Source organism: Leuciscus leuciscus (assembly GCF_965113295.1).
Source record: "Leuciscus leuciscus genome assembly, chromosome: 20".
Classification (NCBI taxonomy): domain Eukaryota; kingdom Metazoa; phylum Chordata; class Actinopteri; order Cypriniformes; family Leuciscidae; genus Leuciscus; species Leuciscus leuciscus.
In genome coordinates this window covers 2,235,248-2,306,895 of record NC_138744.1, presented here as the reverse complement: position 1 = coordinate 2,306,895, position 71,648 = coordinate 2,235,248, and the positions used below count along the sequence as shown (strand labels likewise).

The 71,648-nt window shown below is 44.7% G+C and overlaps 9 protein-coding genes across 9 annotated transcripts; all 9 read right to left on the bottom strand.

Annotated features, from left to right (window-relative positions):
- Window positions 1-2,104: 2,104 nt before the first annotated feature.
- On the bottom strand, window positions 2,105-3,235 carry LOC309484583 (extracellular superoxide dismutase [Cu-Zn]-like; the record flags this gene model as incomplete). The annotated part of the gene is made up of 2 exons (XM_082150906.1): window positions 3,143-3,235; window positions 2,105-2,773 (listed from the first exon to the last, which is right to left on the bottom strand). The coding sequence occupies exon 2, from the start codon at window positions 2,756-2,758 to the stop codon at window positions 2,105-2,107; it is 654 nt and encodes a 217-aa protein (XP_082007032.1). The 5' UTR covers window positions 2,759-2,773; window positions 3,143-3,235.
- Window positions 3,236-7,723: 4,488 nt separating this feature from the next.
- On the bottom strand, window positions 7,724-8,387 carry LOC309484582 (extracellular superoxide dismutase [Cu-Zn]-like; the record flags this gene model as incomplete). The annotated part of the gene is made up of 1 exon (XM_082150905.1): window positions 7,724-8,387. The coding sequence occupies exon 1, from the start codon at window positions 8,375-8,377 to the stop codon at window positions 7,724-7,726; it is 654 nt and encodes a 217-aa protein (XP_082007031.1). The 5' UTR covers window positions 8,378-8,387.
- Window positions 8,388-13,351: 4,964 nt separating this feature from the next.
- LOC309484581 (extracellular superoxide dismutase [Cu-Zn]-like) lies at window positions 13,352-14,015 on the bottom strand (the record flags this gene model as incomplete). Its single annotated transcript, XM_082150904.1, has 1 exon — window positions 13,352-14,015. Exon 1 carries the CDS (start codon window positions 14,003-14,005, stop codon window positions 13,352-13,354), a length of 654 nt encoding a protein of 217 aa, XP_082007030.1. The 5' UTR covers window positions 14,006-14,015.
- Window positions 14,016-18,973: 4,958 nt separating this feature from the next.
- Window positions 18,974-19,637, bottom strand: LOC309484579 (extracellular superoxide dismutase [Cu-Zn]-like; the record flags this gene model as incomplete). The annotated part of the gene is made up of 1 exon (XM_082150902.1): window positions 18,974-19,637. Exon 1 carries the CDS (start codon window positions 19,625-19,627, stop codon window positions 18,974-18,976), a length of 654 nt encoding a protein of 217 aa, XP_082007028.1. The 5' UTR covers window positions 19,628-19,637.
- A 4,933-nt stretch (window positions 19,638-24,570) lies between these two features.
- LOC309484578 (extracellular superoxide dismutase [Cu-Zn]-like) lies at window positions 24,571-25,234 on the bottom strand (the record flags this gene model as incomplete). The annotated part of the gene is made up of 1 exon (XM_082150901.1): window positions 24,571-25,234. Exon 1 carries the CDS (start codon window positions 25,222-25,224, stop codon window positions 24,571-24,573), a length of 654 nt encoding a protein of 217 aa, XP_082007027.1. The 5' UTR covers window positions 25,225-25,234.
- A 4,960-nt stretch (window positions 25,235-30,194) lies between these two features.
- LOC309484577 (extracellular superoxide dismutase [Cu-Zn]-like) lies at window positions 30,195-30,858 on the bottom strand (the record flags this gene model as incomplete). The annotated part of the gene is made up of 1 exon (XM_082150900.1): window positions 30,195-30,858. Exon 1 carries the CDS (start codon window positions 30,846-30,848, stop codon window positions 30,195-30,197), a length of 654 nt encoding a protein of 217 aa, XP_082007026.1. The 5' UTR covers window positions 30,849-30,858.
- A 17,274-nt stretch (window positions 30,859-48,132) lies between these two features.
- On the bottom strand, window positions 48,133-48,796 carry LOC309484569 (extracellular superoxide dismutase [Cu-Zn]-like; the record flags this gene model as incomplete). Its single annotated transcript, XM_082150895.1, has 1 exon — window positions 48,133-48,796. Exon 1 carries the CDS (start codon window positions 48,784-48,786, stop codon window positions 48,133-48,135), a length of 654 nt encoding a protein of 217 aa, XP_082007021.1. The 5' UTR covers window positions 48,787-48,796.
- Window positions 48,797-53,939: 5,143 nt separating this feature from the next.
- Window positions 53,940-54,603, bottom strand: LOC309484568 (extracellular superoxide dismutase [Cu-Zn]-like; the record flags this gene model as incomplete). The annotated part of the gene is made up of 1 exon (XM_082150894.1): window positions 53,940-54,603. Exon 1 carries the CDS (start codon window positions 54,591-54,593, stop codon window positions 53,940-53,942), a length of 654 nt encoding a protein of 217 aa, XP_082007020.1. The 5' UTR covers window positions 54,594-54,603.
- Window positions 54,604-59,761: 5,158 nt separating this feature from the next.
- Window positions 59,762-60,425, bottom strand: LOC309484567 (extracellular superoxide dismutase [Cu-Zn]-like; the record flags this gene model as incomplete). Its single annotated transcript, XM_082150893.1, has 1 exon — window positions 59,762-60,425. The coding sequence occupies exon 1, from the start codon at window positions 60,413-60,415 to the stop codon at window positions 59,762-59,764; it is 654 nt and encodes a 217-aa protein (XP_082007019.1). The 5' UTR covers window positions 60,416-60,425.
- Between the last annotated feature and the right edge of the window lie 11,223 nt (window positions 60,426-71,648).

Below are 71,648 nucleotides of genomic sequence, written 5' to 3'. Positions count from 1 at the left end.
TTCATTGTAGCGGCCAAAGCCGTTTCAAACAACTGGTGTTCATCCATAGCCATCTTGCAATGTTTACTAATGACTTCGACGTCACAGTGCTGTCGTCTTCTGTTTAGCTCGCCTCTGGCCCGCCTATATCAGATAACCCCATGTGACTGGTGCAGCTCAGATCGAGGGGCATATTTAATGAGCATCATTACTCAACACCAGAGTAACTCGCTGAGCAAATTCAACTTGTGCTCTCGCGAGAATTCTGGATTACCAAGGTACCAGAGAGCCACCACAGAGCCAGATCTTACGTCACTGGATACATCTCATGTTGCCCAGCAACGCTAGCGTGGCAGCGCCAAACACAAACACGCCAGGCTTGTTCGAGATGGTTCGGCTTCTCGCAGACCGATCGGCTCATGACATCAAAGCACTGCGAAAGCGATCCAAAAGCACAAGGAGTCGTATGCTCTCCAAACACTCCCGCAGCTCCGGTCGGTCCGTGCCGCTCCGATGCATCTCGAACGAGCCTTCCATCAACAATGGAGGTCGTTGCGTTACTATTGATGCTCATGGCTTTGCGAACCTACATCGGCATCCAAACACGGCGAATCCAACGTGTTCGTGCAGCTCGCCGTAACTTGCATAGACGGAGATTACAATCAAGCTGCTATTAGCTCGATTAGCTGCTATTTGAAAAATGGCGGTCACAAGTTTCTGTTCGTCTTGTTGGTCACGGTAACCCCGCCCCCAGCCCCTGACGCAAGCGGTTCTTACTTCTAGACCAGCAATGTTTTTTGGTGCTACTTAAGAACCACTTTTCCTGGTTCAGAGCTGGTGCTTTGGGTGTCGAAAAACAAAGAACCGATTTGAAACTAGGCTCTAGCTCCGAACCAGCACCAGCACTGCCTTGGTGGGAAAGGGTTAACAAGTCAGTTTATTTGGCGAATTAAACTTGTGAGGTAACGCAGCACTGTTTCACTTGGTCTATCACACTAAACTGCATTTGAGTGTGTTGAAAGTTATAATGTTATTCTATGTGTTTGTTTGTCTGTATGAGACTAGCAGTAAGCTAGATGAACATTAGAATAACATACCGATCATATTCTAACATTTCATCATGTTGAGCTATATAACATTGATTAGTTTTATTTACATTTGCTCACCTGTCTAATAAAGTACATGCAAGACGTCTCGGTCGAGTCGAAGTTTGTCACGGACGTGGAGCTCTCGGCATCTCCAAAACACCACGCCGATATTGATCCTCGTTTTAGTTCTCCTTTTGTCCCAAAGTCTGCTTGCCATGGTCCATAATGTTTGAACGAAACAACTCCATGAGCGTGCTGCTAGACGTAACGCAGTTGTCGCCATGGTTACTATGGCAGTACGAGCGGAAACCAGTGATAACGCGGATATTACGTCATTATTTAAAATTGGAATTTCTCTGAAATTAAAAATCTTTGGGAACTTTTGGGATACTGAAAGTACACAACTGCAGGAAATATATATATATATATCACACTTTGCAAGTGATTTTTGGTTATTTTATTACAAAAATCGTACATATTGTAGCTTTAAACACCTTACAAGAAAACCAACACGTTTTTAAATCTTTTTTTTTTGCATTTTGATTCCGTGTTAACTGTAGCAACAAACTGTCAGAATAATATACCCATTTGTTGACATTTAGCGGGAAACCTTATAATTTAGAAAATAAAATCTTATGTCTACCTTCAACAATAAGGGTGTCCTCCCTTGAGATGTAGCCACACCCTCCAGTGTCATATTGCATCAACCAAAACCATTTTATCATTTAAAGAAATAGTGTATCTTTAATTAAAGGCCATTGTCATGCTCTTAAAGGGTTAACCCATTGAGCACAGTAAATCAAACTAAACGGCCCACTTCGCCTGCATTCACCCTACATTTATTTTTAAGAGTGCATTTACTATTGGAAGCTATGGCCAAAAAGCCTCTGAAAAGAGCAAGAAAAAAAAACATGGGAATGTTCAGGTTATGAAATATACTTTAATGTAGGACACATACAAAGAATACACAAGGAAAATCATGATTATCCTATTTGAGTCTGCCCTCCCACCATATCCGACTCCCTCATCTTTGACTCTCAGTGCCTTCCTCCACATGGTTTCTTGGGGAACGGTCCGGTCTTCTCCCACAGACTTGGAGTAGTAATACCAATCACACCGAGAGCAATTATCTCTCCAGCATTCCCACTGAGTTTACTCTCCTCATCTGAACCCATTCCCAGATCATCCTCCTTCTCATGAACCACCACCGCACGTCCCAGAATGGAATAAGGCCCAAAGAGCTTGGCGTCTGGAAGCGTCAGGAACTGCCTTATAACTCCTCGCTCGGAAGCAAAGTTGCCCAGGTCTCCAGGATGATGAGGGTGGTCAACGCCGTTTGGATTATAATGAGGACCAACAGTGATGCAGCCTTGACTGAGGTCTCCATACTGATGGATGTGCATGGCACGCTCTTGACGATCGGTGGCAGGCAAACCACGGAGGTTGATTTTCACTTCTAAATCTCCATTGGGGAAGAGCTGCTTGAAGAGGATTTGCCCAAAGATCTTTGGCTGGTTACGTGGCAAATTGGGGCTGGGAGTTACTTCACAAGTGGCATAGATTGTGTTGTCGAACTCCACGACTTCCGGCTGTGGAGCTTCAGGCAAACAAGCTGGATATTTGGAGAACTCTCCTCCTTGTATATGCAGTGCCAGCAATATCAGAGGGAATATTAGGATGATTTTCTCCATGTTGATCTTTAAAGCCTACAATGAAGAGTGGATTCAGTCAAATCATGCCGTTTGGTTTAAGGATGTAATATTTTTGATAAAAGGTCAAAGCTTTGAGAATGGAAGTTGCATTAGGTAAAATAGCACAACCAGATTAGTTTGAAAACATTACATTCTTGCACTTAAGTATATTTTTTATAGCTTTATTTTCAATAATATGTACTTCTTTTTAAAGCATGCTAAAGTGTACTTTTTTCACAAGGACAGGTCAAATAAAAGACAAGATCTATACTTTTGCTTAAACTAACTTTTTTTTAGTTGTACTAAATCAAGTCAGTTGATGGAGAAAATGGAATGGAGAGAAAAAAAACAAAACACAAGCCTAAAACAGCAAAGGTGCATTACCGTATAGCTGAAAAGTTGTCCTCAATCCGTGTGGAGCCTGAATAGTGCAGTCACAAAAACACTACAAAGCTTAATCCGTGTGCAGTCCTGACCTGGGGTTGAGAGAATCACACTTTTGGCTGCTCTTTTAGGAACTCATGTTGAGCTACAAGTTAACCATGATAGTCTGTTAGTCACTAATTAAGTTCACCTGTGTTTCATTTAGCTCCCTTTGTTTGCCTGTTTATATATAGCACTCAGTTTGTTCAGTTCTTTGTCTTGCATTGCACAATGTGTTCTCCATTGTAGATTATCTCCATTGTTTTGTGTTTATTAAAAGAAGTACTGCTATGGATTCATCTTCACTTCATTTGGTGGCTCATTTGTGACTCATTAATTCTTAGTGTACAATTCCACTTGACGTTCATGCTTGACACCACTTCTCATAGCAGATATTCATCTCACATAAGTGAATAGCTGACAGTTCTTCTTTTTCATGAAGCCATTTCTACAGACTCTGATGTACCAAGCCTGACAAGCCTATATTACACATGCAATTGGACTGCTATTTAATTGTCTTTGAAGGCAGAAGTAAACATTTCTGAGGGAATGATTCTTCTATGGCATCGATGTTAAAATCCCCTTTTAGTAGATTGAATGCATGCAGGTAAGGTGGGACGCTTTTTGTTAGACGTGTCATTTAGATATACAGTACCTAGATGTTTTTTTCTTTTTATTACTTTTGTTAACTTTAAGGTCCGACTTTAATATTTCATTTTGAATACAGTTGATATGTGTTATTTGCAAGGTATATACCAATAAACATTTTGAGACCATGCACTCCAGACAAATTTCTTTTCAGGTAATGTGACCCATCCCTAATTTATCAAAAAATGATCCTGGATCTTAAAAACACATGATTTATTAACTCATCACACAAACATATTCCACAGCATATTTAACAGACCCAAAAGCACATAGATAGGCTATGATGAGTAATACTCATCAGTTCACTCAATGCATGTGTAAAGTTCAAAACAACTACAACATATCTCATGTTGACATGAAATTGGATGAAATTTGAATATCAGATATCTTAATGAACTCTACAACATATTACAAATGGAACTACAACACATGCAACAACAAATAGGCTAACACAAATTCAATAAGAGGAACATTTAAAATGGTAACCATATTGTAAATCTTTTTTTCTGTCTGTTTTCTCTAAACACTGTAAATCAACTTAAATTGTGTCCATATTTTAAAGCGTTATATAGCGGCATCTACATTTTAATAATAATAATAATAATAATTTGTTACATTTATATAGTGCTTTTCTGGGTCCTCAAAGCGCTTTACAAGGAAGGGGGAATATCCTCAACCACCACCAATGTGCAGCATCCACCTGGATGATGCGACGGCAGCCATATTGGGCCAGAACGCCCACCACACACACCAGCTTAATGGTGGACAGAAGACAGTGATGAAGCCAATCAGTACATGGGGATGATTAGGAGGCCATGATGGACAGAGGCCAAGGGGCAAATTTGTCCAGGATGCCGGGGTTACACCCCTACTCTTTTTCAAAGGACATCCTGGGATTTTTAATGACCACAGAGAGTCAGGACCTCGGTTTAACGTCTCATTGGAAGGATGGTGCTCTTTGACAGTATAGTGTCCCGATCACTACACTGGGGCGTTAGGTCCCACATAGACCAAGGGTGAGCACCCCCTGCTGGCCTCACTAACACCTCTTCCAGCAGCAACGTGGTTTTCTCAGGTCGTCTCCCATCCAGGTGCTGACCAGGCTTGCTAACCTCTTACAATGACAAAGGTGTAGGTTGATGACACATAAGCGGAATTATGGAACTTGTCGTCATGCCGAAGGATCTAATAATGTTTATGGATGAGTGAATACATTGATGTTTTTAACATGACTGTGGTATGAAGCAGGTCGCGATTGCTAATGAGAGACAGATATCAGCGCCACATGCGAGTCCCGCGGACATGAAGGATTAAGGACATTTCAATCTACCGATCTACCCGCAAGTGCTGAATTAATACTCACACATACCCCTTTTCCACCAGCATGAACCGGGTGCCAGTTCAGAGCCAGAGCTATTGCCAGTCCGGAGTTGGTTCGACTGACGAGCTCTCTAAGATCCGGTTTGCCTTTCCACAAGGCCAGAGAGGTAGCCTGGAAATCCAGACCTAAATATAAAAGATTAATGGTCTGGCGTCGACTAATGAAACTCGGCCAGCTCGAGGGGTGGCACCAAGCATGCATTTGAAGATCTCACTGCACGCAATTGGATAACACTACGACCAATCACAACAATAAACCCCATACGCTTAGCTACCAGCGGAGCTAACTGGTAGATTAGACTCTTACCGTATCCGGTCGGCAAAACAGCAAAAACGTCCTTCTTGCAAAGGAACGACTCGAGCGGCGTCTTCTGTTCCTGTTTTAGATAAAAAGCCAAGTCTAACTCGTTCATTGTAGCGGCCAAAGCCGTTTCAAACAACTGGTGTTCATCCATAGCCATCTTGCAATGTTTACTAATGACTTCAACGTCACAGTGCTGTCGTCTTCTGTTTAGCTCGCCTCTGGCCCGCCTATATCAGATAACCCCATGTGACTGGTGCAGCTCAGATCGAGGGGCATATTTAATGAGCATCATTACTCAACACCAGAGTAACTCGCTGAGCAAATTCAACTTGTGCTCTCGCGAGAATTCTGGATTACCAAGGTACCAGAGAGCCACCACAGAGCCAGATCTTACGTCACTGGATACATCTCATGTTGCCCAGCAACGCTAGCGTGGCAGCGCCAAACACAAACACGCCAGGCTTGTTCGAGATGGTTCGGCTTCTCGCAGACCGATCGGCTCATGACATCAAAGCACTGCGAAAGCGATCCAAAAGCACAAGGAGTCGTATGCTCTCCAAACACTCCCGCAGCTCCGGTCGGTCCGTGCCGCTCCGATGCATCTCGAACGAGCCTTCCATCAACAATGGAGGTCGTTGCGTTACTATTGATGCTCATGGCTTTGCGAACCTACATCGGCATCCAAACACGGCGAATCCAACGTGTTCGTGCAGCTCGCCGTAACTTGCATAGACGGAGATTACAATCAAGCTGCTATTAGCTCGATTAGCTGCTATTTGAAAAATGGCGGTCACAAGTTTCTGTTCGTCTTGTTGGTCACGGTAACCCCGCCCCCAGCCCCTGACGCAAGCGGTTCTTACTTCTAGACCAGCAATGTTTTTTGGTGCTACTTAAGAACCACTTTTCCTGGTTCAGAGCTGGTGCTTTGGGTGTCGAAAAACAAAGAACCGATTTGAAACTAGGCTCTAGCTCCGAACCAGCACCAGCACTGCCTTGGTGGGAAAGGGTTAACAAGTCAGTTTATTTGGCGAATTAAACTTGTGAGGTAACGCAGCACTGTTTCACTTGGTCTATCACACTAAACTGCATTTGAGTGTGTTGAAAGTTATAATGTTATTCTATGTGTTTGTTTGTCTGTATGAGACTAGCAGTAAGCTAGATGAACATTAGAATAACATACCGATCATATTCTAACATTTCATCATGTTGAGCTATATAACATTGATTAGTTTTATTTACATTTGCTCACCTGTCTAATAAAGTACATGCAAGACGTCTCGGTCGAGTCGAAGTTTGTCACGGACGTGGAGCTCTCGGCATCTCCAAAACACCACGCCGATATTGATCCTCGTTTTAGTTCTCCTTTTGTCCCAAAGTCTGCTTGCCATGGTCCATAATGTTTGAACGAAACAACTCCATGAGCGTGCTGCTAGACGTAACGCAGTTGTCGCCATGGTTACTATGGCAGTACGAGCGGAAACCAGTGATAACGCGGCTATTACGTCATTATTTAAAATTGGAATTTCTCTGAAATTAAAAATCTTTGGGAACTTTTGGGATACTGAAAGTACACAACTGCAGGAAATATATATATATATACATCACACTTTGCAAGTGATTTTTGGTTATTTTATTACAAAAATCGTACATATTGTAGCTTTAAACACCTTACAAGAAAACCAACACGTTTTTAAATCTTTTTTTTTTGCATTTTGATTCCGTGTTAACTGTAGCAACAAACTGTCAGAATAATATACCCATTTGTTGACATTTAGCGAGAAACCTTATAATTTAGAAAATAAAATCTTATGTCTACCTTCAACAATAAGGGTGTCCTCCCTTGAGATGTAGCCACACCCTCCAGTGTCATATTGCATCAACCAAAACCATTTTATCATTTAAAGAAATAGTGTATCTTTAATTAAAGGCCATTGTCATGCTCTTAAAGGGTTAACCCATTGAGCACAGTAAATCAAACTAAACGGCCCACTTCGCCTGCATTCACCCTACATTTATTTTTAAGAGTGCATTTACTATTGGAAGCTATGGCCAAAAAGCCTCTGAAAAGAGCAAGAAAAAAAAACATGGGAATGTTCAGGTTATGAAATATACTTTAATGTAGGACACATACAAAGAATACACAAGGAAAATCATGATTATCCTATTTGAGTCTGCCCTCCCACCATATCCGACTCCCTCATCTTTGACTCTCAGTGCCTTCCTCCACATGGTTTCTTGGGGAACGGTCCGGTCTTCTCCCACAGACTTGGAGTAGTAATACCAATCACACCGAGAGCAATTATCTCTCCAGCATTCCCACTGAGTTTACTCTCCTCATCTGAACCCATTCCCAGATCATCCTCCTTCTCATGAACCACCACCGCACGTCCCAGAATGGAATAAGGCCCAAAGAGCTTGGCGTCTGGAAGCGTCAGGAACTGCCTTATAACTCCTCGCTCGGAAGCAAAGTTGCCCAGGTCTCCAGGATGATGAGGGTGGTCAACGCCGTTTGGATTATAATGAGGACCAACAGTGATGCAGCCTTGACTGAGGTCTCCATACTGATGGATGTGCATGGCACGCTCTTGACGATCGGTGGCAGGCAAACCACGGAGGTTGATTTTCACTTCTAAATCTCCATTGGGGAAGAGCTGCTTGAAGAGGATTTGCCCAAAGATCTTTGGCTGGTTACGTGGCAAATTGGGGCTGGGAGTTACTTCACAAGTGGCATAGATTGTGTTGTCGAACTCCACGACTTCCGGCTGTGGAGCTTCAGGCAAACAAGCTGGATATTTGGAGAACTCTCCTCCTTGTATATGCAGCGCCAGCAATATCAGAGGGAATATTAGGATGATTTTCTCCATGTTGATCTTTAAAGCCTACAATGAAGAGTGGATTCAGTCAAATCATGCCGTTTGGTTTAAGGATGTAATATTTTTGATAAAAGGTCAAAGCTTTGTTGCAGGGAGCTTTGAGAATGGAAGTTGCATTAGGTAAAATAGCACAACCAGATTAGTTTGAAAACATTACATTCTTGCACTTAAGTATATTTTTTATAGCTTTATTTTCAATAATATGTACTTCTTTTTAAAGCATGCTAAAGTGTACTTTTTTCACAAGGACAGGTCAAATAAAAGACAAGATCTATACTTTTGCTTACACTAACTTTTTTTTAGTTGTACTAAATCAAGTCAGTTGATGGAGAAAATGGAATGGAGAAAAAAACAAAACACAAGCCTAAAACAGCAAAGGTGCATTACTGTATAGCTGAAAAGTTGTCCTCAATCCGTGTGGAGCCTGAATAGTGCAGTCACAAAAACACTACAAAGCTTAATCCGTGTGCAGTCCTGACCTGGGGTTGAGAGAATCACACTTTTGGCTGCTCTTTTAGGAACTCATGTTGAGCTACAAGTTAACCATGATAGTCTGTTAGTCACTAATTAAGTTCACCTGTGTTTCATTTAGCTCCCTTTGTTTGCCTGTTTATATATAGCACTCAGTTTGTTCAGTTCTTTGTCTTGCATTGCACAATGTGTTCTCCATTGTAGATTATCTCCATTGTTTTGTGTTTATTAAAAGAAGTACTGCTATGGATTCATCTTCACTTCATTTGGTGGCTCATTTGTGACTCATTAATTCTTAGTGTACAATTCCACTTGACGCTCATGCTTGACACCACTTCTCATAGCAGATATTCATCTCACATAAGTGAATAGCTGACAGTTCTTCTTTTTCATGAAGCCATTTCTACAGACTCTGATGTACCAAGCCTGACAAGCCTATATTACACATGCAATTGGACTGCTATTTAATTGTCTTTGAAGGCAGAAGTAAACATTTCTGAGGGAATGATTCTTCTATGGCATCGATGTTAAAATCCCCTTTTAGTAGATTGAATGCATGCAGGTAAGGTGGGACGCTTTTTGTTAAACGTGTCATTTAGATATACAGTACCTAGATGTTTTTTTCTTTTTATTACTTTTGTTAACTTTAAGGTCCGACTTTAATATTTCATTTTGAATACAGTTGATATGTGTTATTTGCAAGGTATATACCAATAAACATTTTGAGACCATGCACTCCAGACAAATTTCTTTTCAGGTAATGTGACCCATCCCTAATTTATCAAAAAATTATCCTGGATCTTAAAAACACATGATTTATTAACTCATCACACAAACATATTCCACAGCATATTTAACAGACCCAAAAGCACATAGATAGGCTATGATGAGTAATACTCATCAGTTCACTCAATGCATGTGTAAAGTTCAAAACAACTAGAACATATCTCATGTTGACATGAAATTGGATGAAATTTGAATATCAGATATCTTAATGAACTCTACAACATATTACAAATGGAACTACAACACATGCAACAACAAATAGGCTAACACAAATTCAATAAGAGGAACATTTAAAATGGTAACCATATTGTAAATCTTTTTTTCTGTCTGTTTTCTCTAAACACTGTAAATCAACTTAAATTGTGTCCATATTTTAAAGCGTTATATAGCGGCATCTACATTTTAATAATAATAATAATAATTTGTTACATTTATATAGTGCTTTTCTGGGTCCTCAAAGCGCTTTACAAGGAAGGGGGAATATCCTCAACCACCACCAATGTGCAGCATCCACCTGGATGATGCGACGGCAGCCATATTGGGCCAGAACGCCCACCACACACACCAGCTTAATGGTGGACAGAAGACAGTGATGAAGCCAATCAGTACATGGGGATGATTAGGAGGCCATGATGGACAGAGGCCAAGGGGCAAATTTGTCCAGGATGCCGGGGTTACACCCCTACTCTTTTTCAAAGGACATCCTGGGATTTTTAATGACCACAGAGAGTCAGGACCTCGGTTTAACGTCTCATTGGAAGGATGGTGCTCTTTGACAGTATAGTGTCCCGATCACTACACTGGGGCGTTAGGTCCCACATAGACCAAGGGTGAGCACCCCCTGCTGGCCTCACTAACACCTCTTCCAGCAGCAACGTGGTTTTCTCAGGTCGTCTCCCATCCAGGTGCTGACCAGGCTTGCTAACCTCTTACAATGACAAAGGTGTAGGTTGATGACACATAAGCGGAATTATGGAACTTGTCGTCATGCCGAAGGATCTAATAATGTTTATGGATGAGTGAATACATTGATGTTTTTAACATGACTGTGGTATGAAGCAGGTCGCGATTGCTAATGAGAGACAGATATCAGCGCCACATGCGAGTCCCGCGGACATGAAGGATTAAGGACATTTCAATCTACCGATCTACCCGCAAGTGCTGAATTAATACTCACACATACCCCTTTTCCACCAGCATGAACCGGGTGCCAGTTCAGAGCCAGAGCTATTGCCAGTCCGGAGTTGGTTCGACTGACGAGCTCTCTAAGATCCGGTTTGCCTTTCCACAAGGCCAGAGAGGTAGCCTGGAAATCCAGACCTAAATATAAAAGATTAATGGTCTGGCGTCGACTAATGAAACTCGGCCAGCTCGAGGGGTGGCACCAAGCATGCATTTGAAGATCTCACTGCACGCAATTGGATAACACTACGACCAATCACAACAATAAACCCCATACGCTTAGCTACCAGCGGAGCTAACTGGTAGATTAGACTCTTACCGTATCCGGTCGGCAAAACAGCAAAAACGTCCTTCTTGCAAAGGAACGACTCGAGCGGCGTCTTCTGTTCCTGTTTTAGATAAAAAGCCAAGTCTAACTCGTTCATTGTAGCGGCCAAAGCCGTTTCAAACAACTGGTGTTCATCCATAGCCATCTTGCAATGTTTACTAATGACTTCGACGTCACAGTGCTGTCGTCTTCTGTTTAGCTCGCCTCTGGCCCGCCTATATCAGATAACCCCATGTGACTGGTGCAGCTCAGATCGAGGGGCATATTTAATGAGCATCATTACTCAACACCAGAGTAACTCGCTGAGCAAATTCAACTTGTGCTCTCGCGAGAATTCTGGATTACCAAGGTACCAGAGAGCCACCACAGAGCCAGATCTTACGTCACTGGATACATCTCATGTTGCCCAGCAACGCTAGCGTGGCAGCGCCAAACACAAACACGCCAGGCTTGTTCGAGATGGTTCGGCTTCTCGCAGACCGATCGGCTCATGACATCAAAGCACTGCGAAAGCGATCCAAAAGCACAAGGAGTCGTATGCTCTCCAAACACTCCCGCAGCTCCGGTCGGTCCGTGCCGCTCCGATGCATCTCGAACGAGCCTTCCATCAACAATGGAGGTCGTTGCGTTACTATTGATGCTCATGGCTTTGCGAACCTACATCGGCATCCAAACACGGCGAATCCAACGTGTTCGTGCAGCTCGCCGTAACTTGCATAGACGGAGATTACAATCAAGCTGCTATTAGCTCGATTAGCTGCTATTTGAAAAATGGCGGTCACAAGTTTCTGTTCGTCTTGTTGGTCACGGTAACCCCGCCCCCAGCCCCTGACGCAAGCGGTTCTTACTTCTAGACCAGCAATGTTTTTTGGTGCTACTTAAGAACCACTTTTCCTGGTTCAGAGCTGGTGCTTTGGGTGTCGAAAAACAAAGAACCGATTTGAAACTAGGCTCTAGCTCCGAACCAGCACCAGCACTGCCTTGGTGGGAAAGGGTTAACAAGTCAGTTTATTTGGCGAATTAAACTTGTGAGGTAACGCAGCACTGTTTCACTTGGTCTATCACACTAAACTGCATTTGAGTGTGTTGAAAGTTATAATGTTATTCTATGTGTTTGTTTGTCTGTATGAGACTAGCAGTAAGCTAGATGAACATTAGAATAACATACCGATCATATTCTAACATTTCATCATGTTGAGCTATATAACATTGATTAGTTTTATTTACATTTGCTCACCTGTCTAATAAAGTACATGCAAGACGTCTCGGTCGAGTCGAAGTTTGTCACGGACGTGGAGCTCTCGGCATCTCCAAAACACCACGCCGATATTGATCCTCGTTTTAGTTCTCCTTTTGTCCCAAAGTCTGCTTGCCATGGTCCATAATGTTTGAACGAAACAACTCCATGAGCGTGCTGCTAGACGTAACGCAGTTGTCGCCATGGTTACTATGGCAGTACGAGCGGAAACCAGTGATAACGCGGCTATTACGTCATTATTTAAAATTGGAATTTCTCTGAAATTAAAAATCTTTGGGAACTTTTGGGATACTGAAAGTACACAACTGCAGGAAATATATATATATATACATCACACTTTGCAAGTGATTTTTGGTTATTTTATTACAAAAATCGTACATATTGTAGCTTTAAACACCTTACAAGAAAACCAACACGTTTTTAAATCTTTTTTTTTTGCATTTTGATTCCGTGTTAACTGTAGCAACAAACTGTCAGAATAATATACCCATTTGTTGACATTTAGCGAGAAACCTTATAATTTAGAAAATAAAATCTTATGTCTACCTTCAACAATAAGGGTGTCCTCCCTTGAGATGTAGCCACACCCTCCAGTGTCATATTGCATCAACCAAAACCATTTTATCATTTAAAGAAATAGTGTATCTTTAATTAAAGGCCATTGTCATGCTCTTAAAGGGTTAACCCATTGAGCACAGTAAATCAAACTAAACGGCCCACTTCGCCTGCATTCACCCTACATTTATTTTTAAGAGTGCATTTACTATTGGAAGCTATGGCCAAAAAGCCTCTGAAAAGAGCAAGAAAAAAAAACATGGGAATGTTCAGGTTATGAAATATACTTTAATGTAGGACACATACAAAGAATACACAAGGAAAATCATGATTATCCTATTTGAGTCTGCCCTCCCACCATATCCGACTCCCTCATCTTTGACTCTCAGTGCCTTCCTCCACATGGTTTCTTGGGGAACGGTCCGGTCTTCTCCCACAGACTTGGAGTAGTAATACCAATCACACCGAGAGCAATTATCTCTCCAGCATTCCCACTGAGTTTACTCTCCTCATCTGAACCCATTCCCAGATCATCCTCCTTCTCATGAACCACCACCGCACGTCCCAGAATGGAATAAGGCCCAAAGAGCTTGGCGTCTGGAAGCGTCAGGAACTGCCTTATAACTCCTCGCTCGGAAGCAAAGTTGCCCAGGTCTCCAGGATGATGAGGGTGGTCAACGCCGTTTGGATTATAATGAGGACCAACAGTGATGCAGCCTTGACTGAGGTCTCCATACTGATGGATGTGCATGGCACGCTCTTGACGATCGGTGGCAGGCAAACCACGGAGGTTGATTTTCACTTCTAAATCTCCATTGGGGAAGAGCTGCTTGAAGAGGATTTGCCCAAAGATCTTTGGCTGGTTACGTGGCAAATTGGGGCTGGGAGTTACTTCACAAGTGGCATAGATTGTGTTGTCGAACTCCACGACTTCCGGCTGTGGAGCTTCAGGCAAACAAGCTGGATATTTGGAGAACTCTCCTCCTTGTATATGCAGCGCCAGCAATATCAGAGGGAATATTAGGATGATTTTCTCCATGTTGATCTTTAAAGCCTACAATGAAGAGTGGATTCAGTCAAATCATGCCGTTTGGTTTAAGGATGTAATATTTTTGATAAAAGGTCAAAGCTTTGTTGCAGGGAGCTTTGAGAATGGAAGTTGCATTAGGTAAAATAGCACAACCAGATTAGTTTGAAAACATTACATTCTTGCACTTAAGTATATTTTTTATAGCTTTATTTTCAATAATATGTACTTCTTTTTAAAGCATGCTAAAGTGTACTTTTTTCACAAGGACAGGTCAAATAAAAGACAAGATCTATACTTTTGCTTACACTAACTTTTTTTTAGTTGTACTAAAGTCAGTTGATGGAGAAAATGGAATGGAGAAAAAAACTAAACACAAGCCTAAAACAGCAAAGGTGCATTACCGTATAGCTGAAAAGTTGTCCTCAATCCGTGTGGAGCCTGAATAGTGCAGTCACAAAAACACTACAAAGCTTAATCCGTGTGCAGTCCTGACCTGGGGTTGAGAGAATCACACTTTTGGCTGCTCTTTTAGGAACTCATGTTGAGCTACAAGTTAACCATGATAGTCTGTTAGTCACTAATTAAGTTCACCTGTGTTTCATTTAGCTCCCTTTGTTTGCCTGTTTATATATAGCACTCAGTTTGTTCAGTTCTTTGTCTTGCATTGCACAATGTGTTCTCCATTGTAGATTATCTCCATTGTTTTGTGTTTATTAAAAGAAGTACTGCTATGGATTCATCTTCACTTCATTTGGTGGCTCATTTGTGACTCATTAATTCTTAGTGTACAATTCCACTTGACGCTCATGCTTGACACCACTTCTCATAGCAGATATTCATCTCACATAAGTGAATAGCTGACAGTTCTTCTTTTTCATGAAGCCATTTCTACAGACTCTGATGTACCAAGCCTGACAAGCCTATATTACACATGCAATTGGACTGCTATTTAATTGTCTTTGAAGGCAGAAGTAAACATTTCTGAGGGAATGATTCTTCTATGGCATCGATGTTAAAATCCCCTTTTAGTAGATTGAATGCATGCAGGTAAGGTGGGACGCTTTTTGTTAAACGTGTCATTTAGATATACAGTACCTAGATGTTTTTTTCTTTTTATTACTTTTGTTAACTTTAAGGTCCGACTTTAATATTTCATTTTGAATACAGTTGATATGTGTTATTTGCAAGGTATATACCAATAAACATTTTGAGACCATGCACTCCAGACAAATTTCTTTTCAGGTAATGTGACCCATCCCTAATTTATCAAAAAATTATCCTGGATCTTAAAAACACATGATTTATTAACTCATCACACAAACATATTCCACAGCATATTTAACAGACCCAAAAGCACATAGATAGGCTATGATGAGTAATACTCATCAGTTCACTCAATGCATGTGTAAAGTTCAAAACAACTAGAACATATCTCATGTTGACATGAAATTGGATGAAATTTGAATATCAGATATCTTAATGAACTCTACAACATATTACAAATGGAACTACAACACATGCAACAACAAATAGGCTAACACAAATTCAATAAGAGGAACATTTAAAATGGTAACCATATTGTAAATCTTTTTTTCTGTCTGTTTTCTCTAAACACTGTAAATCAACTTAAATTGTGTCCATATTTTAAAGCGTTATATAGCGGCATCTACATTTTAATAATAATAATAATAATTTGTTACATTTATATAGTGCTTTTCTGGGTCCTCAAAGCGCTTTACAAGGAAGGGGGAATATCCTCAACCACCACCAATGTGCAGCATCCACCTGGATGATGCGACGGCAGCCATATTGGGCCAGAACGCCCACCACACACACCAGCTTAATGGTGGACAGAAGACAGTGATGAAGCCAATCAGTACATGGGGATGATTAGGAGGCCATGATGGACAGAGGCCAAGGGGCAAATTTGTCCAGGATGCCGGGGTTACACCCCTACTCTTTTTCAAAGGACATCCTGGGATTTTTAATGACCACAGAGAGTCAGGACCTCGGTTTAACGTCTCATTGGAAGGATGGTGCTCTTTGACAGTATAGTGTCCCGATCACTACACTGGGGCGTTAGGTCCCACATAGACCAAGGGTGAGCACCCCCTGCTGGCCTCACTAACACCTCTTCCAGCAGCAACGTGGTTTTCTCAGGTCGTCTCCCATCCAGGTGCTGACCAGGCTTGCTAACCTCTTACAATGACAAAGGTGTAGGTTGATGACACATAAGCGGAATTATGGAACTTGTCGTCATGCCGAAGGATCTAATAATGTTTATGGATGAGTGAATACATTGATGTTTTTAACATGACTGTGGTATGAAGCAGGTCGCGATTGCTAATGAGAGACAGATATCAGCGCCACATGCGAGTCCCGCGGACATGAAGGATTAAGGACATTTCAATCTACCGATCTACCCGCAAGTGCTGAATTAATACTCACACATACCCCTTTTCCACCAGCATGAACCGGGTGCCAGTTCAGAGCCAGAGCTATTGCCAGTCCGGAGTTGGTTCGACTGACGAGCTCTCTAAGATCCGGTTTGCCTTTCCACAAGGCCAGAGAGGTAGCCTGGAAATCCAGACCTAAATATAAAAGATTAATGGTCTGGCGTCGACTAATGAAACTCGGCCAGCTCGAGGGGTGGCACCAAGCATGCATTTGAAGATCTCACTGCACGCAATTGGATAACACTACGACCAATCACAACAATAAACCCCATACGCTTAGCTACCAGCGGAGCTAACTGGTAGATTAGACTCTTACCGTATCCGGTCGGCAAAACAGCAAAAACGTCCTTCTTGCAAAGGAACGACTCGAGCGGCGTCTTCTGTTCCTGTTTTAGATAAAAAGCCAAGTCTAACTCGTTCATTGTAGCGGCCAAAGCCGTTTCAAACAACTGGTGTTCATCCATAGCCATCTTGCAATGTTTACTAATGACTTCGACGTCACAGTGCTGTCGTCTTCTGTTTAGCTCGCCTCTGGCCCGCCTATATCAGATAACCCCATGTGACTGGTGCAGCTCAGATCGAGGGGCATATTTAATGAGCATCATTACTCAACACCAGAGTAACTCGCTGAGCAAATTCAACTTGTGCTCTCGCGAGAATTCTGGATTACCAAGGTACCAGAGAGCCACCACAGAGCCAGATCTTACGTCACTGGATACATCTCATGTTGCCCAGCAACGCTAGCGTGGCAGCGCCAAACACAAACACGCCAGGCTTGTTCGAGATGGTTCGGCTTCTCGCAGACCGATCGGCTCATGACATCAAAGCACTGCGAAAGCGATCCAAAAGCACAAGGAGTCGTATGCTCTCCAAACACTCCCGCAGCTCCGGTCGGTCCGTGCCGCTCCGATGCATCTCGAACGAGCCTTCCATCAACAATGGAGGTCGTTGCGTTACTATTGATGCTCATGGCTTTGCGAACCTACATCGGCATCCAAACACGGCGAATCCAACGTGTTCGTGCAGCTCGCCGTAACTTGCATAGACGGAGATTACAATCAAGCTGCTATTAGCTCGATTAGCTGCTATTTGAAAAATGGCGGTCACAAGTTTCTGTTCGTCTTGTTGGTCACGGTAACCCCGCCCCCAGCCCCTGACGCAAGCGGTTCTTACTTCTAGACCAGCAATGTTTTTTGGTGCTACTTAAGAACCACTTTTCCTGGTTCAGAGCTGGTGCTTTGGGTGTCGAAAAACAAAGAACCGATTTGAAACTAGGCTCTAGCTCCGAACCAGCACCAGCACTGCCTTGGTGGGAAAGGGTTAACAAGTCAGTTTATTTGGCGAATTAAACTTGTGAGGTAACGCAGCACTGTTTCACTTGGTCTATCACACTAAACTGCATTTGAGTGTGTTGAAAGTTATAATGTTATTCTATGTGTTTGTTTGTCTGTATGAGACTAGCAGTAAGCTAGATGAACATTAGAATAACATACCGATCATATTCTAACATTTCATCATGTTGAGCTATATAACATTGATTAGTTTTATTTACATTTGCTCACCTGTCTAATAAAGTACATGCAAGACGTCTCGGTCGAGTCGAAGTTTGTCACGGACGTGGAGCTCTCGGCATCTCCAAAACACCACGCCGATATTGATCCTCGTTTTAGTTCTCCTTTTGTCCCAAAGTCTGCTTGCCATGGTCCATAATGTTTGAACGAAACAACTCCATGAGCGTGCTGCTAGACGTAACGCAGTTGTCGCCATGGTTACTATGGCAGTACGAGCGGAAACCAGTGATAACGCGGCTATTACGTCATTATTTAAAATTGGAATTTCTCTGAAATTAAAAATCTTTGGGAACTTTTGGGATACTGAAAGTACACAACTGCAGGAAATATATATATATACATCACACTTTGCAAGTGATTTTTGGTTATTTTATTACAAAAATCGTACATATTGTAGCTTTAAACACCTTACAAGAAAACCAACACGTTTTTAAATCTTTTTTTTTTGCATTTTGATTCCGTGTTAACTGTAGCAACAAACTGTCAGAATAATATACCCATTTGTTGACATTTAGCGAGAAACCTTATAATTTAGAAAATAAAATCTTATGTCTACCTTCAACAATAAGGGTGTCCTCCCTTGAGATGTAGCCACACCCTCCAGTGTCATATTGCATCAACCAAAACCATTTTATCATTTAAAGAAATAGTGTATCTTTAATTAAAGGCCATTGTCATGCTCTTAAAGGGTTAACCCATTGAGCACAGTAAATCAAACTAAACGGCCCACTTCGCCTGCATTCACCCTACATTTATTTTTAAGAGTGCATTTACTATTGGAAGCTATGGCCAAAAAGCCTCTGAAAAGAGCAAGAAAAAAAAACATGGGAATGTTCAGGTTATGAAATATACTTTAATGTAGGACACATACAAAGAATACACAAGGAAAATCATGATTATCCTATTTGAGTCTGCCCTCCCACCATATCCGACTCCCTCATCTTTGACTCTCAGTGCCTTCCTCCACATGGTTTCTTGGGGAACGGTCCGGTCTTCTCCCACAGACTTGGAGTAGTAATACCAATCACACCGAGAGCAATTATCTCTCCAGCATTCCCACTGAGTTTACTCTCCTCATCTGAACCCATTCCCAGATCATCCTCCTTCTCATGAACCACCACCGCACGTCCCAGAATGGAATAAGGCCCAAAGAGCTTGGCGTCTGGAAGCGTCAGGAACTGCCTTATAACTCCTCGCTCGGAAGCAAAGTTGCCCAGGTCTCCAGGATGATGAGGGTGGTCAACGCCGTTTGGATTATAATGAGGACCAACAGTGATGCAGCCTTGACTGAGGTCTCCATACTGATGGATGTGCATGGCACGCTCTTGACGATCGGTGGCAGGCAAACCACGGAGGTTGATTTTCACTTCTAAATCTCCATTGGGGAAGAGCTGCTTGAAGAGGATTTGCCCAAAGATCTTTGGCTGGTTACGTGGCAAATTGGGGCTGGGAGTTACTTCACAAGTGGCATAGATTGTGTTGTCGAACTCCACGACTTCCGGCTGTGGAGCTTCAGGCAAACAAGCTGGATATTTGGAGAACTCTCCTCCTTGTATATGCAGCGCCAGCAATATCAGAGGGAATATTAGGATGATTTTCTCCATGTTGATCTTTAAAGCCTACAATGAAGAGTGGATTCAGTCAAATCATGCCGTTTGGTTTAAGGATGTAATATTTTTGATAAAAGGTCAAAGCTTTGTTGCAGGGAGCTTTGAGAATGGAAGTTGCATTAGGTAAAATAGCACAACCAGATTAGTTTGAAAACATTACATTCTTGCACTTAAGTATATTTTTTATAGCTTTATTTTCAATAATATGTACTTCTTTTTAAAGCATGCTAAAGTGTACTTTTTTCACAAGGACAGGTCAAATAAAAGACAAGATCTATACTTTTGCTTACACTAACTTTTTTTTAGTTGTACTAAAGTCAGTTGATGGAGAAAATGGAATGGAGAAAAAAACTAAACACAAGCCTAAAACAGCAAAGGTGCATTACCGTATAGCTGAAAAGTTGTCCTCAATCCGTGTGGAGCCTGAATAGTGCAGTCACAAAAACACTACAAAGCTTAATCCGTGTGCAGTCCTGACCTGGGGTTGAGAGAATCACACTTTTGGCTGCTCTTTTAGGAACTCATGTTGAGCTACAAGTTAACCATGATAGTCTGTTAGTCACTAATTAAGTTCACCTGTGTTTCATTTAGCTCCCTTTGTTTGCCTGTTTATATATAGCACTCAGTTTGTTCAGTTCTTTGTCTTGCATTGCACAATGTGTTCTCCATTGTAGATTATCTCCATTGTTTTGTGTTTATTAAAAGAAGTACTGCTATGGATTCATCTTCACTTCATTTGGTGGCTCATTTGTGACTCATTAATTCTTAGTGTACAATTCCACTTGACGCTCATGCTTGACACCACTTCTCATAGCAGATATTCATCTCACATAAGTGAATAGCTGACAGTTCTTCTTTTTCATGAAGCCATTTCTACAGACTCTGATGTACCAAGCCTGACAAGCCTATATTACACATGCAATTGGACTGCTATTTAATTGTCTTTGAAGGCAGAAGTAAACATTTCTGAGGGAATGATTCTTCTATGGCATCGATGTTAAAATCCCCTTTTAGTAGATTGAATGCATGCAGGTAAGGTGGGACGCTTTTTGTTAAACGTGTCATTTAGATATACAGTACCTAGATGTTTTTTTCTTTTTATTACTTTTGTTAACTTTAAGGTCCGACTTTAATATTTCATTTTGAATACAGTTGATATGTGTTATTTGCAAGGTATATACCAATAAACATTTTGAGACCATGCACTCCAGACAAATTTCTTTTCAGGTAATGTGACCCATCCCTAATTTATCAAAAAATTATCCTGGATCTTAAAAACACATGATTTATTAACTCATCACACAAACATATTCCACAGCATATTTAACAGACCCAAAAGCACATAGATAGGCTATGATGAGTAATACTCATCAGTTCACTCAATGCATGTGTAAAGTTCAAAACAACTAGAACATATCTCATGTTGACATGAAATTGGATGAAATTTGAATATCAGATATCTTAATGAACTCTACAACATATTACAAATGGAACTACAACACATGCAACAACAAATAGGCTAACACAAATTCAATAAGAGGAACATTTAAAATGGTAACCATATTGTAAATCTTTTTTTCTGTCTGTTTTCTCTAAACACTGTAAATCAACTTAAATTGTGTCCATATTTTAAAGCGTTATATAGCGGCATCTACATTTTAATAATAATAATAATAATTTGTTACATTTATATAGTGCTTTTCTGGGTCCTCAAAGCGCTTTACAAGGAAGGGGGAATATCCTCAACCACCACCAATGTGCAGCATCCACCTGGATGATGCGACGGCAGCCATATTGGGCCAGAACGCCCACCACACACACCAGCTTAATGGTGGACAGAAGACAGTGATGAAGCCAATCAGTACATGGGGATGATTAGGAGGCCATGATGGACAGAGGCCAAGGGGCAAATTTGTCCAGGATGCCGGGGTTACACCCCTACTCTTTTTCAAAGGACATCCTGGGATTTTTAATGACCACAGAGAGTCAGGACCTCGGTTTAACGTCTCATTGGAAGGATGGTGCTCTTTGACAGTATAGTGTCCCGATCACTACACTGGGGCGTTAGGTCCCACATAGACCAAGGGTGAGCACCCCCTGCTGGCCTCACTAACACCTCTTCCAGCAGCAACGTGGTTTTCTCAGGTCGTCTCCCATCCAGGTGCTGACCAGGCTTGCTAACCTCTTACAATGACAAAGGTGTAGGTTGATGACACATAAGCGGAATTATGGAACTTGTCGTCATGCCGAAGGATCTAATAATGTTTATGGATGAGTGAATACATTGATGTTTTTAACATGACTGTGGTATGAAGCAGGTCGCGATTGCTAATGAGAGACAGATATCAGCGCCACATGCGAGTCCCGCGGACATGAAGGATTAAGGACATTTCAATCTACCGATCTACCCGCAAGTGCTGAATTAATACTCACACATACCCCTTTTCCACCAGCATGAACCGGGTGCCAGTTCAGAGCCAGAGCTATTGCCAGTCCGGAGTTGGTTCGACTGACGAGCTCTCTAAGATCCGGTTTGCCTTTCCACAAGGCCAGAGAGGTAGCCTGGAAATCCAGACCTAAATATAAAAGATTAATGGTCTGGCGTCGACTAATGAAACTCGGCCAGCTCGAGGGGTGGCACCAAGCATGCATTTGAAGATCTCACTGCACGCAATTGGATAACACTACGACCAATCACAACAATAAACCCCATACGCTTAGCTACCAGCGGAGCTAACTGGTAGATTAGACTCTTACCGTATCCGGTCGGCAAAACAGCAAAAACGTCCTTCTTGCAAAGGAACGACTCGAGCGGCGTCTTCTGTTCCTGTTTTAGATAAAAAGCCAAGTCTAACTCGTTCATTGTAGCGGCCAAAGCCGTTTCAAACAACTGGTGTTCATCCATAGCCATCTTGCAATGTTTACTAATGACTTCGACGTCACAGTGCTGTCGTCTTCTGTTTAGCTCGCCTCTGGCCCGCCTATATCAGATAACCCCATGTGACTGGTGCAGCTCAGATCGAGGGGCATATTTAATGAGCATCATTACTCAACACCAGAGTAACTCGCTGAGCAAATTCAACTTGTGCTCTCGCGAGAATTCTGGATTACCAAGGTACCAGAGAGCCACCACAGAGCCAGATCTTACGTCACTGGATACATCTCATGTTGCCCAGCAACGCTAGCGTGGCAGCGCCAAACACAAACACGCCAGGCTTGTTCGAGATGGTTCGGCTTCTCGCAGACCGATCGGCTCATGACATCAAAGCACTGCGAAAGCGATCCAAAAGCACAAGGAGTCGTATGCTCTCCAAACACTCCCGCAGCTCCGGTCGGTCCGTGCCGCTCCGATGCATCTCGAACGAGCCTTCCATCAACAATGGAGGTCGTTGCGTTACTATTGATGCTCATGGCTTTGCGAACCTACATCGGCATCCAAACACGGCGAATCCAACGTGTTCGTGCAGCTCGCCGTAACTTGCATAGACGGAGATTACAATCAAGCTGCTATTTGAAAAATGGCGGTCACAAGTTTCTGTTCGTCTTGTTGGTCACGGTAACCCCGCCCCCAGCCCCTGACGCAAGCGGTTCTTACTTCTAGACCAGCAATGTTTTTTGGTGCTACTTAAGAACCACTTTTCCTGGTTCAGAGCTGGTGCTTTGGGTGTCGAAAAACAAAGAACCGATTTGAAACTAGGCTCTAGCTCCGAACCAGCACCAGCACTGCCTTGGTGGGAAAGGGTTAACAAGTCAGTTTATTTGGCGAATTAAACTTGTGAGGTAACGCAGCACTGTTTCACTTGGTCTATCACACTAAACTGCATTTGAGTGTGTTGAAAGTTATAATGTTATTCTATGTGTTTGTTTGTCTGTATGAGACTAGCAGTAAGCTAGATGAACATTAGAATAACATACCGATCATATTCTAACATTTCATCATGTTGAGCTATATAACATTGATTAGTTTTATTTACATTTGCTCACCTGTCTAATAAAGTACATGCAAGACGTCTCGGTCGAGTCGAAGTTTGTCACGGACGTGGAGCTCTCGGCATCTCCAAAACACCACGCCGATATTGATCCTCGTTTTAGTTCTCCTTTTGTCCCAAAGTCTGCTTGCCATGGTCCATAATGTTTGAACGAAACAACTCCATGAGCGTGCCGCTAGACGTAACGCAGTTGTCGCCATGGTTACTATGGCAGTACGAGCGGAAACCAGTGATAACGCGGATATTACGTCATTATTTAAAATTGGAATTTCTCTGAAATTAAAAATCTTTGGGAACTTTTGGGATACTGAAAGTACACAACTGCAGGAAATATATATATCACACTTTGCAAGTGATTTTTGGTTATTTTATTACAAAAATCGTACATATTGTAGCTTTAAACACCTTACAAGAAAACCAACACGTTTTTAAATCTTTTTTTTTTGCATTTTGATTCCGTGTTAACTGTAGCAACAAACTGTCAGAATAATATACCCATTTGTTGACATTTAGCGGGAAACCTTATAATTTAGAAAATAAAATCTTATGTCTACCTTCAACAATAAGGGTGTCCTCCCTTGAGATGTAGCCACACCCTCCAGTGTCATATTGCATCAACCAAAACCATTTTATCATTTAAAGAAATAGTGTATCTTTAATTAAAGGCCATTGTCATGCTCTTAAAGGGTTAACCCATTGAGCACAGTAAATCAAACTAAACGGCCCACTTCGCCTGCATTCACCCTACATTTATTTTTAAGAGTGCATTTACTATTGGAAGCTATGGCCAAAAAGCCTCTGAAAAGAGCAAGAAAAAAAAACATGGGAATGTTCAGGTTATGAAATATACTTTAATGTAGGACACATACAAAGAATACACAAGGAAAATCATGATTATCCTATTTGAGTCTGCCCTCCCACCATATCCGACTCCCTCATCTTTGACTCTCAGTGCCTTCCTCCACATGGTTTCTTGGGGAACGGTCCGGTCTTCTCCCACAGACTTGGAGTAGTAATACCAATCACACCGAGAGCAATTATCTCTCCAGCATTCCCACTGAGTTTACTCTCCTCATCTGAACCCATTCCCAGATCATCCTCCTTCTCATGAACCACCACCGCACGTCCCAGAATGGAATAAGGCCCAAAGAGCTTGGCGTCTGGAAGCGTCAGGAACTGCCTTATAACTCCTCGCTCGGAAGCAAAGTTGCCCAGGTCTCCAGGATGATGAGGGTGGTCAACGCCGTTTGGATTATAATGAGGACCAACAGTGATGCAGCCTTGACTGAGGTCTCCATACTGATGGATGTGCATGGCACGCTCTTGACGATCGGTGGCAGGCAAACCACGGAGGTTGATTTTCACTTCTAAATCTCCATTGGGGAAGAGCTGCTTGAAGAGGATTTGCCCAAAGATCTTTGGCTGGTTACGTGGCAAATTGGGGCTGGGAGTTACTTCACAAGTGGCATAGATTGTGTTGTCGAACTCCACGACTTCCGGCTGTGGAGCTTCAGGCAAACAAGCTGGATATTTGGAGAACTCTCCTCCTTGTATATGCAGCGCCAGCAATATCAGAGGGAATATTAGGATGATTTTCTCCATGTTGATCTTTAAAGCCTACAATGAAGAGTGGATTCAGTCAAATCATGCCGTTTGGTTTAAGGATGTAATATTTTTGATAAAAGGTCAAAGCTTTGTTGCAGGGAGCTTTGAGAATGGAAGTTGCATTAGGTAAAATAGCACAACCAGATTAGTTTGAAAACATTACATTCTTGCACTTAAGTATATTTTTTATAGCTTTATTTTCAATAATATGTACTTCTTTTTAAAGCATGCTAAAGTGTACTTTTTTCACAAGGACAGGTCAAATAAAAGACAAGATCTATACTTTTGCTTACACTAACTTTTTTTTAGTTGTACTAAATCAAGTCAGTTGATGGAGAAAATGGAATGGAGAAAAAAACAAAACACAAGCCTAAAACAGCAAAGGTGCATTACCGTATAGCTGAAAAGTTGTCCTCAATCCGTGTGGAGCCTGAATAGTGCAGTCACAAAAACACTACAAAGCTTAATCCGTGTGCAGTCCTGACCTGGGGTTGAGAGAATCACACTTTTGGCTGCTCTTTTAGGAACTCATGTTGAGCTACAAGTTAACCATGATAGTCTGTTAGTCACTAATTAAGTTCACCTGTGTTTCATTTAGCTCCCTTTGTTTGCCTGTTTATATATAGCACTCAGTTTGTTCAGTTCTTTGTCTTGCATTGCACAATGTGTTCTCCATTGTAGATTATCTCCATTGTTTTGTGTTTATTAAAAGAAGTACTGCTATGGATTCATCTTCACTTCATTTGGTGGCTCATTTGTGACTCATTAATTCTTAGTGTACAATTCCACTTGACGCTCATGCTTGACACCACTTCTCATAGCAGATATTCATCTCACATAAGTGAATAGCTGACAGTTCTTCTTTTTCATGAAGCCATTTCTACAGACTCTGATGTACCAAGCCTGACAAGCCTATATTACACATGCAATTGGACTGCTATTTAATTGTCTTTGAAGGCAGAAGTAAACATTTCTGAGGGAATGATTCTTCTATGGCATCGATGTTAAAATCCCCTTTTAGTAGATTGAATGCATGCAGGTAAGGTGGGACGCTTTTTGTTAAACGTGTCATTTAGATATACAGTACCTAGATGTTTTTTTCTTTTTATTACTTTTGTTAACTTTAAGGTCCGACTTTAATATTTCATTTTGAATACAGTTGATATGTGTTATTTGCAAGGTATATACCAATAAACATTTTGAGACCATGCACTCCAGACAAATTTCTTTTCAGGTAATGTGACCCATCCCTAATTTATCAAAAAATTATCCTGGATCTTAAAAACACATGATTTATTAACTCATCACACAAACATATTCCACAGCATATTTAACAGACCCAATAGCACATAGATAGGCTATGATGAGTAATACTCATCAGTTCACTCAATGCATGTGTAAAGTTCAAAACAACTAGAACATATCTCATGTTGACATGAAATTGGATGAAATTTGAATATCAGATATCATAATGAACTCTACAACATATTACAAATGGAACTACAACACATGCAACAACAAATAGGCTAACACAAATTCAATAAGAGGAACATTTAAAATGGTAACCATATTGTAAATCTTTTTTTCTGTCTGTTTTCTCTAAACACTGTAAATCAACTTAAATTGTGTCCATATTTTAAAGCGCTATATAGCGGCATCTACATTTTAATAATAATAATAATAATTTGTTACATTTATATAGTGCTTTTCTGGGTCCTCAAAGCGCTTTACAAGGAAGGGGGAATATCCTCAACCACCACCAATGTGCAGCATCCACCTGGATGATGCGACGGCAGCCATATTGGGCCAGAACGCCCACCACACACACCAGCTTAATGGTGGACAGAAGACAGTGATGAAGCCAATCAGTACATGGGGATGATTAGGAGGCCATGATGGACAGAGGTCAAGGGGCAAATTTGTCCAGGATGCCGGGGTTACACCCCTACTCTTTTTCAAAGGACATCCTGGGATTTTTAATGACCACAGAGAGTCAGGACCTCGGTTTAACGTCTCATTGGAAGGATGGTGCTCTTTGACAGTATAGTGTCCCGATCACTACACTGGGGCGTTAGGTCCCACATAGACCAAGGGTGAGCACCCCCTGCTGGCCTCACTAACACCTCTTCCAGCAGCAACGTGGTTTTCTCAGGTCGTCTCCCATCCAGGTGCTGACCAGGCTTGCTAACCTCTTACAATGACAAAGGTGTAGGTTGATGACACATAAGCAGAATTATGGAACTTGTCGTCATGCCGAAGGATCTAATAATGTTTATGGATGAGTGAATACATTGATGTTTTTAACATGACTGTGGTATGAAGCAGGTCGCGATTGCTAATGAGAGACAGATATCAGCGCCACATGCGAGTCCCGCGGACATGAAGGATTAAGGACATTTCAATCTACCGATCTACCCGCAAGTGCTGAATTAATACTCACACATACCCCTTTTCCACCAGCATGAACCGGGTGCCAGTTCAGAGCCAGAGCTATTGCCAGTCCGGAGTTGGTTCGACTGACGAGCTCTCTAAGATCCGGTTTGCCTTTCCACAAGGCCAGAGAGGTAGCCTGGAAATCCAGACCTAAATATAAAAGATTAATGGTCTGGCGTCGACTAATGAAACTCGGCCAGCTCGAGGGGTGGCACCAAGCATGCATTTGAAGATCTCACTGCACGCAATTGGATAACACTACGACCAATCACAACAATAAACCCCATACGCTTAGCTACCAGCGGAGCTAACTGGTAGATTAGACTCTTACCGTATCCGGTCGGCAAAACAGCAAAAACGTCCTTCTTGCAAAGGAACGACTCGAGCGGCGTCTTCTGTTCCTGTTTTAGATAAAAAGCCAAGTCTAACTCGTTCATTGTAGCGGCCAAAGCCGTTTCAAACAACTGGTGTTCATCCATAGCCATCTTGCAATGTTTACTAATGACTTCGACGTCACAGTGCTGTCGTCTTCTGTTTAGCTCGCCTCTGGCCCGCCTATATCAGATAACCCCATGTGACTGGTGCAGCTCAGATCGAGGGGCATATTTAATGAGCATCATTACTCAACACCAGAGTAACTCGCTGAGCAAATTCAACTTGTGCTCTCGCGAGAATTCTGGATTACCAAGGTACCAGAGAGCCACCACAGAGCCAGATCTTACGTCACTGGATACATCTCATGTTGCCCAGCAACGCTAGCGTGGCAGCGCCAAACACAAACACGCCAGGCTTGTTCGAGATGGTTCGGCTTCTCGCAGACCGATCGGCTCATGACATCAAAGCACTGCGAAAGCGATCCAAAAGCACAAGGAGTCGTATGCTCTCCAAACACTCCCGCAGCTCCGGTCGGTCCGTGCCGCTCCGATGCATCTCGAACGAGCCTTCCATCAACAATGGAGGTCGTTGCGTTACTATTGATGCTCATGGCTTTGCGAACCTACATCGGCATCCAAACATGGCGAATCCAACGTGTTCGTGCAGCTCGCCGTAACTTGCATAGACGGAGATTACAATCAAGCTGCTATTAGCTCGATTAGCTGCTATTTGAAAAATGGCGGTCACAAGTTTCTGTTCGTCTTGTTGGTCACGGTAACCCCGCCCCCAGCCCCTGACGCAAGCGGTTCTTACTTCTAGACCAGCAATGTTTTTTGGTGCTACTTAAGAACCACTTTTCCTGGTTCAGAGCTGGTGCTTTGGGTGTCGAAAAACAAAGAACCGATTTGAAACTAGGCTCTAGCTCCGAACCAGCACCAGCACTGCCTTGGTGGGAAAGGGTTAACAAGTCAGTTTATTTGGCGAATTAAACTTGTGAGGTAACGCAGCACTGTTTCACTTGGTCTATCACACTAAACTGCATTTGAGTGTGTTGAAAGTTATAATGTTATTCTATGTGTTTGTTTGTCTGTATGAGACTAGCAGTAAGCTAGATGAACATTAGAATAACATACCGATCATATTCTAACATTTCATCATGTTGAGCTATATAACATTGATTAGTTTTATTTACATTTGCTCACCTGTCTAATAAAGTACATGCAAGACGTCTCGGTCGAGTCGAAGTTTGTCACGGACGTGGAGCTCTCGGCATCTCCAAAACACCACGCCGATATTGATCCTCGTTTTAGTTCTCCTTTTGTCCCAAAGTCTGCTTGCCATGGTCCATAATGTTTGAACGAAACAACTCCATGAGCGTGCTGCTAGACGTAACGCAGTTGTCGCCATGGTTACTATGGCAGTACGAGCGGAAACCAGTGATAACGCGGATATTACGTCATTATTTAAAATTGGAATTTCTCTGAAATTAAAAATCTTTGGGAACTTTTGGGATACTGACAGTACACAACTGCAGGAAATATATATATATATCACACTTTGCAAGTGATTTTTGGTTATTTTATTACAAAAATCGTACATATTGTAGCTTTAAACACCTTACAAGAAAACCAACACGTTTTTAAATCTTTTTTTTTTGCATTTTGATTCCGTGTTAACTGTAGCAACAAACTGTCAGAATAATATACCCATTTGTTGACATTTAGCGGGAAACCTTATAATTTAGAAAATAAAATCTTATGTCTACCTTCAACAATAAGGGTGTCCTCCCTTGAGATGTAGCCACACCCTCCAGTGTCATATTGCATCAACCAAAACCATTTTATCATTTAAAGAAATAGTGTATCTTTAATTAAAGGCCATTGTCATGCTCTTAAAGGGTTAACCCATTGAGCACAGTAAATCAAACTAAACGGCCCACTTCGCCTGCATTCACCCTACATTTATTTTTAAGAGTGCATTTACTATTGGAAGCTATGGCCAAAAAGCCTCTGAAAAGAGCAAGAAAAAAAAACATGGGAATGTTCAGGTTATGAAATATACTTTAATGTAGGACACATACAAAGAATACACAAGGAAAATCATGATTATCCTATTTGAGTCTGCCCTCCCACCATATCCGACTCCCTCATCTTTGACTCTCAGTGCCTTCCTCCACATGGTTTCTTGGGGAACGGTCCGGTCTTCTCCCACAGACTTGGAGTAGTAATACCAATCACACCGAGAGCAATTATCTCTCCAGCATTCCCACTGAGTTTACTCTCCTCATCTGAACCCATTCCCAGATCATCCTCCTTCTCATGAACCACCACCGCACGTCCCAGAATGGAATAAGGCCCAAAGAGCTTGGCGTCTGGAAGCGTCAGGAACTGCCTTATAACTCCTCGCTCGGAAGCAAAGTTGCCCAGGTCTCCAGGATGATGAGGGTGGTCAACGCCGTTTGGATTATAATGAGGACCAACAGTGATGCAGCCTTGACTGAGGTCTCCATACTGATGGATGTGCATGGCACGCTCTTGACGATCGGTGGCAGGCAAACCACGGAGGTTGATTTTCACTTCTAAATCTCCATTGGGGAAGAGCTGCTTGAAGAGGATTTGCCCAAAGATCTTTGGCTGGTTACGTGGCAAATTGGGGCTGGGAGTTACTTCACAAGTGGCATAGATTGTGTTGTCGAACTCCACGACTTCCGGCTGTGGAGCTTCAGGCAAACAAGCTGGATATTTGGAGAACTCTCCTCCTTGTATATGCAGCGCCAGCAATATCAGAGGGAATATTAGGATGATTTTCTCCATGTTGATCTTTAAAGCCTACAATGAAGAGTGGATTCAGTCAAATCATGCCGTTTGGTTTAAGGATGTAATATTTTTGATAAAAGGTCAAAGCTTTGTTGCAGGGAGCTTTGAGAATGGAAGTTGCATTAGGTAAAATAGCACAACCAGATTAGTTTGAAAACATTACATTCTTGCACTTAAGTATATTTTTTATAGCTTTATTTTCAATAATATGTACTTCTTTTTAAAGCATGCTAAAGTGTACTTTTTTCACAAGGACAGGTCAAATAAAAGACAAGATCTATACCAGGGGTGTCCAAACTCAGTCCTGGAGGGCCACTGTCCTGCAGAGTTTAGTTCTAGCCTGCCTCAACACACCCACCTGGAAGTTTCTAGAATGCCTAGTAAGACCTTGATTATCTGGTTCAGGTGTGTTTAATTGGGGTTGGAGCTAAACTCTGCAGGACAGTGGCCCTCCAGGAGCAGGATTGGACATCCCTGATCTATACTTTTGCTTACACTAACTTTTTTTTAGTTGTACTAAATCAAGTCAGTTGATGGAGAAAATGGAATGGAGAAAAAAACAAAACACAAGCCTAAAACAGCAAAGGTGCATTACCGTATAGCTGAAAAGTTGTCCTCAATCCGTGTGGAGCCTGAATAGTGCAGTCACAAAAACACTACAAAGCTTAATCCGTGTGCAGTCCTGACCTGGGGTTGAGAGAATCACACTTTTGGCTGCTCTTTTAGGAACTCATGTTGAGCTACAAGTTAACCATGATAGTCTGTTAGTCACTAATTAAGTTCACCTGTGTTTCATTTAGCTCCCTTTGTTTGCCTGTTTATATATAGCACTCAGTTTGTTCAGTTCTTTGTCTTGCATTGCACAATGTGTTCTCCATTGTAGATTATCTCCATTGTTTTGTGTTTATTAAAAGAAGTACTGCTATGGATTCATCTTCACTTCATTTGGTGGCTCATTTGTGACTCATTAATTCTTAGTGTACAATTCCACTTGACGCTCATGCTTGACACCACTTCTCATAGCAGATATTCATCTCACATAAGTGAATAGCTGACAGTTCTTCTTTTTCATGAAGCCATTTCTACAGACTCTGATGTACCAAGCCTGACAAGCCTATATTACACATGCAATTGGACTGCTATTTAATTGTCTTTGAAGGCAGAAGTAAACATTTCTGAGGGAATGATTCTTCTATGGCATCGATGTTAAAATCCCCTTTTAGTAGATTGAATGCATGCAGGTAAGGTGGGACGCTTTTTGTTAAACGTGTCATTTAGATATACAGTACCTAGATGTTTTTTTCTTTTTATTACTTTTGTTAACTTTAAGGTCCGACTTTAATATTTCATTTTGAATACAGTTGATATGTGTTATTTGCAAGGTATATACCAATAAACATTTTGAGACCATGCACTCCAGACAAATTTCTTTTCAGGTAATGTGACCCATCCCTAATTTATCAAAAAATTATCCTGGATCTTAAAAACACATGATTTATTAACTCATCACACAAACATATTCCACAGCATATTTAACAGACCCAAAAGCACATAGATAGGCTATGATGAGTAATACTCATCAGTTCACTCAATGCATGTGTAAAGTTCAAAACAACTAGAACATATCTCATGTTGACATGAAATTGGATGAAATTTGAATATCAGATATCTTAATGAACTCTACAACATATTACAAATGGAACTACAACACATGCAACAACAAATAGGCTAACACAAATTCAATAAGAGGAACATTTAAAATGGTAACCATATTGTAAATCTTTTTTTCTGTCTGTTTTCTCTAAACACTGTAAATCAACTTAAATTGTGTCCATATTTTAAAGCGTTATATAGCGGCATCTACATTTTAATAATAATAATAATAATTTGTTACATTTATATAGTGCTTTTCTGGGTCCTCAAAGCGCTTTACAAGGAAGGGGGAATATCCTCAACCACCACCAATGTGCAGCATCCACCTGGATGATGCGACGGCAGCCATATTGGGCCAGAACGCCCACCACACACACCAGCTTAATGGTGGACAGAAGACAGTGATGAAGCCAATCAGTACATGGGGATGATTAGGAGGCCATGATGGACAGAGGCCAAGGGGCAAATTTGTCCAGGATGCCGGGGTTACACCCCTACTCTTTTTCAAAGGACATCCTGGGATTTTTAATGACCACAGAGAGTCAGGACCTCGGTTTAACGTCTCATTGGAAGGATGGTGCTCTTTGACAGTATACTGTCAAAGAGACCTACACTGGGGCGTTAGGTCCCACATAGACCAAGGGTGAGCACCCCCTGCTGGCCTCACTAACACCTCTTCCAGCAGCAACGTGGTTTTCTCAGGTCGTCTCCCATCCAGGTGCTGACCAGGCTTGCTAACCTCTTAAAATGACAAAGGTGTAGGTTGATGACACATAAGCGGAATTATGGAACTTGTCGTCATGCCGAAGGATCTAATAATGTTTATGGATGAGTGAATACATTGATGTTTTTAACATGACTGTGGTATGAAGCAGGTCGCGATTGCTAATGAGAGACAGATATCAGCGCCACATGCGAGTCCCGCGGACATGAAGGATTAAGGACATTTCAATCTACCGATCTACCCGCAAGTGCTGAATTAATACTCACACATACCCCTTTTCCACCAGCATGAACCGGGTGCCAGTTCAGAGCCAGAGCTATTGCCAGTCCGGAGTTGGTTCGACTGACGAGCTCTCTAAGATCCGGTTTGCCTTTCCACAAGGCCAGAGAGGTAGCCTGGAAATCCAGACCTAAATATAAAAGATTAATGGTCTGGCGTCGACTAATGAAACTCGGCCAGCTCGAGGGGTGGCACCAAGCATGCATTTGAAGATCTCACTGCACGCAATTGGATAACACTACGACCAATCACAACAATAAACCCCATACGCTTAGCTACCAGCGGAGCTAACTGGTAGATTAGACTCTTACCGTATCCGGTCGGCAAAACAGCAAAAACGTCCTTCTTGCAAAGGAACGACTCGAGCGGCGTCTTCTGTTCCTGTTTTAGATAAAAAGCCAAGTCTAACTCGTTCATTGTAGCGGCCAAAGCCGTTTCAAACAACTGGTGTTCATCCATAGCCATCTTGCAATGTTTACTAATGACTTCGACGTCACAGTGCTGTCGTCTTCTGTTTAGCTCGCCTCTGGCCCGCCTATATCAGATAACCCCATGTGACTGGTGCAGCTCAGATCGAGGGGCATATTTAATGAGCATCATTACTCAACACCAGAGTAACTCGCTGAGCAAATTCAACTTGTGCTCTCGCGAGAATTCTGGATTACCAAGGTACCAGAGAGCCACCACAGAGCCAGATCTTACGTCACTGTATACATCTCATGTTGCCCAGCAACGCTAGCGTGGCAGCGCCAAACACAAACACGCCAGGCTTGTTCGAGATGGTTCGGCTTCTCGCAGACCGATCGGCTCATGACATCAAAGCACTGCGAAAGCGATCCAAAAGCACAAGGAGTCGTATGCTCTCCAAACACTCCCGCAGCTCCGGTCGGTCCGTGCCGCTCCGATGCATCTCGAACGAGCCTTCCATCAACAATGGAGGTCGTTGCGTTACTATTGATGCTCATGGCTTTGCGAACCTACATCGGCATCCAAACACGGCGAATCCAACGTGTTCGTGCAGCTCGCCGTAACTTGCATAGACGGAGATTACAATCAAGCTGCTATTAGCTCGATTAGCTGCTATTTGAAAAATGCCGGTCACAAGTTTCTGTTCGTCTTGTTGGTCACGGTAACCCCGCCCCCAGCCCCTGACGCAAGCGGTTCTTACTTCTAGACCAGCAATGTTTTTTGGTGCTACTTAAGAACCACTTTTCCTGGTTCAGAGCTGGTGCTTTGGGTGTCGAAAAACAAAGAACCGATTTGAAACTAGGCTCTAGCTCCGAACCAGCACCAGCACTGCCTTGGTGGGAAAGGGTTAACAAGTCAGTTTATTTGGCGAATTAAACTTGTGAGGTAACGCAGCACTGTTTCACTTGGTCTATCACACTAAACTGCATTTGAGTGTGTTGAAAGTTATAATGTTATTCTATGTGTTTGTTTGTCTGTATGAGACTAGCAGTAAGCTAGATGAACATTAGAATAACATACCGATCATATTCTAACATTTCATCATGTTGAGCTATATAACATTGATTAGTTTTATTTACATTTGCTCACCTGTCTAATAAAGTACATGCAAGACGTCTCGGTCGAGTCGAAGTTTGTCACGGACGTGGAGCTCTCGGCATCTCCAAAACACCACGCCGATATTGATCCTCGTTTTAGTTCTCCTTTTGTCCCAAAGTCTGCTTGCCATGGTCCATAATGTTTGAACGAAACAACTCCATGAGCGTGCTGCTAGACGTAACGCAGTTGTCGCCATGGTTACTATGGCAGTACGAGCGGAAACCAGTGATAACGCGGATATTACGTCATTATTTAAAATTGGAATATCTCTGAAATTAATAATCTTTGGGAACTTTTGGGATACTGAAAGTACACAACTGCAGGAAATATATATATATATCACACTTTGCAAGTGATTTTTGGTTATTTTATTACAAAAATCGTACATATTGTAGCTTTAAACACCTTACAAGAAAACGTACTCGGTTACTAACGTAACCTCTGTTCTCTCTAGAGAGGGAACGAGTATTGCGTAAGCTAGCTTACGCTGCGGGAAAGTCTCCTTTCTCGAGATACTGAAGCCAAAAATTATCCTTAATTTTTTTAAACTTTGTCAACGCAGTGCGGCAGCCTGCAGACCTAGGGCAAGCGAATCGCGTGCCCATTGGCTGCTCTGCGGCAACTGCAGCAGCCTATGGCTGAGCCTTGCGCGTGACGTCACGTCCAATGAGCGCGCTTGGCGCGCTTAATGCGTCACAGCCCGTCATTAGGGGTGTGGCTTAGCGTATATAAGCAAGGAACAGAGGCTGCTTCACTGGTTTCTGTCGCATGAAGCGAAATGAGCTCGTGGCGAGAGCACGGCGGGTTACGCAATACTCGTTCCCTCTCTAGAGAGAACAGAGGTTACGTTAGTAACCGAGTACGTTCTCTTACGAGAGGTTCTCTCGTATTGCGTAAGCTAGCTTACGCTGCGGGAACACCCTTGTCAACGCCGTGCGCGCGCCCAGCATCCTGAATGAATCCCATGGGGGGGGCCCAGGGAACGCGAAGCGGAGCTGGGCGGCCAAGATACCACAGTACACAAGCACATAATATGGGGCAGGGAGCGGCACAGCCGGTCCAACTAACACCTCCCACATAGTGTAGCTCAACCAGTAGAGCTAAATCCGCAACATAGCCCGCGCACAGACAGTGGGCTGGCTTACGCGAGACTTAGACTGATAGCACTTTGGCCTGCAAAGCGGGGACTTCCAGGTTGTAAAACCTAACAAATGTGGAGGGGGAGGCCCAGCCTGCCGCCGCACAAATGTCATGAATGGGAATCCCACTGGACCACGCCCACGATGAGGCCATGCCTCTGGTGGAGTGTGCCCGAATGCCCAAAGGGCACTGCAGGTTTTTTGATGCGTAAGCAGCTGCGATAGCGTCAACTATCCATCTGGACAGGGTGTGTTTCGAGGCGGCGAGACCCTTGGTGCGCCCACCAAACGAAACAAAGAGCTGCTCTGAACGCCTGAAGGCGGCGGAGCGTGAAATATAGCTTTTTAGCGCTCTAACTGGGCAGAGGAGATTACTATCTGCCTCGCAGCCAGTATTTGGCAGGGCTGACAGGGAAATGACCTGCGCTCTGAAGGGAGTGCCCAGAATTTTGGGGACGTACCCATGCCTCGGTCTGAGAATAACTTTAGAGTTATTGGGTCCGAACTCGAGGCACGCAGCGTTAGTGGATAACGCGTGAAGGTCTCCCACACGTTTTACTGAAGACAGAGCTATCAGAAAAACGGTTTTGAGCGTGAGGTATTTCATATCCACAGTTTCTAAGGGTTCAAAGGGATGTGCTTTCAGTGCGTCTAAGACCAGTGAAAGATCCCACATAGGAACCGGAGGGGGTCGCGGGGGGTTCATCCTCCTCGCTCCTCTAAGGAAGCGGATGACAAACTCGTTCCTTCCTAATGCGCGGCCCGGCTCTGAGACAGAGAGCGCTGAAATAGCCGCGACATAGACTTTGAGCGTGGAGGGGGACCTGCCCGCGTCCAGTAACTCTTGAAGGAAGCACAAAACGTGCGAGACCCCACATGTCTGTGGATTAAGCCCTCTGGTAGTGCACCATTTGTTAAACACCGACCATTTAGACGTGTAGAGCCGCCTCGTGGAGGGGGCTCTAGCTTGTATGATCGTATTCAACACCCCTTCTGGTAGATCAGCGTGTAATTGTTGAGGCTCCACGCATGCAGAGACCAGTGCTCTGGGTGGGGATGCCAAATCGAGCCGTGGGCTTGAGAGAGAAGGTCTCTCCGCACCGGAATCGGCCAGGGGGCTGAGTCTGCCAATTGTATGAGTTCCGGGAACCAAGCTTGGTTCTCCCAGAACGGGGCTATGAGGAGCACTGTGTGGCGCGCTTTCCTGACTCTCTCGATGACCTGAGGCAGCAGAGAGACCGGTGGAAACGCATATAGCGGGCCGCTGGGCCATGTCTGGGCCAGCGCGTCCTCGCTCTTTGAAAAGAACACTGGGCAGTGGGCGTTGTCTTTTGACGCAAAGAGGTCGACTTTCGCTCTGCCAAAGCGGCGCCACAGCGACTGGACTGTTTGGGGGTGTAGAGACCACTCCCCAGGGGGAACGTTGTCCCTGGACAGTCTGTCGGGGCCCTCGTTCAGATGGCCAGGCACATGCGATGCTCTCAGAGAGCGCAGAGAGTGCTGAGCCCATACGAGGAGGCGTTCCGTCAGGGCGCAGAGTTGCTTTGATCTGACACCGCCCTGGCGGTTCACATAAGCCACTACTGAAGTGTTGTCCGTGCGGACTAGAACATGGTGACCATGGAGGAATGGGAGGAAGTGCATGAGCGCTTTCTCGACCGCAAGCATCTCTAGACAGTTTATGTGTAGGAGATTCTCCTGGTCTGACCAGTGGCCATAGACCGGTCTGCCTTCGAAGAGCGCTCCCCAACCTAGGTTGGACGCGTCTGTTGAGACAACTTTCCGGTGTGAAACCACTCCCATAGTCACTCCAGTGTGATACCATTCGGCTGCTAGCCAGGGCTGCAGGGCTGAGACACAGACCTGAGTCACTCTGATTAGCGAGCCGCCGGTCGCCCAGGCTCGATGGGAAACGCGCGCTTTCAGCCAGCGTTGAAGCGGGCGCATGCGCAGTAAACCCAGCTGAAGCACTGCTGCAGCTGAGGCCATATGCCCCAGAATGCGCTGAAATGCTTTCAGGGGAACCTGTGTGCCTTCTTTGAAGGATGCAGCGAGGCGCTGAATGCGGCGCGCGCGCTGCTCCGACAATCTGGCCGTCATTGCCACCGAGTCCAGTTCTATTCCGAGAAAGGAAATTGACTGCCGGGGCGAGAGCGAGCTCTTGGTCCAGTTGACCGCTAGACCCAGACCCTCCAGGTGGTCGAGTAGCGCTGTTCTGTGAGACACAAGTTCTGTCTCTGACTGCGCTAGAACGAGCCAATCGTCCAGATAGTTCAGAATTCGCATTCCCTGACTCCTCAGGGGAGCGAGAGCCGTGTCCATGCATTTCGTAAATGTACGGGGTGCTAAAGACAGGCCGAACGGCAGGACTGTGTATTGATAAGCTCGACCGTCGAAGGCGAATCTCAAGAATGGCCTGTGACGGGGAGTTATTTGGATCTGGAAATACGCGTCTTTCAGATCGAGAGAGATAAACCAGTCTCCTGGGCGAACTTGCGCAAGGATCTGTCTGGTTGTAATCATCCTGAACGGCCGTCTCATGAGAGCCTTGTTCAGATGTCTCAGATCTAAAATAGGTCTTAATGCTCCGTCCTTCTTGGGAACGAGGAAGTAACGGCTGTAAAAGCCTGACTCGCTCGAGGAAGGATGAACTTGTTCTATGGCCCCTTTTCGCAGCAGCTTTGCTATTTCTGCTTGAAGCAGATGCGCTGTTTCCAAACTCACTTTCGTTTCCGTCTGCGCTAGAAAGCGCGGAGGGCGACGAGCAAATTGGAGCGAATAGCCGTGTCTTATGGTGTTGAGCACCCATTCTGACGCGCCCTGAATAGCTTCCCATGCTTTTGCATGCATAGCTAGGGGTCGAATGGTCTCTGGGTTCAGATCGCCGCGTTGCGCGGGATGGGGAACCTGTACCAGAGAGGATGGAGCGGCGCGTGCGCCGCCGATGCTCGGACACGAGGGCCGAAGAACAGGGCTGGCCGACTGTGCAGATTTTAGAAGCTCGATCTCGGACGATGGAGCGTGAGCTGCTGCCAAATAACCCAGGCGCGAGAGCGGCGTGGTGATAATGGTGTCTGAAAGTGGGTGCGCGTGCTCGTGAGCTGGCGCGGGATTTGCACTTATGACACGGCCAGTGTTTGGAAGCTTTATGAGGTTTGCAACCTGTCTGGCAGAGCGGGTAGTGGGCAGGTGTGAGCACAATACTGTGGGCACATTTTCTGCACTTGATGCTCGAGCGGAAAGTTTCCGCTTTAAGAGATAGCGCTCTGGACGCGTTGCCATGGGAACCTGGTCTGTGTGAGGCAGTGAGCACACGGGAGTGGGCACTTTTCCTACACTTAATATCCCTGCGGCTTGAGCCGTAGCAACTTGAGGTAACTGAGTGACAGAGCGAGCAGCGAGTAGGTGTGGGCACGGAAGTGTGGGCACATTTCCTACATTTAGTACTCGAGCGGTGTGAGGCCGCTTTATGAGAGAGCGCTCTGGGCGCGTTACCATGGGGATTGTACATGTGTGAAGCAGTGAACACGTGGGTGTGGGCACATTTTCTACACTTAAAGCACTTATACTCTTTTTGAGATTTATCTGAGTCGCCGTGAAAACGGCGTTTGTGTGCAGGCGAGCGAGTGTCATTACTGGCTCGTTGGCTGCGGTGTGTGCTGCTGCAGTAGCCTGAACATAGGGGACTGACAGAGCTGTGCGTTTCGATGGCGGTCCGGCCGTAGCGGGACCCAACCATCTTTTCCTCCTTGCGGATGCTAGGAGGACTTCGCGGGCTCAGGCTTCAAAGCGATCTTGGGCCGCGGGCCCCGTGGGGGCGGCGGTCTGTGACGGCTGGTCGAGCGTGACCTGGGGCGACTGCCCTGGCGTCGCTGCGAAGCGCTGGGAGGCCTGGAAGAGCGCTGGTTAGAGCTGCGCACAGGAGGCTGAGTTTGAGGGCGGCCTGTGGCTGGGCTCGAACGGCGGGGCAGGAAGAGGTTCATCGCCTGTGACGCCTTCTGAACTTCGGAGAACCGATCCACAATTCCGCTGACCGCAGGGCCAAAGAGGCCGGTGGGCGAAAGTGGTGCGTTCAGGAAAACGGCGCGCTCTGAGTCACTCATGTCAGCGAGAGTCAGCCAGAGGTGTCTGTCGATGACGGTGAGCGCGGCCATGGATCTGCCGATGGCTTGAGCAGCGGTCTTGGTGGCGCGTAGCGCAAGATCCGTAGCGCTGCGCAGATCAGTTAAGGCGGACGGACCCGAGCCCTTCTCATCCAGCTCACGGAGGAGGTCGGCTTGAAGGATCTGAAGGACGGCCATTGAGTGCAGGGCGGAAGCAGCCTGGCCGGAGGCGGCGAAAGCGCGGCCGGCGAGAGCTGAGGTGGTCCTGCAGGCTTTAGACGGCAGGGCAGACTTTGAGCGCCATCTAGCAGACGGCGGGCAAAGGTGCGTTGCCACAGCTTCCTCAACGGCGGGGATAGCGTTATAGCCGTTCTCGGCGGCTCTGTCCACCTGGGAGAGAGCCGAGGAGACTGGCGAGCGGAGTCTGGTGGAGAACGGAGCGTTCCAGGATTTAGAAAGCTCGGTGTGGAGCTCAGGCAGGAAGGGTGCTGACCTAGAGGCAGGCGCAGGGCGGCGGCTAGGTAGAAAGCACCCGTCAAGGCGATTGGGCTCCGGCTCCTTAGGTGGGGACCAATCCAGTCCCATTCTCTCGACCGCTTGAGTGAGGAGGCGGAGAAGCTCCGCGTCAACACTGGCACGTGATCTGGTAGACTCCAAAGTCGAGGGGGCGGAGCGGTGAGAGCCCGACCAGTCCTCGCTGTCAGACGCGAGCAGAGAGCAGCTGTCAGCGGCATCATCTGCATCATCCCCCAGGACGACGGCAGTGCGGGCAGAGGCCGGCAGCTGCGCGTCGGTGAAGGGTGGGGGGGAAGGAGAGAGCGAGGCTCGCGGGAGAGGTTCCGGCGAGCGCTCAGCTGTAGCGTCCAGTTCCGGGGGCCTTTGGGAGCGACGTTTCTTCTTACGTGGCCCAGAAGAAGTGGCCGGAGAAGGTGGAGGTTCCTCGAATTTAGCGAGTCGAGCCCGTAGGGTCGACATCGGCAACTCCTCACACTGATCGCAGCCGCCCTCGGAGAGAGCGCGGGCTGCGTGGTCGAAGCCCAGGCAGAGAGTGCACAACACGTGGCAGTCTCCGTCGCTGAGCGCGGCTCTGCACGAGCCACAGGATGAGCGAGGCATTTGCAACAACGCCTCGCGCTCTTTTAGATGCAGGTGTGTCGCGGCGGACACACAAACACACAACACAGAGCAAAGAAAGGATATATATGCCGGATGGCGCAGCAGGCAGGGAAGGCTGAAGGCGGCGAGCGGCCGGCGTCCTCAGGCTGAAATCCTCGGCGTGCTGGTCGCTTGATTCGACGGCGGCTTCCTCGAAGATCAGCGATGCGAAGAGCTTCGCTGAAGAGACAGAAATCAGTGAAGCAGCCTCTGTTCCTTGCTTATATACGCTAAGCCACACCCCTAATGACGGGCTGTGACGCATTAAGCGCGCCAAGCGCGCTCATTGGACGTGACGTCACGCGCAAGGCTCAGCCATAGGCTGCTGCAGTTGCCGCAGAGCAGCCAATGGGCACGCGATTCGCTTGCCCTAGGTCTGCAGGCTGCCGCACTGCGTTGACAAAGTTTAAAAAAATTAAGGATAATTTTTGGCTTCAGTATCTCGAGAAAGGAGACTTTCCCGCAGCGTAAGCTAGCTTACGCAATACGAGAGAACCTCTCGTAAGAGAACCAACACGTTTTTAAATCTTTTTTTTTTGCATTTTGATTCCGTGTTAACTGTAGCAACAAACTGTCAGAATAATATACCCATTTGTTGACATTTAGCGGGAAACCTTATAATTTAGAAAATAAAATCTTATGTCTACCTTCAACAATAAGGGTGTCCTCCCTTGAGATGTAGCCACACCCTCCAGTGTCATATTGCATCAACCAAAACCATTTTATCATTTAAAGAAATAGTGTATCTTTAATTAAAGGCCATTGTCATGCTCTTAAAGGGTTAACCCATTGAGCACAGTAAATCAAACTAAACGGCCCACTTCGCCTGCATTCACCCTACATTTATTTTTAAGAGTGCATTTACTATTGGAAGCTATGGCCAAAAAGCCTCTGAAAAGAGCAAGAAAAAAAAACATGGGAATGTTCAGGTTATGAAATATACTTTAATGTAGGACACATACAAAGAATACACAAGGAAAATCATGATTATCCTATTTGAGTCTGCCCTCCCACCATATCCGACTCCCTCATCTTTGACTCTCAGTGCCTTCCTCCACATGGTTTCTTGGGGAACGGTCCGGTCTTCTCCCACAGACTTGGAGTAGTAATACCAATCACACCGAGAGCAATTATCTCTCCAGCATTCCCACTGAGTTTACTCTCCTCATCTGAACCCATTCCCAGATCATCCTCCTTCTCATGAACCACCACCGCACGTCCCAGAATGGAATAAGGCCCAAAGAGCTTGGCGTCTGGAAGCGTCAGGAACTGCCTTATAACTCCTCGCTCGGAAGCAAAGTTGCCCAGGTCTCCAGGATGATGAGGGTGGTCAACGCCGTTTGGATTATAATGAGGACCAACAGTGATCCAGCCTTGACTGAGGTCTCCATACTGATGGATGTGCATGGCACGCTCTTGACGATCGGTGGCAGGCAAACCACGGAGGTTGATTTTCACTTCTAAATCTCCATTGGGGAAGAGCTGCTTGAAGAGGATTTGCCCAAAGATCTTTGGCTGGTTACGTGGCAAATTGGGGCTGGGAGTTACTTCACAAGTGGCATAGATTGTGTTGTCGAACTCCACGACTTCCGGCTGTGGAGCTTCAGGCAAACAAGCTGGATATTTGGAGAACTCTCCTCCTTGTATATGCAGCGCCAGCAATATCAGAGGGAATATTAGGATGATTTTCTCCATGTTGATCTTTAAAGCCTACAATGAAGAGTGGATTCAGTCAAATCATGCCGTTTGGTTTAAGGATGTAATATTTTTGATAAAAGGTCAAAGCTTTGTTGCAGGGAGCTTTGAGAATGGAAGTTGCATTAGGTAAAATAGCACAACCAGATTAGTTTGAAAACATTACATTCTTGCACTTAAGTATATTTTTTATAGCTTTATTTTCAATAATATGTACTTCTTTTTAAAGCATGCTAAAGTGTACTTTTTTCACAAGGACAGGTCAAATAAAAGACAAGATCTATACTTTTGCTTACACTAACTTTTTTTTAGTTGTACTAAATCAAGTCAGTTGATGGAGAAAATGGAATGGAGAAAAAAACAAAACACAAGCCTAAAACAGCAAAGGTGCATTACCGTATAGCTGAAAAGTTGTCCTCAATCCGTGTGGAGCCTGAATAGTGCAGTCACAAAAACACTAAGCTTAATCCGTGTGCAGTCCTGACCTGGGGTTGAGAGAATCACACTTTTGGCTGCTCTTTTAGGAACTCATGTTGAGCTACAAGTTAACCATGATAGTCTGTTAGTCACTAATTAAGTTCACCTGTGTTTCATTTAGCTCCCTTTGTTTGCCTGTTTATATATAGCACTCAGTTTGTTCAGTTCTTTGTCTTGCATTGCACAATGTGTTCTCCATTGTAGATTATCTCCATTGTTTTGTGTTTATTAAAAGAAGTACTGCTATGGATTCATCTTCACTTCATTTGGTGGCTCATTTGTGACTCATTAATTCTTAGTGTACAATTCCACTTGACGCTCATGCTTGACACCACTTCTCATAGCAGATATTCATCTCACATAAGTGAATAGCTGACAGTTCTTCTTTTTCATGAAGCCATTTCTACAGACTCTGATGTACCAAGCCTGACAAGCCTATATTACACATGCAATTGGACTGCTATTTAATTGTCTTTGAAGGCAGAAGTAAACATTTCTGAGGGAATGATTCTTCTATGGCATCGATGTTAAAATCCCCTTTTAGTAGATTGAATGCATGCAGGTAAGGTGGGACGCTTTTTGTTAAACGTGTCATTTAGATATACAGTACCTAGATGTTTTTTTCTTTTTATTACTTTTGATAACTTTAAGGTCCGACTTTAATATTTCATTTTGAATACAGTTGATATGTGTTATTTGCAAGGTATATACCAATAAACATTTTGAGACCATGCACTCCAGACAAATTTCTTTTCAGGTAATGTGACCCATCCCTAATTTATCAAAAAATTATCCTGGATCTTAAAAACACATGATTTATTAACTCATCACACAAACATATTCCACAGCATATTTAACAGACCCAATAGCACATAGATAGGCTATGATGAGTAATACTCATCAGTTCACTCAATGCATGTGTAAAGTTCAAAACAACTAGAACATATCTCATGTTGACATGAAATTGGATGAAATTTGAATATCAGATATCATAATGAACTCTACAACATATTACAAATGGAACTACAACACATGCAACAACAAATAGGCTAACACAAATTCAATAAGAGGAACATTTAAAATGGTAACCATATTGTAAATCTTTTTTTCTGTCTGTTTTCTCTAAACACTGTAAATCAACTTAAATTGTGTCCATATTTTAAAGCGCTATATAGCGGCATCTACATTTTAATAATAATAATAATAATTTGTTACATTTATATAGTGCTTTTCTGGGTCCTCAAAGCGCTTTACAAGGAAGGGGGAATATCCTCAACCACCACCAATGTGCAGCATCCACCTGGATGATGCGACGGCAGCCATATTGGGCCAGAACGCCCACCACACACACCAGCTTAATGGTGGACAGAAGACAGTGATGAAGCCAATCAGTACATGGGGATGATTAGGAGGCCATGATGGACAGAGGCCAAGGGGCAAATTTGTCCAGGATGCCGGGGTTACACCCCTACTCTTTTTCAAAGGACATCCTGGGATTTTTAATGACCACAGAGAGTCAGGACCTCGGTTTAACGTCTCATTGGAAGGATGGTGCTCTTTGACAGTATAGTGTCCCGATCACTACACTGGGGCGTTAGGTCCCACATAGACCAAGGGTGAGCACCCCCTGCTGGCCTCACTAACACCTCTTCCAGCAGCAACGTGGTTTTCTCAGGTCGTCTCCCATCCAGGTGCTGACCAGGCTTGCTAACCTCTTACAATGACAAAGGTGTAGGTTGATGACACATAAGCGGAATTATGGAACTTGTCGTCATGCCGAAGGATCTAATAATGTTTATGGATGAGTGAATACATTGATGTTTTTAACATGACTGTGGTATGAAGCAGGTCGCGATTGCTAATGAGAGACAGATATCAGCGCCACATGCGAGTCCCACGGACATGAAGGATTAAGGACATTTCAATCTACCGATCTACCCGCAAGTGCTGAATTAATACTCACACATACCCCTTTTCCACCAGCATGAACCGGGTGCCAGTTCAGAGCCAGAGCTATTGCCAGTCCGGAGTTGGTTCGACTGACGAGCTCTCTAAGATCCGGTTTGCCTTTCCACAAGGCCAGAGAGGTAGCCTGGAAATCCAGACCTAAATATAAAAGATTAATGGTCTGGCGTCGACTAATGAAACTCGGCCAGCTCGAGGGGTGGCACCAAGCATGCATTTGAAGATCTCACTGCACGCAATTGGATAACACTACGACCAATCACAACAATAAACCCCATACGCTTAGCTACCAGCGGAGCTAACTGGTAGATTAGACTCTTACCGTATCCGGTCGGCAAAACAGCAAAAACGTCCTTCTTGCAAAGGAACGACTCGAGCGGCGTCTTCTGTTCCTGTTTTAGATAAAAAGCCAAGTCTAACTCGTTCATTGTAGCGGCCAAAGCCGTTTCAAACAACTGGTGTTCATCCATAGCCATCTTGCAATGTTTACTAATGACTTCGACGTCACAGTGCTGTCGTCTTCTGTTTAGCTCGCCTCTGGCCCGCCTATATCAGATAACCCCATGTGACTGGTGCAGCTCAGATCGAGGGGCATATTTAATGAGCATCATTACTCAACACCAGAGTAACTCGCTGAGCAAATTCAACTTGTGCTCTCGCGAGAATTCTGGATTACCAAGGTACCAGAGAGCCACCACAGAGCCAGATCTTACGTCACTGGATACATCTCATGTTGCCCAGCAACGCTAGCGTGGCAGCGCCAAACACAAACACGCCAGGCTTGTTCGAGATGGTTCGGCTTCTCGCAGACCGATCGGCTCATGACATCAAAGCACTGCGAAAGCGATCCAAAAGCACAAGGAGTCGTATGCTCTCCAAACACTCCCGCAGCTCCGGTCGGTCCGTGCCGCTCCGATGCATCTCGAACGAGCCTTCCATCAACAATGGAGGTCGTTGCGTTACTATTGATGCTCATGGCTTTGCGAACCTACATCGGCATCCAAACATGGCGAATCCAACGTGTTCGTGCAGCTCGCCGTAACTTGCATAGACGGAGATTACAATCAAGCTGCTATTAGCTCGATTAGCTGCTATTTGAAAAATGGCGGTCACAAGTTTCTGTTCGTCTTGTTGGTCACGGTAACCCCGCCCCCAGCCCCTGACGCAAGCGGTTCTTACTTCTAGACCAGCAATGTTTTTTGGTGCTACTTAAGAACCACTTTTCCTGGTTCAGAGCTGGTGCTTTGGGTGTCGAAAAACAAAGAACCGATTTGAAACTAGGCTCTAGCTCCGAACCAGCACCAGCACTGCCTTGGTGGGAAAGGGTTAACAAGTCAGTTTATTTGGCGAATTAAACTTGTGAGGTAACGCAGCACTGTTTCACTTGGTCTATCACACTAAACTGCATTTGAGTGTGTTGAAAGTTATAATGTTATTCTATGTGTTTGTTTGTCTGTATGAGACTAGCAGTAAGCTAGATGAACATTAGAATAACATACCGATCATATTCTAACATTTCATCATGTTGAGCTATATAACATTGATTAGTTTTATTTACATTTGCTCACCTGTCTAATAAAGTACATGCAAGACGTCTCGGTCGAGTCGAAGTTTGTCACGGACGTGGAGCTCTCGGCATCTCCAAAACACCACGCCGATATTGATCCTCGTTTTAGTTCTCCTTTTGTCCCAAAGTCTGCTTGCCATGGTCCATAATGTTTGAACGAAACAACTCCATGAGCGTGCTGCTAGACGTAACGCAGTTGTCGCCATGGTTACTATGGCAGTACGAGCGGAAACCAGTGATAACGCGGATATTACGTCATTATTTAAAATTGGAATTTCTCTGAAATTAAAAATCTTTGGGAACTTTTGGGATACTGAAAGTACACAACTGCAGGAAATATATATATATATCACACTTTGCAAGTGATTTTTGGTTATTTTATTACAAAAATCGTACATATTGTAGCTTTAAACACCTTACAAGAAAACCAACACGTTTTTAAATCTTTTTTTTTTGCATTTTGATTCCGTGTTAACTGTAGCAACAAACTGTCAGAATAATATACCCATTTGTTGACATTTAGCGGGAAACCTTATAATTTAGAAAATAAAATCTTATGTCTACCTTCAACAATAAGGGTGTCCTCCCTTGAGATGTAGCCACACCCTCCAGTGTCATATTGCATCAACCAAAACCATTTTATCATTTAAAGAAATAGTGTATCTTTAATTAAAGGCCATTGTCATGCTCTTAAAGGGTTAACCCATTGAGCACAGTAAATCAAACTAAACGGCCCACTTCGCCTGCATTCACCCTACATTTATTTTTAAGAGTGCATTTACTATTGGAAGCTATGGCCAAAAAGCCTCTGAAAAGAGCAAGAAAAAAAAACATGGGAATGTTCAGGTTATGAAATATACTTTAATGTAGGACACATACAAAGAATACACAAGGAAAATCATGATTATCCTATTTGAGTCTGCCCTCCCACCATATCCGACTCCCTCATCTTTGACTCTCAGTGCCTTCCTCCACATGGTTTCTTGGGGAACGGTCCGGTCTTCTCCCACAGACTTGGAGTAGTAATACCAATCACACCGAGAGCAATTATCTCTCCAGCATTCCCACTGAGTTTACTCTCCTCATCTGAACCCATTCCCAGATCATCCTCCTTCTCATGAACCACCACCGCACGTCCCAGAATGGAATAAGGCCCAAAGAGCTTGGCGTCTGGAAGCGTCAGGAACTGCCTTATAACTCCTCGCTCGGAAGCAAAGTTGCCCAGGTCTCCAGGATGATGAGGGTGGTCAACGCCGTTTGGATTATAATGAGGACCAACAGTGATGCAGCCTTGACTGAGGTCTCCATACTGATGGATGTGCATGGCACGCTCTTGACGATCGGTGGCAGGCAAACCACGGAGGTTGATTTTCACTTCTAAATCTCCATTGGGGAAGAGCTGCTTGAAGAGGATTTGCCCAAAGATCTTTGGCTGGTTACGTGGCAAATTGGGGCTGGGAGTTACTTCACAAGTGGCATAGATTGTGTTGTCGAACTCCACGACTTCCGGCTGTGGAGCTTCAGGCAAACAAGCTGGATATTTGGAGAACTCTCCTCCTTGTATATGCAGCGCCAGCAATATCAGAGGGAATATTAGGATGATTTTCTCCATGTTGATCTTTAAAGCCTACAATGAAGAGTGGATTCAGTCAAATCATGCCGTTTGGTTTAAGGATGTAATATTTTTGATAAAAGGTCAAAGCTTTGTTGCAGGGAGCTTTGAGAATGGAAGTTGCATTAGGTAAAATAGCACAACCAGATTAGTTTGAAAACATTACATTCTTGCACTTAAGTATATTTTTTATAGCTTTATTTTCAATAATATGTACTTCTTTTTAAAGCATGCTAAAGTGTACTTTTTTCACAAGGACAGGTCAAATAAAAGACAAGATCTATACCAGGGGTGTCCAAACTCAGTCCTGGAGGGCCACTGTCCTGCAGAGTTTAGTTCTAGCCTGCCTCAACACACCCACCTGGAAGTTTCTAGAATGCCTAGTAAGACCTTGATTATCTGGTTCAGGTGTGTTTAATTGGGGTTGGAGCTAAACTCTGCAGGACAGTGGCCCTCCAGGAGCAGGATTGGACATCCCTGATCTATACTTTTGCTTACACTAACTTTTTTTTAGTTGTACTAAATCAAGTCAGTTGATGGAGAAAATGGAATGGAGAAAAAAACAAAACACAAGCCTAAAACAGCAAAGGTGCATTACCGTATAGCTGAAAAGTTGTCCTCAATCCGTGTGGAGCCTGAATAGTGCAGTCACAAAAACACTACAAAGCTTAATCCGTGTGCAGTCCTGACCTGGGGTTGAGAGAATCACACTTTTGGCTGCTCTTTTAGGAACTCATGTTGAGCTACAAGTTAACCATGATAGTCTGTTAGTCACTAATTAAGTTCACCTGTGTTTCATTTAGCTCCCTTTGTTTGCCTGTTTATATATAGCACTCAGTTTGTTCAGTTCTTTGTCTTGCATTGCACAATGTGTTCTCCATTGTAGATTATCTCCATTGTTTTGTGTTTATTAAAAGAAGTACTGCTATGGATTCATCTTCACTTCATTTGGTGGCTCATTTGTGACTCATTAATTCTTAGTGTACAATTCCACTTGACGCTCATGCTTGACACCACTTCTCATAGCAGATATTCATCTCACATAAGTGAATAGCTGACAGTTCTTCTTTTTCATGAAGCCATTTCTACAGACTCTGATGTACCAAGCCTGACAAGCCTATATTACACATGCAATTGGACTGCTATTTAATTGTCTTTGAAGGCAGAAGTAAACATTTCTGAGGGAATGATTCTTCTATGGCATCGATGTTAAAATCCCCTTTTAGTAGATTGAATGCATGCAGGTAAGGTGGGACGCTTTTTGTTAAACGTGTCATTTAGATATACAGTACCTAGATGTTTTTTTCTTTTTATTACTTTTGTTAACTTTAAGGTCCGACTTTAATATTTCATTTTGAATACAGTTGATATGTGTTATTTGCAAGGTATATACCAATAAACATTTTGAGACCATGCACTCCAGACAAATTTCTTTTCAGGTAATGTGACCCATCCCTAATTTATCAAAAAATTATCCTGGATCTTAAAAACACATGATTTATTAACTCATCACACAAACATATTCCACAGCATATTTAACAGACCCAAAAGCACATAGATAGGCTATGATGAGTAATACTCATCAGTTCACTCAATGCATGTGTAAAGTTCAAAACAACTAGAACATATCTCATGTTGACATGAAATTGGATGAAATTTGAATATCAGATATCTTAATGAACTCTACAACATATTACAAATGGAACTACAACACATGCAACAACAAATAGGCTAACACAAATTCAATAAGAGGAACATTTAAAATGGTAACCATATTGTAAATCTTTTTTTCTGTCTGTTTTCTCTAAACACTGTAAATCAACTTAAATTGTGTCCATATTTTAAAGCGTTATATAGCGGCATCTACATTTTAATAATAATAATAATAATTTGTTACATTTATATAGTGCTTTTCTGGGTCCTCAAAGCGCTTTACAAGGAAGGGGGAATATCCTCAACCACCACCAATGTGCAGCATCCACCTGGATGATGCGACGGCAGCCATATTGGGCCAGAACGCCCACCACACACACCAGCTTAATGGTGGACAGAAGACAGTGATGAAGCCAATCAGTACATGGGGATGATTAGGAGGCCATGATGGACAGAGGCCAAGGGGCAAATTTGTCCAGGATGCCGGGGTTACACCCCTACTCTTTTTCAAAGGACATCCTGGGATTTTTAATGACCACAGAGAGTCAGGACCTCGGTTTAACGTCTCATTGGAAGGATGGTGCTCTTTGACAGTATAGTGTCCCGATCACTACACTGGGGCGTTAGGTCCCACATAGACCAAGGGTGAGCACCCCCTGCTGGCCTCACTAACACCTCTTCCAGCAGCAACGTGGTTTTCTCAGGTCGTCTCCCATCCAGGTGCTGACCAGGCTTGCTAACCTCTTAAAATGACAAAGGTGTAGGTTGATGACACATAAGCGGAATTATGGAACTTGTCGTCATGCCGAAGGATCTAATAATGTTTATGGATGAGTGAATACATTGATGTTTTTAACATGACTGTGGTATGAAGCAGGTCGCGATTGCTAATGAGAGACAGATATCAGCGCCACATGCGAGTCCCGCGGACATGAAGGATTAAGGACATTTCAATCTACCGATCTACCCGCAAGTGCTGAATTAATACTCTCACATACCCCTTTTCCACCAGCATGAACCGGGTGCCAGTTCAGAGCCAGAGCTATTGCCAGTCCGGAGTTGGTTCGACTGACGAGCTCTCTAAGATCCGGTTTGCCTTTCCACAAGGCCAGAGAGGTAGCCTGGAAATCCAGACCTAAATATAAAAGATTAATGGTCTGGCGTCGACTAATGAAACTCGGCCAGCTCGAGGGGTGGCACCAAGCATGCATTTGAAGATCTCACTGCACGCAATTGGATAACACTACGACCAATCACAACAATAAACCCCATACGCTTAGCTACCAGCGGAGCTAACTGGTAGATTAGACTCTTACCGTATCCGGTCGGCAAAACAGCAAAAACGTCCTTCTTGCAAAGGAACGACTCGAGCGGCGTCTTCTGTTCCTGTTTTAGATAAAAAGCCAAGTCTAACTCGTTCATTGTAGCGGCCAAAGCCGTTTCAAACAACTGGTGTTCATCCATAGCCATCTTGCAATGTTTACTAATGACTTCGACGTCACAGTGCTGTCGTCTTCTGTTTAGCTCGCCTCTGGCCCGCCTATATCAGATAACCCCATGTGACTGGTGCAGCTCAGATCGAGGGGCATATTTAATGAGCATCATTACTCAACACCAGAGTAACTCGCTGAGCAAATTCAACTTGTGCTCTCGTGAGAATTCTGGATTACCAAGGTACCAGAGAGCCACCACAGAGCCAGATCTTACGTCACTGGATACATCTCATGTTGCCCAGCAACGCTAGCGTGGCAGCGCCAAACACAAACACGCCAGGCTTGTTCGAGATGGTTCGGCTTCTCGCAGACCGATCGGCTCATGACATCAAAGCACTGCGAAAGCGATCCAAAAGCACAAGGAGTCGTATGCTCTCCAAACACTCCCGCAGCTCCGGTCGGTCCGTGCCGCTCCGATGCTTCTCGAACGAGCCTTCCATCAACAATGGAGGTCGTTGCGTTACTATTGATGCTCATGGCTTTGCGAACCTACATCGGCATCCAAACACGGCGAATCCAACGTGTTCGTGCAGCTCGCCGTAACTTGCATAGACGGAGATTACAATCAAGCTGCTATTTGAAAAATGGCGGTCACAAGTTTCTGTTCGTCTTGTTGGTCACGGTAACCCCGCCCCCAGCCCCTGACGCAAGCGGTTCTTACTTCTAGACCAGCAATGTTTTTTGGTGCTACTTAAGAACCACTTTTCCTGGTTCAGAGCTGGTGCTTTGGGTGTCGAAAAACAAAGAACCGATTTGAAACTAGGCTCTAGCTCCGAACCAGCACCAGCACTGCCTTGGTGGGAAAGGGTTAACAAGTCAGTTTATTTGGCGAATTAAACTTGTGAGGTAACGCAGCACTGTTTCACTTGGTCTATCACACTAAACTGCATTTGAGTGTGTTGAAAGTTATAATGTTATTCTATGTGTTTGTTTGTCTGTATGAGACTAGCAGTAAGCTAGATGAACATTAGAATAACATACCGATCATATTCTAACATTTCATCATGTTGAGCTATATAACATTGATTAGTTTTATTTACATTTGCTCACCTGTCTAATAAAGTACATGCAAGACGTCTCGGTCGAGTCGAAGTTTGTCACGGACGTGGAGCTCTCGGCATTTCCAAAACACCACGCCGATATTGATCCTCGTTTTAGTTCTCCTTTTGTCCCAAAGTCTGCTTGCCATGGTCCATAATGTTTGAACGAAACAACTCCATGAGCGTGCTGCTAGACGTAACGCAGTTGTCGCCATGGTTACTATGGCAGTACGAGCGGAAACCAGTGATAACGCGGATATTACGTCATTATTTAAAATTGGAATTTCTCTGAAATTAAAAATCTTTGGGAACTTTTGGGATACTGAAAGTACACAACTGCAGGAAATATATATATATATCACACTTTGCAAGTGATTTTTGGTTATTTTATTACAAAAATCGTACATATTGTAGCTTTAAACACCTTACAAGAAAACCAACACGTTTTTAAATCTTTTTTTTTTGCATTTTGATTCCGTGTTAACTGTAGCAACAAACTGTCAGAATAATATACCCATTTGTTGACATTTAGCGAGAAACCTTATAATTTAGAAAATAAAATCTTATGTCTACCTTCAACAATAAGGGTGTCCTCCCTTGAGATGTAGCCACACCCTCCAGTGTCATATTGCATCAACCAAAACCATTTTATCATTTAAAGAAATAGTGTATCTTTAATTAAAGGCCATTGTCATGCTCTTAAAGGGTTAACCCATTGAGCACAGTAAATCAAACTAAACGGCCCACTTCGCCTGCATTCACCCTACATTTATTTTTAAGAGTGCATTTACTATTGGAAGCTATGGCCAAAAAGCCTCTGAAAAGAGCAAGAAAAAAAAACATGGGAATGTTCAGGTTATGAAATATACTTTAATGTAGGACACATACAAAGAATACACAAGGAAAATCATGATTATCCTATTTGAGTCTGCCCTCCCACCATATCCGACTCCCTCATCTTTGACTCTCAGTGCCTTCCTCCACATGGTTTCTTGGGGAACGGTCCGGTCTTCTCCCACAGACTTGGAGTAGTAATACCAATCACACCGAGAGCAATTATCTCTCCAGCATTCCCACTGAGTTTACTCTCCTCATCTGAACCCATTCCCAGATCATCCTCCTTCTCATGAACCACCACCGCACGTCCCAGAATGGAATAAGGCCCAAAGAGCTTGGCGTCTGGAAGCGTCAGGAACTGCCTTATAACTCCTCGCTCGGAAGCAAAGTTGCCCAGGTCTCCAGGATGATGAGGGTGGTCAACGCCGTTTGGATTATAATGAGGACCAACAGTGATGCAGCCTTGACTGAGGTCTCCATACTGATGGATGTGCATGGCACGCTCTTGACGATCGGTGGCAGGCAAACCACGGAGGTTGATTTTCACTTCTAAATCTCCATTGGGGAAGAGCTGCTTGAAGAGGATTTGCCCAAAGATCTTTGGCTGGTTACGTGGCAAATTGGGGCTGGGAGTTACTTCACAAGTGGCATAGATTGTGTTGTCGAACTCCACGACTTCCGGCTGTGGAGCTTCAGGCAAACAAGCTGGATATTTGGAGAACTCTCCTCCTTGTATATGCAGCGCCAGCAATATCAGAGGGAATATTAGGATGATTTTCTCCATGTTGATCTTTAAAGCCTACAATGAAGAGTGGATTCAGTCAAATCATGCCGTTTGGTTTAAGGATGTAATATTTTTGATAAAAGGTCAAAGCTTTGTTGCAGGGAGCTTTGAGAATGGAAGTTGCATTAGGTAAAATAGCACAACCAGATTAGTTTGAAAACATTACATTCTTGCACTTAAGTATATTTTTTATAGCTTTATTTTCAATAATATGTACTTCTTTTTAAAGCATGCTAAAGTGTACTTTTTTCACAAGGACAGGTCAAATAAAAGACAAGATCTATACCAGGGGTGTCCAAACTCAGTCCTGGAGGGCCACTGTCCTGCAGAGTTTAGTTCTAGCCTGCCTCAACACACCCACCTGGAAGTTTCTAGAATGCCTAGTAAGACCTTGATTATCTGGTTCAGGTGTGTTTAATTGGGGTTGGAGCTAAACTCTGCAGGACAGTGGCCCTCCAGGAGCAGGATTGGACATCCCTGATCTATACTTTTGCTTACACTAACTTTTTTTTAGTTGTACTAAATCAAGTCAGTTGATGGAGAAAATGGAATGGAGAAAAAAACAAAACACAAGCCTAAAACAGCAAAGGTGCATTACCGTATAGCTGAAAAGTTGTCCTCAATCCGTGTGGAGCCTGAATAGTGCAGTCACAAAAACACTACAAAGCTTAATCCGTGTGCAGTCCTGACCTGGGGTTGAGAGAATCACACTTTTGGCTGCTCTTTTAGGAACTCATGTTGAGCTACAAGTTAACCATGATAGTCTGTTAGTCACTAATTAAGTTCACCTGTGTTTCATTTAGCTCCCTTTGTTTGCCTGTTTATATATAGCACTCAGTTTGTTCAGTTCTTTGTCTTGCATTGCACAATGTGTTCTCCATTGTAGATTATCTCCATTGTTTTGTGTTTATTAAAAGAAGTACTGCTATGGATTCATCTTCACTTCATTTGGTGGCTCATTTGTGACTCATTAATTCTTAGTGTACAATTCCACTTGACGCTCATGCTTGACACCACTTCTCATAGCAGATATTCATCTCACATAAGTGAATAGCTGACAGTTCTTCTTTTTCATGAAGCCATTTCTACAGACTCTGATGTACCAAGCCTGACAAGCCTATATTACACATGCAATTGGACTGCTATTTAATTGTCTTTGAAGGCAGAAGTAAACATTTCTGAGGGAATGATTCTTCTATGGCATCGATGTTAAAATCCCCTTTTAGTAGATTGAATGCATGCAGGTAAGGTGGGACGCTTTTTGTTAAACGTGTCATTTAGATATACAGTACCTAGATGTTTTTTTCTTTTTATTACTTTTGTTAACTTTAAGGTCCGACTTTAATATTTCATTTTGAATACAGTTGATATGTGTTATTTGCAAGGTATATACCAATAAACATTTTGAGACCATGCACTCCAGACAAATTTCTTTTCAGGTAATGTGACCCATCCCTAATTTATCAAAAAATTATCCTGGATCTTAAAAACACATGATTTATTAACTCATCACACAAACATATTCCACAGCATATTTAACAGACCCAAAAGCACATAGATAGGCTATGATGAGTAATACTCATCAGTTCACTCAATGCATGTGTAAAGTTCAAAACAACTAGAACATATCTCATGTTGACATGAAATTGGATGAAATTTGAATATCAGATATCTTAATGAACTCTACAACATATTACAAATGGAACTACAACACATGCAACAACAAATAGGCTAACAAAAATTCAATAAGAGGAACATTTAAAATGGTAACCATATTGTAAATCTTTTTTTCTGTCTGTTTTCTCTAAACACTGTAAATCAACTTAAATTGTGTCCATATTTTAAAGCGTTATATAGCGGCATCTACATTTTAATAATAATAATAATAATTTGTTACATTTATATAGTGCTTTTCTGGGTCCTCAAAGCGCTTTACAAGGAAGGGGGAATATCCTCAACCACCACCAATGTGCAGCATCCACCTGGATGATGCGACGGCAGCCATATTGGGCCAGAACGCCCACCACACACACCAGCTTAATGGTGGACAGAAGACAGTGATGAAGCCAATCAGTACATGGGGATGACTAGGAGGCCATGATGGACAGAGGCCAAGGGGCAAATTTGTCCAGGATGCCGGGGTTACACCCCTACTCTTTTTCAAAGGACATCCTGGGATTTTTAATGACCACAGAGAGTCAGGACCTCGGTTTAACGTCTCATTGGAAGGATGGTGCTCTTTGACAGTATAGTGTCCCGATCACTACACTGGGGCGTTAGGTCCCACATAGACCAAGGGTGAGCACCCCCTGCTGGCCTCACTAACACCTCTTCCAGCAGCAACGTGGTTTTCTCAGGTCGTCTCCCATCCAGGTGCTGACCAGGCTTGCTAACCTCTTAAAATGACAAAGGTGTAGGTTGATGACACATAAGCGGAATTATGGAACTTGTCGTCATGCCGAAGGATCTAATAATGTTTATGGATGAGTGAATACATTTATGTTTTTAACATGACTGTGGTATGAAGCAGGTCGCGATTGCTAATGAGAGACAGATATCAGCGCCACATGCGAGTCCCGCGGACATGAAGGATTAAGGACATTTCAATCTACCGATCTACCCGCAAGTGCTGAATTAATACTCACACATACCCCTTTTCCACCAGCATGAACCGGGTGCCAGTTCAGAGCCAGAGCTATTGCCAGTCCGGAGTTGGTTCGACTGACGAGCTCTCTAAGATCCGGTTTGCCTTTCCACAAGGCCAGAGAGGTAGCCTGGAAATCCAGACCTAAATATAAAAGATTAATGGTCTGGCGTCGACTAATGAAACTCGGCCAGCTCGAGGGGTGGCACCAAGCATGCATTTGAAGATCTCACTGCACGCAATTGGATAACACTACGACCAATCACAACAATAAACCCCATACGCTTAGCTACCAGCGGAGCTAACTGGTAGATTAGACTCTTACCGTATCCGGTCGGCAAAACAGCAAAAACGTCCTTCTTGCAAAGGAACGACTCGAGCGGCGTCTTCTGTTCCTGTTTTAGATAAAAAGCCAAGTCTAACTCGTTCATTGTAGCGGCCAAAGCCGTTTCAAACAACTGGTGTTCATCCATAGCCATCTTGCAATGTTTACTAATGACTTCGACGTCACAGTGCTGTCGTCTTCTGTTTAGCTCGCCTCTGGCCCGCCTATATCAGATAACCCCATGTGACTGGTGCAGCTCAGATCGAGGGGCATATTTAATGAGCATCATTACTCAACACCAGAGTAACTCGCTGAGCAAATTCAACTTGTGCTCTCGCGAGAATTCTGGATTACCAAGGTACCAGAGAGCCACCACAGAGCCAGATCTTACGTCACTGTATACATCTCATGTTGCCCAGCAACGCTAGCGTGGCAGCGCCAAACACAAACACGCCAGGCTTGTTCGAGATGGTTCGGCTTCTCGCAGACCGATCGGCTCATGACATCAAAGCACTGCGAAAGCGATCCAAAAGCACAAGGAGTCGTATGCTCTCCAAACACTCCCGCAGCTCCGGTCGGTCCGTGCCGCTCCGATGCATCTCGAACGAGCCTTCCATCAACAATGGAGGTCGTTGCGTTACTATTGATGCTCATGGCTTTGCGAACCTACATCGGCATCCAAACACGGCGAATCCAACGTGTTCGTGCAGCTCGCCGTAACTTGCATAGACGGAGATTACAATCAAGCTGCTATTAGCTCGATTAGCTGCTATTTGAAAAATGCCGGTCACAAGTTTCTGTTCGTCTTGTTGGTCACGGTAACCCCGCCCCCAGCCCCTGACGCAAGCGGTTCTTACTTCTAGACCAGCAATGTTTTTTGGTGCTACTTAAGAACCACTTTTCCTGGTTCAGAGCTGGTGCTTTGGGTGTCGAAAAACAAAGAACCGATTTGAAACTAGGCTCTAGCTCCGAACCAGCACCAGCACTGCCTTGGTGGGAAAGGGTTAACAAGTCAGTTTATTTGGCGAATTAAACTTGTGAGGTAACGCAGCACTGTTTCACTTGGTCTATCACACTAAACTGCATTTGAGTGTGTTGAAAGTTATAATGTTATTCTATGTGTTTGTTTGTCTGTATGAGACTAGCAGTAAGCTAGATGAACATTAGAATTACATACCGATCATATTCTAACATTTCATCATGTTGAGCTATATAACATTGATTAGTTTTATTTACATTTGCTCACCTGTCTAATAAAGTACATGCAAGACGTCTCGGTCGAGTCGAAGTTTGTCACGGACGTGGAGCTCTCGGCATCTCCAAAACACCACGCCGATATTGATCCTCGTTTTAGTTCTCCTTTTGTCCCAAAGTCTGCTTGCCATGGTCCATAATGTTTGAACGAAACAACTCCATGAGCGTGCTGCTAGACGTAACGCAGTTGTCGCCATGGTTACTATGGCAGTACGAGCGGAAACCAGTGATAACGCGGATATTACGTCATTATTTAAAATTGGAATTTCTCTGAAATTAAAAATCTTTGGGAACTTTTGGGATACTGAAAGTACACAACTGCAGGAAATATATATATCACACTTTGCAAGTGATTTTTGGTTATTTTATTACAAAAATCGTACATATTGTAGCTTTAAACACCTTACAAGAAAACCAACACGTTTTTAAATCTTTTTTTTTTGCATTTTGATTCCGTGTTAACTGTAGCAACAAACTGTCAGAATAATATACCCATTTGTTGACATTTAGCGGAAAACCTTATAATTTAGAAAATAAAATCTTATGTCTACCTTCAACAATAAGGGTGTCCTCCCTTGAGATGTAGCCACACCCTCCAGTGTCATATTGCATCAACCAAAACCATTTTATCATTTAAAGAAATAGTGTATCTTTAATTAAAGGCCATTGTCATGCTCTTAAAGGGTTAACCCATTGAGCACAGTAAATCAAACTAAACGGCCCACTTCGCCTGCATTCACCCTACATTTATTTTTAAGAGTGCATTTACTATTGGAAGCTATGGCCAAAAAGCCTCTGAAAAGAGCAAGAAAAAAAAACATGGGAATGTTCAGGTTATGAAATATACTTTAATGTAGGACACATACAAAGAATACACAAGGAAAATCATGATTATCCTATTTGAGTCTGCCCTCCCACCATATCCGACTCCCTCATCTTTGACTCTCAGTGCCTTCCTCCACATGGTTTCTTGGGGAACGGTCCGGTCTTCTCCCACAGACTTGGAGTAGTAATACCAATCACACCGAGAGCAATTATCTCTCCAGCATTCCCACTGAGTTTACTCTCCTCATCTGAACCCATTCCCAGATCATCCTCCTTCTCATGAACCACCACCGCACGTCCCAGAATGGAATAAGGCCCAAAGAGCTTGGCGTCTGGAAGCGTCAGGAACTGCCTTATAACTCCTCGCTCGGAAGCAAAGTTGCCCAGGTCTCCAGGATGATGAGGGTGGTCAACGCCGTTTGGATTATAATGAGGACCAACAGTGATGCAGCCTTGACTGAGGTCTCCATACTGATGGATGTGCATGGCACGCTCTTGACGATCGGTGGCAGGCAAACCACGGAGGTTGATTTTCACTTCTAAATCTCCATTGGGGAAGAGCTGCTTGAAGAGGATTTGCCCAAAGATCTTTGGCTGGTTACGTGGCAAATTGGGGCTGGGAGTTACTTCACAAGTGGCATAGATTGTGTTGTCGAACTCCACGACTTCCGGCTGTGGAGCTTCAGGCAAACAAGCTGGATATTTGGAGAACTCTCCTCCTTGTATATGCAGCGCCAGCAATATCAGAGGGAATATTAGGATGATTTTCTCCATGTTGATCTTTAAAGCCTACAATGAAGAGTGGATTCAGTCAAATCATGCCGTTTGGTTTAAGGATGTAATATTTTTGATAAAAGGTCAAAGCTTTGAGAATGGAAGTTGCATTAGGTAAAATAGCACAACCAGATTAGTTTGAAAACATTACATTCTTGCACTTAAGTATATTTTTTATAGCTTTATTTTCAATAATATGTACTTCTTTTTAAAGCATGCTAAAGTGTACTTTTTTCACAAGGACAGGTCAAATAAAAGACAAGATCTATACTTTTGCTTACACTAACTTTTTTTTTAGTTGTACTAAATCAAGTCAGTTGATGGAGAAAATGGAATGGAGAAAAAAACAAAACACAAGCCTAAAACAGCAAAGGTGCATTACCGTATAGCTGAAAAGTTGTCCTCAATCCGTGTGGAGCCTGAATAGTGCAGTCACAAAAACACTACAAAGCTTAATCCGTGTGCAGTCCTGACCTGGGGTTGAGAGAATCACACTTTTGGCTGCTCTTTTAGGAACTCATGTTGAGCTACAAGTTAACCATGATAGTCTGTTAGTCACTAATTAAGTTCACCTGTGTTTCATTTAGCTCCCTTTGTTTGCCTGTTTATATATAGCACTCAGTTTGTTCAGTTCTTTGTCTTGCATTGCACAATGTGTTCTCCATTGTAGATTATCTCCATTGTTTTGTGTTTATTAAAAGAAGTACTGCTATGGATTCATCTTCACTTCATTTGGTGGCTCATTTGTGACTCATTAATTCTTAGTGTACAATTCCACTTGACGCTCATGCTTGACACCACTTCTCATAGCAGATATTCATCTCACATAAGTGAATAGCTGACAGTTCTTCTTTTTCATGAAGCCATTTCTACAGACTCTGATGTACCAAGCCTGACAAGCCTATATTACACATGCAATTGGACTGCTATTTAATTGTCTTTGAAGGCAGAAGTAAACATTTCTGAGGGAATGATTCTTCTATGGCATCGATGTTAAAATCCCCTTTTAGTAGATTGAATGCATGCAGGTAAGGTGGGACGCTTTTTGTTAAACGTCTCATTTAGATATACAGTACCTAGATGTTTTTTTCTTTTTATTACTTTTGTTAACTTTAAGGTCCGACTTTAATATTTCATTTTGAATACAGTTGATATGTGTTATTTGCAAGGTATATACCAATAAACATTTTGAGACCATGCACTCCAGACAAATTTCTTTTCAGGTAATGTGACCCATCCCTAATTTATCAAAAAATTATCCTGGATCTTAAAAACACATGATTTATTAACTCATCACACAAACATATTCCACAGCATATTTAACAGACCCAAAAGCACATAGATAGGCTATGATGAGTAATACTCATCAGTTCACTCAATGCATGTGTAAAGTTCAAAACAACTAGAACATATCTCATGTTGACATGAAATTGGATGAAATTTGAATATCAGATATCTTAATGAACTCTACAACATATTACAAATGGAACTACAACACATGCAACAACAAATAGGCTAACAAAAATTCAATAAGAGGAACATTTAAAATGGTAACCATATTGTAAATCTTTTTTTCTGTCTGTTTTCTCTAAACACTGTAAATCAACTTAAATTGTGTCCATATTTTAAAGCGTTATATAGCGGCATCTACATTTTAATAATAATAATAATAATTTGTTACATTTATATAGTGCTTTTCTGGGTCCTCAAAGCGCTTTACAAGGAAGGGGGAATATCCTCAACCACCACCAATGTGCAGCATCCACCTGGATGATGCGACGGCAGCCATATTGGGCCAGAACGCCCACCACACACACCAGCTTAATGGTGGACAGAAGACAGTGATGAAGCCAATCAGTACATGGGGATGATTAGGAGGCCATGATGGACAGAGGCCAAGGGGCAAATTTGTCCAGGATGCCGGGGTTACACCCCTACTCTTTTTCAAAGGACATCCTGGGATTTTTAATGACCACAGAGAGTCAGGACCTCGGTTTAACGTCTCATTGGAAGGATGGTGCTCTTTGACAGTATAGTGTCCCGATCACTACACTGGGGCGTTAGGTCCCACATAGACCAAGGGTGAGCACCCCCTGCTGGCCTCACTAACACCTCTTCCAGCAGCAACGTGGTTTTCTCAGGTCGTCTCCCATCCAGGTGCTGACCAGGCTTGCTAACCTCTTACAATGACAAAGGTGTAGGTTGATGACACATAAGCGGAATTATGGAACTTGTCGTCATGCCGAAGGATCTAATAATGTTTATGGATGAGTGAATACATTGATGTTTTTAACATGACTGTGGTATGAAGCAGGTCGCGATTGCTAATGAGAGACAGATATCAGCGCCACATGCGAGTCCCGCGGACATGAAGGATTAAGGACATTTCAATCTACCGATCTACCCGCAAGTGCTGAATTAATACTCACACATACCCCTTTTCCACCAGCATGAACCGGGTGCCAGTTCAGAGCCAGAGCTATTGCCAGTCCGGAGTTGGTTCGACTGACGAGCTCTCTAAGATCCGGTTTGCCTTTCCACAAGGCCAGAGAGGTAGCCTGGAAATCCAGACCTAAATATAAAAGATTAATGGTCTGGCGTCGACTAATGAAACTCGGCCAGCTCGAGGGGTGGCACCAAGCATGCATTTGAAGATCTCACTGCACGCAATTGGATAACACTACGACCAATCACAACAATAAACCCCATACGCTTAGCTACCAGCGGAGCTAACTGGTAGATTAGACTCTTACCGTATCCGGTCGGCAAAACAGCAAAAACGTCCTTCTTGCAAAGGAACGACTCGAGCGGCGTCTTCTGTTCCTGTTTTAGATAAAAAGCCAAGTCTAACTCGTTCATTGTAGCGGCCAAAGCCGTTTCAAACAACTGGTGTTCATCCATAGCCATCTTGCAATGTTTACTAATGACTTCGACGTCACAGTGCTGTCGTCTTCTGTTTAGCTCGCCTCTGGCCCGCCTATATCAGATAACCCCATGTGACTGGTGCAGCTCAGATCGAGGGGCATATTTAATGAGCATCATTACTCAACACCAGAGTAACTCGCTGAGCAAATTCAACTTGTGCTCTCGCGAGAATTCTGGATTACCAAGGTACCAGAGAGCCACCACAGAGCCAGATCTTACGTCACTGTATACATCTCATGTTGCCCAGCAACGCTAGCGTGGCAGCGCCAAACACAAACACGCCAGGCTTGTTCGAGATGGTTCGGCTTCTCGCAGACCGATCGGCTCATGACATCAAAGCACTGCGAAAGCGATCCAAAAGCACAAGGAGTCGTATGCTCTCCAAACACTCCCGCAGCTCCGGTCGGTCCGTGCCGCTCCGATGCATCTCGAACGAGCCTTCCATCAACAATGGAGGTCGTTGCGTTACTATTGATGCTCATGGCTTTGCGAACCTACATCGGCATCCAAACACGGCGAATCCAACGTGTTCGTGCAGCTCGCCGTAACTTGCATAGACGGAGATTACAATCAAGCTGCTATTAGCTCGATTAGCTGCTATTTGAAAAATGCCGGTCACAAGTTTCTGTTCGTCTTGTTGGTCACGGTAACCCCGCCCCCAGCCCCTGACGCAAGCGGTTCTTACTTCTAGACCAGCAATGTTTTTTGGTGCTACTTAAGAACCACTTTTCCTGGTTCAGAGCTGGTGCTTTGGGTGTCGAAAAACAAAGAACCGATTTGAAACTAGGCTCTAGCTCCGAACCAGCACCAGCACTGCCTTGGTGGGAAAGGGTTAACAAGTCAGTTTATTTGGCGAATTAAACTTGTGAGGTAACGCAGCACTGTTTCACTTGGTCTATCACACTAAACTGCATTTGAGTGTGTTGAAAGTTATAATGTTATTCTATGTGTTTGTTTGTCTGTATGAGACTAGCAGTAAGCTAGATGAACATTAGAATAACATACCGATCATATTCTAACATTTCATCATGTTGAGCTATATAACATTGATTAGTTTTATTTACATTTGCTCACCTGTCTAATAAAGTACATGCAAGACGTCTCGGTCGAGTCGAAGTTTGTCACGGACGTGGAGCTCTCGGCATCTCCAAAACACCACGCCGATATTGATCCTCGTTTTAGTTCTCCTTTTGTCCCAAAGTCTGCTTGCCATGGTCCATAATGTTTGAACGAAACAACTCCATGAGCGTGCTGCTAGACGTAACGCAGTTGTCGCCATGGTTACTATGGCAGTACGAGCGGAAACCAGTGATAACGCGGATATTACGTCATTATTTAAAATTGGAATATCTCTGAAATTAATAATCTTTGGGAACTTTTGGGATACTGAAAGTACACAACTGCAGGAAATATATATATATATCACACTTTGCAAGTGATTTTTGGTTATTTTATTACAAAAATCGTACATATTGTAGCTTTAAACACCTTACAAGAAAACGTACTCGGTTACTAACGTAACCTCTGTTCTCTCTAGAGAGGGAACGAGTATTGCGTAAGCTAGCTTACGCTGCGGGAAAGTCTCCTTTCTCGAGATACTGAAGCCAAAAATTATCCTTAATTTTTTTAAACTTTGTCAACGCAGTGCGGCAGCCTGCAGACCTAGGGCAAGCGAATCGCGTGCCCATTGGCTGCTCTGCGGCAACTGCAGCAGCCTATGGCTGAGCCTTGCGCGTGACGTCACGTCCAATGAGCGCGCTTGGCGCGCTTAATGCGTCACAGCCCGTCATTAGGGGTGTGGCTTAGCGTATATAAGCAAGGAACAGAGGCTGCTTCACTGGTTTCTGTCGCATGAAGCGAAATGAGCTCGTGGCGAGAGCACGGCGGGTTACGCAATACTCGTTCCCTCTCTAGAGAGAACAGAGGTTACGTTAGTAACCGAGTACGTTCTCTTACGAGAGGTTCTCTCGTATTGCGTAAGCTAGCTTACGCTGCGGGAACACCCTTGTCAACGCCGTGCGCGCGCCCAGCATCCTGAATGAATCCCATGGGGGGGGCCCAGGGAACGCGAAGCGGAGCTGGGCGGCCAAGATACCACAGTACACAAGCACATAATATGGGGCAGGGAGCGGCACAGCCGGTCCAACTAACACCTCCCACATAGTGTAGCTCAACCAGTAGAGCTAAATCCGCAACATAGCCCGCGCACAGACAGTGGGCTGGCTTACGCGAGACTTAGACTGATAGCACTTTGGCCTGCAAAGCGGGGACTTCCAGGTTGTAAAACCTAACAAATGTGGAGGGGGAGGCCCAGCCTGCCGCCGCACAAATGTCATGAATGGGAATCCCACTGGACCACGCCCACGATGAGGCCATGCCTCTGGTGGAGTGTGCCCGAATGCCCAAAGGGCACTGCAGGTTTTTTGATGCGTAAGCAGCTGCGATAGCGTCAACTATCCATCTGGACAGGGTGTGTTTCGAGGCGGCGAGACCCTTGGTGCGCCCACCAAACGAAACAAAGAGCTGCTCTGAACGCCTGAAGGCGGCGGAGCGTGAAATATAGCTTTTTAGCGCTCTAACTGGGCAGAGGAGATTACTATCTGCCTCGCAGCCAGTATTTGGCAGGGCTGACAGGGAAATGACCTGCGCTCTGAAGGGAGTGCCCAGAATTTTGGGGACGTACCCATGCCTCGGTCTGAGAATAACTTTAGAGTTATTGGGTCCGAACTCGAGGCACGCAGCGTTAGTGGATAACGCGTGAAGGTCTCCCACACGTTTTACTGAAGACAGAGCTATCAGAAAAACGGTTTTGAGCGTGAGGTATTTCATATCCACAGTTTCTAAGGGTTCAAAGGGATGTGCTTTCAGTGCGTCTAAGACCAGTGAAAGATCCCACATAGGAACCGGAGGGGGTCGCGGGGGGTTCATCCTCCTCGCTCCTCTAAGGAAGCGGATGACAAACTCGTTCCTTCCTAATGCGCGGCCCGGCTCTGAGACAGAGAGCGCTGAAATAGCCGCGACATAGACTTTGAGCGTGGAGGGGGACCTGCCCGCGTCCAGTAACTCTTGAAGGAAGCACAAAACGTGCGAGACCCCACATGTCTGTGGATTAAGCCCTCTGGTAGTGCACCATTTGTTAAACACCGACCATTTAGACGTGTAGAGCCGCCTCGTGGAGGGGGCTCTAGCTTGTATGATCGTATTCAACACCCCTTCTGGTAGATCAGCGTGTAATTGTTGAGGCTCCACGCATGCAGAGACCAGTGCTCTGGGTGGGGATGCCAAATCGAGCCGTGGGCTTGAGAGAGAAGGTCTCTCCGCACCGGAATCGGCCAGGGGGCTGAGTCTGCCAATTGTATGAGTTCCGGGAACCAAGCTTGGTTCTCCCAGAACGGGGCTATGAGGAGCACTGTGTGGCGCGCTTTCCTGACTCTCTCGATGACCTGAGGCAGCAGAGAGACCGGTGGAAACGCATATAGCGGGCCGCTGGGCCATGTCTGGGCCAGCGCGTCCTCGCTCTTTGAAAAGAACACTGGGCAGTGGGCGTTGTCTTTTGACGCAAAGAGGTCGACTTTCGCTCTGCCAAAGCGGCGCCACAGCGACTGGACTGTTTGGGGGTGTAGAGACCACTCCCCAGGGGGAACGTTGTCCCTGGACAGTCTGTCGGGGCCCTCGTTCAGATGGCCAGGCACATGCGATGCTCTCAGAGAGCGCAGAGAGTGCTGAGCCCATACGAGGAGGCGTTCCGTCAGGGCGCAGAGTTGCTTTGATCTGACACCGCCCTGGCGGTTCACATAAGCCACTACTGAAGTGTTGTCCGTGCGGACTAGAACATGGTGACCATGGAGGAATGGGAGGAAGTGCATGAGCGCTTTCTCGACCGCAAGCATCTCTAGACAGTTTATGTGTAGGAGATTCTCCTGGTCTGACCAGTGGCCATAGACCGGTCTGCCTTCGAAGAGCGCTCCCCAACCTAGGTTGGACGCGTCTGTTGAGACAACTTTCCGGTGTGAAACCACTCCCATAGTCACTCCAGTGTGATACCATTCGGCTGCTAGCCAGGGCTGCAGGGCTGAGACACAGACCTGAGTCACTCTGATTAGCGAGCCGCCGGTCGCCCAGGCTCGATGGGAAACGCGCGCTTTCAGCTAGCGTTGAAGCGGGCGCATGCGCAGTAAACCCAGCTGAAGCACTGCTGCAGCTGAGGCCATATGCCCCAGAATGCGCTGAAATGCTTTCAGGGGAACCTGTGTGCCTTCTTTGAAGGATGCAGCGAGGCGCTGAATGCGGCGCGCGCGCTGCTCCGACAATCTGGCCGTCATTGCCACCGAGTCCAGTTCTATTCCGAGAAAGGAAATTGACTGCCGGGGCGAGAGCGAGCTCTTGGTCCAGTTGACCGCTAGACCCAGACCCTCCAGGTGGTCGAGTAGCGCTGTTCTGTGAGACACAAGTTCTGTCTCTGACTGCGCTAGAACGAGCCAATCGTCCAGATAGTTCAGAATTCGCATTCCCTGACTCCTCAGGGGAGCGAGAGCCGTGTCCATGCATTTCGTAAATGTACGGGGTGCTAAAGACAGGCCGAACGGCAGGACTGTGTATTGATAAGCTCGACCGTCGAAGGCGAATCTCAAGAATGGCCTGTGACGGGGAGTTATTTGGATCTGGAAATACGCGTCTTTCAGATCGAGAGAGATAAACCAGTCTCCTGGGCGAACTTGCGCAAGGATCTGTCTGGTTGTAATCATCCTGAACGGCCGTCTCATGAGAGCCTTGTTCAGATGTCTCAGATCTAAAATAGGTCTTAATGCTCCGTCCTTCTTGGGAACGAGGAAGTAACGGCTGTAAAAGCCTGACTCGCTCGAGGAAGGATGAACTTGTTCTATGGCCCCTTTTCGCAGCAGCTTTGCTATTTCTGCTTGAAGCAGATGCGCTGTTTCCAAACTCACTTTCGTTTCCGTCTGCGCTAGAAAGCGCGGAGGGCGACGAGCAAATTGGAGCGAATAGCCGTGTCTTATGGTGTTGAGCACCCATTCTGACGCGCCCTGAATAGCTTCCCATGCTTTTGCATGCATAGCTAGGGGTCGAATGGTCTCTGGGTTCAGATCGCCGCGTTGCGCGGGATGGGGAACCTGTACCAGAGAGGATGGAGCGGCGCGTGCGCCGCCGATGCTCGGACACGAGGGCCGAAGAACAGGGCTGGCCGACTGTGCAGATTTTAGAAGCTCGATCTCGGACGATGGAGCGTGAGCTGCTGCCAAATAACCCAGGCGCGAGAGCGGCGTGGGGATAATGGTGTCTGAAAGTGGGTGCGCGTGCTCGTGAGCTGGCGCGGGATTTGCACTTATGACACGGCCAGTGTTTGGAAGCTTTATGAGGTTTGCAACCTGTCTGGCAGAGCGGGTAGTGGGCAGGTGTGAGCACAATGCTGTGGGCACATTTTCTGCACTTGATGCTCGAGCGGAAAGTTTCCGCTTTAAGAGATAGCGCTCTGGACGCGTTGCCATGGGAACCTGGTCTGTGTGAGGCAGTGAGCACACGGGAGTGGGCACTTTTCCTACACTTAATATCCCTGCGGCTTGAGCCGTAGCAACTTGAGGTAACTGAGTGACAGAGCGAGCAGCGAGTAGGTGTGGGCACGGAAGTGTGGGCACATTTCCTACATTTAGTACTCGAGCGGTGTGAGGCCGCTTTATGAGAGAGCGCTCTGGGCGCGTTACCATGGGGATTGTACATGTGTGAAGCAGTGAACACGTGGGTGTGGGCACATTTTCTACACTTAAAGCACTTATACTCTTTTTGAGATTTATCTGAGTCGCCGTGAAAACGGCGTTTGTGTGCAGGCGAGCGAGTGTCATTACTGGCTCGTTGGCTGCGGTGTGTGCTGCTGCAGTAGCCTGAACATAGGGGACTGACAGAGCTGTGCGTTTCGATGGCGGTCCGGCCGTAGCGGGACCCAACCATCTTTTCCTCCTTGCGGATGCTAGGAGGACTTCGCGGGCTCAGGCTTCAAAGCGATCTTGGGCCGCGGGCCCCGTGGGGGCGGCGGTCTGTGACGGCTGGTCGAGCGTGACCTGGGGCGACTGCCCTGGCGTCGCTGCGAAGCGCTGGGAGGCCTGGAAGAGCGCTGGTTAGAGCTGCGCACAGGAGGCTGAGTTTGAGGGCGGCCTGTGGCTGGGCTCGAACGGCGGGGCAGGAAGAGGTTCATCGCCTGTGACGCCTTCTGAACTTCGGAGAACCGATCCACAATTCCGCTGACCGCAGGGCCAAAGAGGCCGGTGGGCGAAAGTGGTGCGTTCAGGAAAACGGCGCGCTCTGAGTCACTCATGTCAGCGAGAGTCAGCCAGAGGTGTCTGTCGATGACGGTGAGCGCGGCCATGGATCTGCCGATGGCTTGAGCAGCGGTCTTGGTGGCGCGTAGCGCAAGATCCGTAGCGCTGCGCAGATCAGTTAAGGCGGACGGACCCGAGCCCTTCTCATCCAGCTCACGGAGGAGGTCGGCTTGAAGGATCTGAAGGACGGCCATTGAGTGCAGGGCGGAAGCAGCCTGGCCGGAGGCGGCGAAAGCGCGGCCGGCGAGAGCTGAGGTGGTCCTGCAGGCTTTAGACGGCAGGGCAGACTTTGAGCGCCATCTAGCAGACGGCGGGCAAAGGTGCGTTGCCACAGCTTCCTCAACGGCGGGGATAGCGTTATAGCCGTTCTCGGCGGCTCTGTCCACCTGGGAGAGAGCCGAGGAGACTGGCGAGCGGAGTCTGGTGGAGAACGGAGCGTTCCAGGATTTAGAAAGCTCGGTGTGGAGCTCAGGCAGGAAGGGTGCTGACCTAGAGGCAGGCGCAGGGCGGCGGCTAGGTAGAAAGCACCCGTCAAGGCGATTGGGCTCCGGCTCCTTAGGTGGGGACCAATCCAGTCCCATTCTCTCGACCGCTTGAGTGAGGAGGCGGAGAAGCTCCGCGTCAACACTGGCACGTGATCTGGTAGACTCCAAAGTCGAGGGGGCGGAGCGGTGAGAGCCCGACCAGTCCTCGCTGTCAGACGCGAGCAGAGAGCAGCTGTCAGCGGCATCATCTGCATCATCCCCCAGGACGACGGCAGTGCGGGCAGAGGCCGGCAGCTGCGCGTCGGTGAAGGGTGGGGGGGAAGGAGAGAGCGAGGCTCGTGGGAGAGGTTCCGGCGAGCGCTCAGCTGTAGCGTCCAGTTCCGGGGGCCTTTGGGAGCGACGTTTCTTCTTACGTGGCCCAGAAGAAGTGGCCGGAGAAGGTGGAGGTTCCTCGAATTTAGCGAGTCGAGCCCGTAGGGTCGACATCGGCAACTCCTCACACTGATCGCAGCCGCCCTCGGAGAGAGCGCGGGCTGCGTGGTCGAAGCCCAGGCAGAGAGTGCACAACACGTGGCAGTCTCCGTCGCTGAGCGCGGCTCTGCACGAGCCACAGGATGAGCGAGGCATTTGCAACAACGCCTCGCGCTCTTTTAGATGCAGGTGTGTCGCGGCGGACACACAAACACACAACACAGAGCAAAGAAAGGATATATATGCCGGATGGCGCAGCAGGCAGGGAAGGCTGAAGGCGGCGAGCGGCCGGCGTCCTCAGGCTGAAATCCTCGGCGTGCTGGTCGCTTGATTCGACGGCGGCTTCCTCGAAGATCAGCGATGCGAAGAGCTTCGCTGAAGAGACAGAAATCAGTGAAGCAGCCTCTGTTCCTTGCTTATATACGCTAAGCCACACCCCTAATGACGGGCTGTGACGCATTAAGCGCGCCAAGCGCGCTCATTGGACGTGACGTCACGCGCAAGGCTCAGCCATAGGCTGCTGCAGTTGCCGCAGAGCAGCCAATGGGCACGCGATTCGCTTGCCCTAGGTCTGCAGGCTGCCGCACTGCGTTGACAAAGTTTAAAAAAATTAAGGATAATTTTTGGCTTCAGTATCTCGAGAAAGGAGACTTTCCCGCAGCGTAAGCTAGCTTACGCAATACGAGAGAACCTCTCGTAAGAGAACCAACACGTTTTTAAATCTTTTTTTTTTGCATTTTGATTCCGTGTTAACTGTAGCAACAAACTGTCAGAATAATATACCCATTTGTTGACATTTAGCGGGAAACCTTATAATTTAGAAAATAAAATCTTATGTCTACCTTCAACAATAAGGGTGTCCTCCCTTGAGATGTAGCCACACCCTCCAGTGTCATATTGCATCAACCAAAACCATTTTATCATTTAAAGAAATAGTGTATCTTTAATTAAAGGCCATTGTCATGCTCTTAAAGGGTTAACCCATTGAGCACAGTAAATCAAACTAAACGGCCCACTTCGCCT